The sequence below is a fragment of the Natator depressus genome, chromosome 9 (genome assembly GCF_965152275.1).
Source record: "Natator depressus isolate rNatDep1 chromosome 9, rNatDep2.hap1, whole genome shotgun sequence".
Taxonomy (NCBI): domain Eukaryota; kingdom Metazoa; phylum Chordata; order Testudines; family Cheloniidae; genus Natator; species Natator depressus.
Genome location: NC_134242.1, coordinates 56,830,812 through 56,902,900, shown reverse-complemented (window position 1 = coordinate 56,902,900; position 72,089 = coordinate 56,830,812).

Below are 72,089 nucleotides of genomic sequence, written 5' to 3'. Positions count from 1 at the left end.
GGAGGGAGTTTGGGTGTGGGAGGAGACTCAGGGCTGGGGCAGGGGGTTGGGGTATGGGAGGGGGTAACGGATGCAGGCTCTGGGCAGCACTCACCTCAGAAAGCTCCCGGAAGTGGCGACATCTGCTCCTGGGTGGAGGCTCCGCGCGCTGCCCCTGCCTGTAGGTGCGGTCCCCACAGCTCCTATTGGCTGTGGTTCCTGGCCAATGGGAGCTGCAGAGCCAGCGCTTGGGGTGGGGGCAGCGCGCAGAGCCTCCGTTGCCGCCTCTATGCCTAGGAGCTGGAGGGAGATGCTGGCAGCTTCCTGGGATCCACGCGGAGCCGGGCAGGCACCCTGCCTACTCCGCTGTGGGTGGCCAACAGGACTTTTAATGGCCCAGTCAGTGATGCTAACTGGAGCCATCAGGGTCCCTTTTCGACTGGGTGTTCTGGTAAAAATCTGGATGCTTGGGAACTCTACTCTGGTGTAGGGATTTCTCTCACAGGGCATGAACTCAAGCCTAGTGAAGTCCTTTCATTGACTTTGATGGGCTGTGGATCAAAGGGGATTGCATAGCTGGGGATGAATACAAAGAAACAGGGTTGTTCTGTTCCTGTTTGGAAGGGGCCCCCCTGTGATTTGGTGCTTGATATCATGAGTACCTCTCAGATGGGGGCTGGGGGCAAGGCATGGAGGCATCTGACCTGTATCCTGTAGGAGGGATGATGGGTATAAGCCCTAGATTTTTGGAGAGGAAAGGAGAGAAGTCCTCCAGGATCCCTGCATTTCCCCTGTTACAGGATCTCTCTCCATCATGGCTGATTGATACCTCTAATGCCTGTTTGAGCTGCTGCTAGGGTGCAGCTCAGCGGGTGAAGTGCTCAGGAAAGGGGCTGGAACAGTGGTCCTGGGGACGGATGGCCTCTGTTCAGTCACAAAACAGCTCCAGGACAAGCAGCAGCCAGGCAAGCTCCCTGCATTGCCCAGCCAACCTGAGTCACCAATGCACAGCGGGATGAAAGGGGAGTGAAGCCCAGGCACCAGAGCCAATTCAACCCTGGATCTCTCTACAGAGACTGCCACTGAGGGGCTAATTCATGTCAGGTGGCAGAGAGACATTTAGCATGAGGACACCTGCTTGAATGGCAAGTGGCCTGAGACCCACCAACTCATTTCATGTGCAGTTGCAGTAAATGTGCACTGGGGCAGGCACACAGCCTGGCCCTTAGACTCAGCAGCCCAGGGGAATGACAATGGATCCCTGGCATGCTCAGAGTGACTGCCACTTTGGCTCCTGATACATAGAGCTGCAGCTGCCCTGTTCTTTCTATAGCTGGCCAGGGAGGGTTTCAGAGGGAGGGAAGGAGCCAGTGCCCTGGGAAAAGTCAAACTTGAAAGCTAGCTGGGGTTTTCATTGTCAGGGCTTTGATGTGTTTCCTCTGGCTCGTTTCCTTTCGTTCAAGTGCAGGTTAAAAATATGCTTCCTGTGACTTCACTGCTGTCCTGTGTCAAAGAGCTTCAGTCCAGGCCTCATGCAAATCCAGGGCATTGCATTCCTTGGGACACCCAGGAGAAACATCCTTGGAATGAGGAGCAGATGACATGGAAAGGGGGAAAACTCAGGTGCAGATGAAGCTGGGAATACAGGATAATATTGGAGGTTTATTATTATATGTCTTGGCTTTAACTGAGGAGGCGCAAACGTGCTTGGCCTAATTTTATACCCACTGTAACGTTGTGGTTTGAGGAAATTCAGCTCAGCTGTCACTTGGCTGTGCAGACAGGAGGAGAGAAAAGAGATTCTGATGAAAGAAGGGGGCCATTTATGGCAGCTGGGTATGTGTGGGCCCTTTTACCCCATGCAGACTGCAGGCCAACCTATCATAGAAGATTAGGGTTGGAAGAGACCTGAGGAGGTCATCTAGTCCAACCCCCTGCTGAGAGCAGGACCATTCCCAACTAAATCATCCCAGCCAAGGCTTTGTCAAGCCGGGCCTTAAAAACTTCTAAGGATGGAGATTCCACCACCTCCCTAGGTAACCCATTCTAGTGCTTCAGTACCCTCCTCGTGAAACAGTTTTTCCTAATATCCAATCTAGACCACCCCCACTGCAACTTGAGACCATTACTTCTTGTTCTGTCATCTGTCACCACCGAGAACAGCCTAGCTCCATCCATCAGCAGGAAACATGCTCTGGATTTGAACTGAGTTTGTTCTGGGAGGGATACATGTATTTTAAAACCTAACTCAGTATTGACTGGCAAGCCCCAGAATATCACTCAAGTGTTTCACAGACCTGCCAACCTCTTTCTGTTACTAACACTAATGTGGTGTCTAGATTCTCATGTGCTAGGCCAGGACACCGGTGTTGTGGTAAACAGGAAGGGAAGTAAGTTACCCTTTTTGATGTCCCAGGCCTGGCACTATGGGGGGTGCAGAAATGCCCTTATTTTGATTTGGGTTTAGGCTAGGGGCAAAAAACAGAAGTGCCATTAAAATGCTTTTTTGGCACTCACTGCTACAGACAGAGTTACCACGCACAGCCAGGATTTGCTTATCACAGCAGAGCAGAAGTGAATCAATGCTTTATTCCTTAAATGCAAAGTGAATGGTTTGCCCATAACTACACTACTGACCTGAATGCATGCTGAGTGACCGATGGTCCCTGGCCTAAAGAGTTCACAATCTAAATTTGACAAGACAGAAGCAGAGAGGACTCACCCTAGGTGCCTTGCAGATCTAGGAGCAGAACGCAGCTTGCCTGCACCCTATGTTGCTGCCCATGCCACTACACCACACCATGCTGGCTCCCCACCTCTGCTTTGAGGCTCATCTATGTAATGTTCAACATGCTCTGCTTTGGGTCATTTCAGTGAGGTGCAGGGAGGACAGTGGGACTGTGCTGTTTGGGCCCATCTATAATACTTTCTGACATAATGTTAAGTGACTGCAGCGCTGGTGATTGGTGTCAGAGGCCTCATGAGACAGGGATACTATTCCCTGCTGACTGGCTTTTGGTAGGTCACTCTTTTTCTCTCAGTGCCTTGGTTTGTCCTGTAGGCTCTTTGGGGCAAGGATGTTCTTTCACCACGTTTGTACAGTGCCTCCTGCAATCAGCCTCTGATCTTCACTGGAGCACAGGATTTGAAGGGAGGTCCTAGGCCATCACATCCTATCCCTTGCTTTCACAGGCAGCTCCATCACAGAATCTTAGTCAAAAGCTTATCAAGATCCATCTTAAAACTACGTAGGGCATTTGACTCATTGCTCCTATTGGAAGGCTGTTTCAGAACCTTGCTCCTCCCATAGCTAGAAACCAGCCTAAATTTACACATGGCCAAGTTGTTCTTGTATCAACACTGTCCTTTAGCTTGAATAGCTCTTCTCCCTTCCTGGTATTTGCTCTCTATAAATACTTGTGGAGGTAAGCAAATCCCCTTTCAGCCTTGTTTGGCTAGGCTAGAAAAGCCAAACTCTTTTAGACAGGTAAGACAGGTTCTCCATTCCCTTGATCATTCTAGGAGCCCTTCTCTGTACCTGCTCCAATCTGAATTCATCCTTGGGGCCCTCCAGGTGCTACGGTCATAATAAAAGTGAGAAGCTCCTGGGCCTCTTTCCCATGCCCAGAACTATCTGGTCGCCAGTATTTCCTATACATCTCCATGGGGTCTTTACTACTCAAGAGCTCATTGCCTCCTGCTGTGCATCTCTCCCACTCCCCATGAATTCGTCCTCTTGTGCCTGGACCACACCCACTTACCCACATACCTGGGCTGACCAAACATCTGTGTGACTGAGACAATAATATGGTGCCCTGATATCAGGGTGAGGGTCACACTCACTTTGCCCAGGTGTAAGCAACTTCATAAGATGCTAGGCGGTGGAGAACCAAGCCTCTGTTTAATATGGCTGAGTTCCTGGACCAGTGCTAACCCCAGCAAACACTGGATGCACTTAATGTGCCTGTCTCCTTTACATCCCTCTTCCTCCTCCATCTCTTCTTCCCCCCTGTCTTCCCCTCTCCTTTTAGGAGCACAAGCCTCGCACACTTCCCCGAGTTCATTTCCTTCATCTCTCCCTCTACTAGCTGCTTGACCCCCAGAGCTTACAACTTCCCACTCTCCCTGCTGCTTGTTGCATCTGTTCCTAGCCTCCGTCCTGGGGTATCCATGTCCCTTCCCAATCTCCAGTGCATCTCTTCATCTGACCTTGATGACTAAAAACATTATGCAGACCCACGATGCACACTCATAACAAAATTCAGTTCTGAGGTGGGGTTCTGGTGGGGCCAATTACATCAGTGAGGTCATTTGCAAAATGTAAATGTAGATCCAGGTTTGGATTTCAAACTCCCACAAAATTCAAGGGTGTTTGGACATGGGGTTCTGATACAACCCAAACAAGAAGGCCATTTAGGAAGCAGTGCAAAGTACCTTTCTACATTATGGCTTTCATGTAGCACCTACGAGCCCCAGTCACGGACCAGGACCCTATTGTGCTAGGCACTGTACAAAGACAGAACAAAAAGACAGCCCTTGACCCAGGAGCTTAAGATCTAAGAGCTTGTCTACACAGCAAATTACTACGTGGCAAGCCAGAGTGTGAATCTACTGCGCACCAGCTTGCTGTGCAGTAACATCTGGTGTGGACACTGTTACAGGGCCTGGAAGTAGAGTTGCCAACTGTCTAATCACACAAACCCAAACAGCTTTTCCCCTCCCCTTTCACCGCCATTTCCCAAAGGCCCCGCGCCACCCCCTCTCTGAGGGCCCGCCCCCTCCCTCTGTTGCTCACTCTCCCCCACCCTCACTCACTTTCACCAGGGTGCAGCAGGGGGTTGGGGTGTGGGAGGGAGTGCAGGCTCTGGGCTGGGGCTGAGGGATTCAGAGTGTGGGAAGGGGCTCCAGGTTGAGCCTGGAGCAGAGGTTTGGGGTGCAGGAGGAGGTGCAGGGTGCAAGCTCTGGGAGGGAGTTTGGGTGCTGGAGGGGGTTCAGGGATGAGGCAGACAGGTTGGGGTGTGTGTGTGGGTGGGTGAGGGGTACAGGCTCTGGGCAGCACTTCGGGCGGCTCCGAGGTGGCTGTGCAGCGGGGCTAACTCAGGCTTCCTGCCTGCCCTGGCCCTGTGCTGCTCCCGGAAATGGCTGGCTCGTCCCTGCGGCCTCTAAGGGGGGCAGGGGGCTCCGCGCACTGTTCCTGCCTGCAGGCACTGCCCCCGCAGCTCGTATTGGCCGCAGTTCCCACAGCCTGCCTTGTCCCAGCTATGCCGCTGGACTTTAAGCGGCCTAAAATCTCCTGGTTTGGCTTCAGTAGCCTCTGGGAGATAGAACCTGATTCTGGGAGACTCCCGACGAAACCTGGAGGGTTTGGCAACCCTACCAGAAAGCACTGTTCCCTCTAAGCTGTGTGTGTATGTGTGCGCACACACAGATCCTAAACCCCGCGCACACGGCGAAACACCACATGCAAAAAAATTTGCACAGAAGCACAACAATTTGCACAAAAGACATTTTTTGCGTTCACGGCCTGTCAAAAATTATAGGGAACGTTGCCGGAAAGTCCTGCAGTGCAGTAGGGCTTACTACAGCACAGTCACTTGTCTTACACTTAGGGCTTGCCTACACAGCAAAGGACAACAGCAAGACAGTTCTAGTCAGCACGATAATCGACAGTCACAGCGCACCAGGGCCCAGGTTGATTTCAATGGGAGTTAAGCGCCTCACTGCTTTTAAACATCTTGGCCTATCTGCCTGATCATTGGGAAGTATATTGTAGGCATCACCGCAGAGGGGAGTTTTAAGGAGGACGATGAGTTGGCCTTGCAGATGTTTCCAGGGAGCTTCTCCAAAGTGCAAGGGACAGCATGTGAGAAAGCACAAAAGTACAACAAATGGGTGCTGAAGGCTGGCTTTGCTGGAAGAGCACAGGAGAAGGCAACAGCTGTTTATCTGATCTAATATGCACCCACATGGCACCAGGATGGGTCCGACATACATTTTAAAAGCAGCACTGACAATCAAGATTATATCCCCCTTGCGCAATACTAAGGTAGTAGGAGCTTTGCCTAATGCCACGGCATTCAACGGGAGCAGGACTGTACCTAAGCACACAGAACAAACTAATTCAGTTTCAAGTCAGTTCCAGAGGTATGCACAGAACCCACTCTTTTCTTCAGCCTCCCCCCTGCATTGATCCAACAAATGGGACAATTGCTCCCTCCTGTGATCCAGGCCTGGAATTACAGCAAACCTGCTAAGAAATAATAAATGATAGCAAATCAGAAAAAATGTTAAATACCTGCTCATACTTCCTAGAAATCTTTTAGAAACTCTGTTTTAGACACTGCCCTGCCTTTCAGAAAAAGTCCTTAAAATAGTACAATACCCATGCAACTGAGGTTTATAATCAACAATGAACCCACAATCACAGATGCACGGTTCAGATTGGATCAAGTACAAGATTCTCACTTCTCTAAAGTCAAGAGCAGAATTATACCTACAGCAGACTAACTGAGTAAAGGTGGAATCCCAGCTGTTGGACTAGATCTGAGGAGATTCCAAACCTGAGTTTCACATGCTTCACCCTTGGTAACACATGGAGCCAGTTGAAATTTTTCACAAAGTCAAAAAATAGTCTTCTTTTTTTTCAAATAAAACACTTCATGAAAACTGTCAACATTATTGGAATTTTCCATTTTCTGGGAAGAGTTCCATTCATTTTCTTAAAAGTTTTACTTAGATTTTCATAGGGTGGGTGTTCAGTGCTTTCGGCAAATCGGGCCCTTTTTGGTATCTCAAGTACGGGTCTCTGCCCCACCCCAGAACTGAGGCACCCATAAATCAAAAGTCGCTTTTGAGGATGTTGGCTTTTCTTACCATCATTCTAGCTGTTGCCTGCAACATGCTAGGCTCTGTCCACACATATCAGGAATGAAGGATAGTACATGGCTGTTGTGCCTCATTCTCCGGTTTTCATGCACATGCCTGGAGAAGATAAAGGATATGCACAGCTGTCTCATCAGCTCTCCACTTCACTTCATGTTCAACAATAAAAAAAATCTTTTTCTCCCCCCTTGCTTCTGCCTCTTAACATCTCTCTCCTTCTCTCTCTCCCTCTTGACAGTTATTTGACTTAGTATTTTTCTTGCATCCAAGAACTCTAAAAGAGTTGGTAGATGAACAATCAGGACCATTAATGTTGATTTTCAATAAATTTTGGAACTCTGGGGAGGCTCCAGAGAACTGGAAGAAAGCGAATGTGGTGCCAATATTTTAGAAAGAGTAAATGAGACAACACTGGTAGTTATAGGCCTGTCAGTCTTACATCAAACCCAGGCAAGATAGTGGAGCTGCTAATATGGGACTTGATTAATAAAGATGGAAAGGAGGTTGATAGTGTGACATTCTATATCTTGGGGGAGTGTCTTGGAACCCCCATATTCCTCATTTTCATATAATCGTGATCTTACATATAAAGCGTACCTTGTAAGGTATCAGGGGAAAGGTTATGATCTGCTGAAAGTTATTTCTCCTATCCATAGATGTATATCATTAATGCATATGAAGTTATGAGAATTGTGTGGTATGGTTGTCACTAAAACATGCTGTAAATTGGGGAATCAGCCAGATATTAGCTCCCCAGAGGCAACAGCAAGGAAAGTAACCAGTACCCGGGTGGTTTATCAATCAACCCATCAACAGCCATTGTCCAGCAAGGCAGCTACAATGCAATGATTCACCCGCATGAGGCCACACCAGGGGAATTGCTTAACCTGGCCTGGAGACTCAGCAATGCACCCAGGCATGCCTGTACTTGTGTTTTCCAAGCACATGGACTGAGGGTATAAAACAGACACAGAGGCCATTTGCTGGGCCCTTCTCCTGCCCGCATCTATGCCGCAAGCAACTAAGACACTGAGAAGAAGACAAGACTCCAACAGAGGAGATTGGCCCAGGTTTAAGGAACAAACTTGTGTATTAAGGAGTGCAATATCCAGTGGGATGACAAAAACTGCTTAATCTAGATGTTGCCCAGTCTAATAGGGTTGAGAGTTTAGACTGCATGGTTATATTTTATTTCTTTTGGTAACTAACTCTGACTTTTTGCTTATCACTTAATTTTACTTAAAATCTACTTTTTATAGTCAATGCATTTGTTTAATTGTTTATCTTTACCAGTGAGTTTGTATGAAGTGTGGGGTAAATCTGCTCCGGTTTTGCAAAGGCTGGTGTATATCCACTTTCCATTAATGAAAGTGGTGAACCAATTAATAAATTTGCACTGCCCATCTTACAAGACGGAATATTCCTGACGTACAGTGCTGGGAGCTTGGGGGATTTGGCTCTGGTGCCTTTCTCTGTGTGATTCATGAGTGGCTCTGGGAGCATTCATGGAATCTAGCTGCGTGGGGGCTCCACGTGCTGCTGTGCTGAGTGATCACAGCTCCTGGAGGGGTTTGCTGCTGTTAGTGAGCAAGGCATTGTGAGAGACAGCCCAGGCTGGAAAGAGTTTAAGGGGGCACAGTGGTTCCACAGTCCCAGGGGGTACCCTGAGGGGATCCTGTCACAGATATCATTAATGCCAATCAACAAGTGTTCAGGGAAAATAGATCTTGGCAAACTAACTTGATATCTTTTCTCGATGAGATTATCAGTTGATACAGGTTACAGTGTGGAAGTAATATATTACTTCTGTAAGTCATTTGACTTGGTACTACATGACATTTTGATAAAAAAACTAGAATTATATAAAATTAACATGGCACACATTAAATGAATTAAAAGCTGGCTAACCAAAAGGTCTTAAAATCTAATGGTAAATGGGTGTTTTTCTAGTGGGGTCCCACAAGGATCAGTTCTTGGCCCTATGCTATTTAACATTTTTATCAATGAGTTGAAGAAAACATAAAATCATCATTGATAAAGTTTGCAGATGACACAAAGACTGGGGGAGTGGTAAACAATGAAGAGGACAGGTCACTGATACAGAGTGATCTTGATCGCTTGGTAAACTGGGCACAAGCAAACAATATGTGTTTCCATATGGCCAAATGTAAAGACACACATCTAGGAGCAAAGAATGCAGGCCATATTTACAGGATGGGGGACTCTATCCTGGAAGCAGCGACTCTAATAAAGACTTGGGGCTCGTGGTGGATAATCAGCTGAACAGGAGCTCCCAATGTGACTCTGTGGCCAAAACGGCTAATGCCAGCCTGGGATGCACAAACAAGGGATTCAAGTATGAGTAGGGAAAAAATGGTTACTCTCTTCTCGGAACTGTTGTTCTTTGAGATGTGTTGTTCATGTCCATTCCAATCAGGGATGTGTGCACACATGTGCACGGTGGCTGGAAAATTTTTCCCTAGCAGCATCTATCGGGTTGGCCTGGGCACCCCCTGGTGTCATGCCTTCATGGCGCCTAATATACAGCCCTGCCGACCCAACACCCCCTCAGTTCCTTCTTGCCAGCTACTCCGACAGAGGAGAAGGAGGGTGGGTATTGGAATGGACATGAACAGCACATCTCGAAGAACAACAGTTATGAGAAGTGAGTAACCGTTTTTTCTTCTTTGAGTGCTTGTTCATGTCCATTCCAATCAGCTGACTCCCAAGCCAAATTTAGGAGGTGGGCTTGGAGCTATCCACTGGTTGGAGTACTGCTCTTCTGAAGGCAGCATCGTAACTGGCCTGTTGGCTGATTGCATAATGAGCAGCAAAAGTGTGTATGGAGGACCACGTCGACGCTCTGCAGATTTCCTGGCTGGGAACTTGAGCCAGGAACGCCGTCGATGAAGCCTGTGCCCTGGTAGAGTGCGCAGTGATCGGAGGTGTGGGAACACCTGCCAGGCTGTAGTACTCATGGCTACAGGACATGGTCCATGATGAAATGCGCTGGGATAAAACCGGCTGACCTTTCATCCTGTCTGCCACTGCCATGAAGAGCTGGACTGACTTTCTGAATGGTTTCCTTCTCTCGATATAGAAGGCCAGTGCTTGCAGACATCCAGAGAGTGGAGTCTCTGCTCCCTGTCGCTGGAATGAGGTTTAGGGTAGAAAACCATGAGGAAGATGTCCTGTTTGATATGAAACTGCAAGACAACCTTCGGGAGGAAAGCAGGGTGAGGCCTGAGCTGAACCTTGTCCTTAAAGAACCTGGGGTACAGCAGGTCTTAAGTCAGGGCCCTGAGCTCAGACAACCTCCTGACTGAGGTTATTGCCACCAGGAACGTGACCTTGTAGGAGAGGTAGAGCAGAGAGCATGTTGCTGAAGGCCTAGAGAGGACCAAGTTGAGGTCCCAGGCAGGGACTGATTGATGGACATGCGGGTACAACTTGTCGAGCCCCTTTAGGAATTGGCTGACCATGGGGTTAGTGAAAACCGAGCGGCCCTGTACGCCTGGGTGGAAGGCTGAGATGGCAGCCAAGTGCACTCTTATAGAAGGAACTAGAGATCTTCCTGCTTCAGATGTATAAGGTAGTCTAGAACGTGCGGAACTGAGGCTAGTGTCGGGGGCGAGTCACGGTGCGCTGACCAGATTGAAAATCTCTTTCACTTGGCAAGGTACGTGGCCCTTGTCAAGGATTTCCTACTGCCAAGGAGGACCTGTCTAACCTGATCTGAAGAGGAAAGTTCAGACGGATTCAACCGTGGAGCTTCCACGCTGTAAGATGGAGCAACTGTAGGTTTGGATGTTGGAGACATCCATGATCTGGGGACAGCGGCAAGGTAATCGGGGCTCCCACGAACATTTCTGGAAGGGATGGGTACCAGTGCTGATGGGGCCAGGCCAGTGCTATCAGTATGACCCGAGCACGATCTCTGTGGATCTTGAGCAGGACCTTGTGAACGAGTGGTATTGGCAGGAAGGTGTATAGGAGAGCCCCTCCCCAATGGAGGAGGAATGTATCTGCGGTGGAGCCCAGGCTGTGATTCTGGAAGGAGCAGAACTGCTGGCACTTCCTGTTGCATCACATGGTGAAGAGGTCCTTCCGGGGAAATCCCCACCTCTGGAAGACTGAATTTGTGATGTCCGGGTGAAGGGACCGCTCGTGGCTGTGGAACAACCTGCTGAGGTGGTCCGCCAGCTTGTTCTGAATCCCAGGGAGCTGTGATGCCTGCAGGTGGATTGAATGTTCTACACAGAAGTCCCATAGCATGAGGGCTTCCTGGCACAGAGGAGAGGAGCATGCACCCCCCTGTTTGTTGATATAGAACATTACAGTCGTATTGTCTGTCATAACTGATACACATTGTCTAGTTAGGTAAGGGCGGAATGTCTGACATTCCAGGTGCACTGCTCTGAGCTCTCTGACATTGATATGGAGACGCAGATCTGCTTGCGACCAGAGGCCTTGAGTCCTGCAGTCCCCCAAATGAGCTCCCCAGCCTAAGTCTGATGTGTCCATCACCAACAACAGGATGGCTGTGGGGCAGCAAAGGGGACCGCTGAGCACACCTGCTGGGCATCGATCCACCACTGGAGTGAATTGAGGATAGGGCGAGGCAGGGTCATGATCCTGTCCAAGCTGTCCTGGGCTGGGCGATAGACTGACGCTAGCCATGACTGGAGCAGCCAAAGCCTGAGTCTGTACGGGCTGCCATGTGCCCAAGAAGCTTCAGGCAGTTTCTCACAGTAGTGGTGGGAAATTGCATGACTCCCTGGATCATGTCGTTGAGGGCTTGAAACCTCGCCTGTGGGAGGAATGCCCTGGTTTCGGTCGAGTCCAGTATTGCCCCTATGAACTCTATCCTCTGGATGGGAGACAGAGTGGATTTTGCTTCATTTAGGAGCAGACCCAGGTTCTTGAAGGTGGCTCTGATAAACGCGACCTGAGTTTCCACTTGGCTCTTGGAGCGGCCTTTGATCAGCCAGTCGTTGAGGTACGGAAACACCTGTACTTGATGCCTCTGCAGAAAGGTGGCGATGATGGCCATTCACTTGGTGAATACTCGACATGCTGCTGACAGGCTGAACAGGAGGACAGTAAATTGGTAATGGGAACCATTGACCACAAACCTGAGGTACTTCCTGTGGTTCTGAGTGATTGCGATGTGAAAATATGCATCCTTCAAGTCGAGGGCAGCATACCAGGCTACTGGATCTAGGAAGGGATGATGGAGACTAAGAAGACCATGCGGAATCTGAGTTTCTTTACAAACTTGTTGAGCTCTCGCAGGTCCAGGATAGACCTGAGGCTGCCTTTGGCTTTCGGTATTAGGAAATATTGGGAATAGAAGCCCTCGCCCCTGTGCTCCAGAGGAACCTCCTCCACTGCCCCTAGTGATAGGAGTGACTGCACCTCCTGTATGAGAAGTTGCTCATGAGAAAGGTCCCTGAGGAGGGACAGGGAAGGGGGGTGGAAGGGCGGGAGGGCACAAAATTGGATGGAGTATCCCCTACTGTGTAAGCACCCAGCGGTCTGAGGTGATATGGGACCATGCACCCGGGAGTCCGAAGAGACGAGCTCCATAAATTTTGCCATTGTCGCACAGGTGTTGTATGAGTACCTGCTTACAATGGCCTGTTGGTTGGCGATACGGAGCTGCAAACCCCCTGTAGAGTAGATCTTTCTCCCCACAACGTCTAGGCACTTAGCATTCCTGTTTTTTGGGGAGGGTCCTAGGAAGCCCTGTCTCTCACTCTGGTTAGCTGCATTGACCACCAGCGAGTCAGGAGGTGAGTGGAAGTACAAATGCTCGAACCCTCTGGAGGGCACGAAATAATGCCTCTCATTGCACTTGGCAGGGGGTGACAAGGAAGCTGGCATCTGCCACAGGGTCTTAGTGGTGTCCACAATGGTCTTTATAAGTGGAAGGGCAATACGTGATGCCCACCATGGGATCAGCCTCCTCTACCACTTCTTTGGCCTTACTGCCCAGACCCTGGACAGCCCTATGCAGCAACTGTTGCTGCACCCCATTGTGCTAAAGCTGTTCCCGCCAATGCTTCTTCCAGTGACGAAGAGGAGGAAGCATTTTCTGGAAGTGGAAGCTCCCTGCCATCCGCCCCCGAGGGGTCATGAGACTCTCGGGGCAGCTTTGGTGGGAGTGGTGCCACTGACGGTGCTGGGGCTGTGGACGTCGGAGCACGCATCTGCGCCATCGTCAGTATGACGGGAGGGAGCTGTATCGGCATGCTCACAGGAGCTAAGGGAAGCAGAGGGGCCAGTACCGACATCGGCACCGTGGCCGCCGGTGTCTGCATCAAGGTCGACGTCGACAACGGTGCCAGCGTGGGAGACGGGTGTGAAGACACTGCCAAGGGTGGTGCCAAGGTCAGAGCCAAGCATGGTGCCAGAGTCGACAATGGAGGCGGAGGCATAGGGACTGCAGGTACCAAAGACAGGTACGCAGCGGATGGCGGAATGAAGGTGGCAGAGGCCACAGAAGACGTTGCAGAGCAGTGACCCTGGGTTCCTCCCTGTCCTTGGTGAAAGGTCCAGGGGGTCCAGAAGGGCCACTAAGGCGGGTTCTGCCACTGCAGAGGCCACGCCTGGGGCTCTCTCCTGTCTCTTCTGGACCTCAATCTGTGACTTCTGCTCCTCCCAGAGAGCGATAGGAGTCTGAAACTGAAGACCACGGAGGAGCTGATCCTCTGTGCCTTGACCGTCAAGAGCTCGGGGAGCAGGTAGGCTCTCTGTCCAAGCGAGTTGGCACTAAGGGGCATGGTGAGGGGGAGCGCCTCAACATCATAGCCGGCTTCCCCTTCGACTGCACCGGAGGATGGGATGGGTCTGCCGGCGTTGAAGGTTCCTCCCTCCTGGCGGTCAAGAATGGCGCCGTAAGATGCAGGAGGTCCCGAGCAGCCTGGTAAGCTTCCAGCATCAACAGGAGCTGCAGCTGCTGTGCAGGCACTGGCAACTAAGGCGGGGCTGGATTCGACTGCCTCACTTGAGCAGGAGTTGACATGGCCCCAGCAGGGGATCCAGAGGAGTGGCCCGCCTGGGGTCTCACATCTCTTGGCTTAGCCGGAGGGGAGCGATTGTCCAGCTTCTTCTTTTGAGGCACCGGCGAGTGGGAACAGTGCCTACTATCAGACGGGCCCCATGAGGAGCCTATCGGTGCCGAGCATCTCAGGAGGAGTCCTTTCTCGGCACCGAGCTCGACGACGGTGCCGGGGCGCTCCACATTGAGGATGACGCATTAGGAGTTGGGTCCCCTGAGCCCGGGTCGGAGTGGGGGAGTGGAGCTGCCTCCATGAGGATCTCCTTGAGCCACTGTTCCCTTTCTTTAAGAGTTCTCAGACAGAACTCGTGGCAGATCTTACAGGGATCTTTCTGATGGGTTTCCCCCAGGCACCGTAAACACGATGAGTGCAGATCGCTCTTCAGCATGTGCTTTGCGCAGGCCATAGTTTTTAAAATCCGGGGACTGTGGCATACCTCAGTTCTGGGGAGCTGGGGTGGGGGAACCCCCAACAATCTCTATACTAAGAACACTAAGAACACTAACTAACTATATACAACCAGAGAAATAACGAACTTGCTGAGCAAGAGCTAAGGGAAGTTCCAGCCATCGTCACTGGCAGTAAGAAGGAAGTGAGGGTGTGGTGGGTCGAGGGCTCTATATTAGGCACCATGAAGGCATGACTCCAGGGGGCACCCAGACCAACCCGACGGATGCTGCTAGGGGAAAAAATCTTTCGGCAAACGTGCACATGCACGCGCACACACCTGATTGGAATGGACATGAACAAGCACTTGAAGAAGAAGTTATATTCATCCATATTTGGTATTAGTGCAATAGCTACTGGAATCACATGTCCAGTTCTGGTGTCCACAGCACAAGAAGGATGTTGAAAAATTGGAGAGAGTTCAGAGAAGAGCCATGAAAATGATTAATGGATTAGAAATCCTGCCTTATAGTGAAGGAGCTCAATCTGTTTTGCTTAACAAAGTGAAGGTTAAGGGGTGACTTGATCACAGTCTATAAGTACCTATATGGGGGAGAGAAATTTGATAATCGTGGGCCCTTCAATCTAGCTGATAAAGGAGATCCAATGGCTGGAAGTTGAAACTGGATGGATTTCAATTAGAAATAAGGTGCAGGTTTTTAAACAATAAGGATAATTAGCCATTGAGCAATTTACTAATGGCTACAGTGGATTTTCCATCACTGGAAACTTACAAACCAAGACTGCATGTTTCTCTAAAAGATCTGCTCTAGTGCAAACAGGAATCAATTCTGGGACATCCTGTGTCACACAGCAGGTCAGACTAGGTAATCACAATGGTTCCTTTTGGCCGTAGAAGCTAAGAATCTTGGTTCTGGGACCCTGTCTGTAAGCTAGCTGAAGTACAGTATGGAATACTGTTGTTCTGTATCACAGTCAGAGACTGACTTGCTGTCCCACACTGAGCTCTTGGGTTTGCAGCCCATCTCCATCCTCATGTGTATTAAGACATGGATGTTATCTTCTTTTCCTATTGTGTGTAGCCAGGACTTGAGTGCATTGAACTCATCAACTCAGTGAGAGGAAATGTGAAGTTTGACCAGCAGGGGGCAGCACAGCCTGCAACAACCCCAGGAAGCCCCTACTCTCCCTTGTTGGGAAGGGGGTGAGAGCAACTGTCTGCTGTGAAGGGGCCAGAAAGTCTCTGGATAAGCAGCAGGCATTCAGTTCTGCCCACTGGTGCCTGGACATTCCACCCAGGACTGAGACCTCTCGCTAAAGCAGCCCCTAGACTAGATGTAGAAACTCCAAGTTTTTCAGTGCATGAGTGGAGATGATGAATGGGTGGCGCAGGAGGCAGATTTTGATAAACGCCCTGAAACCTAGACTTCAGCAGAAACTCTTGTGTCAAAACTCTTGTGTCTGCAAGCTAAGGCCAGAAGTCATGTTCAGACATTCTTCTTGCTCAGCTTCTGGTCAGGCTCATCGGGCTGGAAATACCACGAGAACAGCTGGGAACATGAGGTTTCTAGGCAAGTGCAGAGGGCCAGTGGCAGCTTTATATCTCTTCAGAAATCGAGATCTGTGCCGTGTAGCTATATCCTAGTGGCAGGTACAGCCTCTGAGGGATGTGTATGGAGGTTAGGAATTATACACACCCTGCAGCACAGCCCATTCAGAAGAGGTTATAGGCTTGGCAAACACACTGCCCAGTGAAGAGGGCAGAGAAAATCTCCATTAGATCAAAGTAGCCCCAACAGGCTAAAATTTTCCCCCAGGCCCTTTGCATATACTGGTTGTCAATTTTTCATTAGCACACATCTTTCCCTCCTGTGTGATGAGAGCGGAAGAGTGGGAGCTAGGAATCGGTGAATTCTAGTCCTGTCTCCAACCCCACCTCCTGTGCTCTTGGCCACGTTACTTAATCTTGCTTCCTCAGTTTCCTTCACCTATAAAATGGTGATAATCACTAGTACAGAGAAGCCACACATGTAGAATTTCTTGGGATACAGGGATCTCCTAAGGGATTTTTGGGGTCAGATCCCAATTCATTCTGGGGCTGGGCCTTGGGAGTCACATCAGCTCTGCGCGGATACCAGTACAGACACAATCAATGGAGCTCGTAGTTTAAGTATGTCACTACTGAGCCCTAGGTCAGAGCCTCGATTTAAGGAGCACACAGGATGTGCTCCCTTCTCAGCAGCCATATGCCAGACAGCCCTGCTTCTCTCGTATAGTATATGCGGCTTCTTTGGTGTGTGGTCCAGTACCAGCAGTTTACTTTAATGGCCCAGGGCTAAATCCTGCAGCGCCTCCTCAGGCAAACTCTCACTGAAGTCGAAGGGAGTTTGTCAGAGGACTCACTGAGTAATAGCTGCAGGAGGTGCTCTCTAGGGCTCTTTGCTGTGCCTCTTGTATTGGTATCAGGTGGGAAGATGTAAGAATAGGGCCAAGTGGAAATGCACAGTAAGTCACTCCCATCTCTGACATCCCAGAGAGCTTGGATAAAAGCCCCATTGAATTTCATGGGATTTGGGGACGTCTGCCCTGATATCATCACATTTCTTGCAGGTTTCCATGGTGCCAGGCTGCTGTAGCTGAGATATTGCTTGGCTCCAGGAATGCGGCGGGGAAACGTGCTTTGGAGATGGAATGTGCCAGACAGACACTAAGCAGAACAATTGAGAAGGTCTGAGGTTGTCTCCTCCCTTCCACAAGAGATGCAGTGAAATGGAGCTGCCATGATGTCATTCCCCCAGCTCTTTGGGATCCAGGGGAAGCCCTACAACTGGAGTGCCATCAGAAAGTGGCCCCAAGGGGATCTGTGGGGAGGGGAGAGGCAGGAAGGGGTGAGCAGAGGGACAGCGAGCCTCTGTGTCATCATCCCCTGCTAAGCCTAAGGAGTTCCCTTTGGAAATCCAAGCAGCAGAGGCAGCGTGAAGACTTGTGGAGTCCCCTCTGGGGCTGCGTCCGCAGGACAGCTGAAGTGCTCCAGGCTCTCCACTGGCTCCCAGTCAGCTTCTAATGTCAGGGTAAGGCCTGGGTCCTCATTTGAAAAGCAATTAATGATCAAGCTCCAACTACCTCAAAAACCAAATTTCAATCTATTGACCCCTGCAACAGTTGCGCTCTTCTCGGATAACGCAAATTGTACAGCCCAGGATAAAGCATGTGAGAGCTGGGGACAAAGTATTCTCACTCGAAGGGGTTCTGGCTCTGGCCCAAATTCCCAGAGGAGATCAGGCCAGGCCTGAGTCTGAGTCTCCAGGTAACACTGAAAACCTTCCTCTTAGAATCATAGAATCATAGAATATCAGGGCTGGAAGGGACCTCAGGAGGTCATCTAGTCCAACCCCCTGCTCAAAGCAGGACCGATCCCCAACTAAATCATCCCAGCCAGGGCTTTGTCAAGCCTGACCTTAAAAACTTCTCAGGAAGGAGATTCCACCACCTCCCTAGGTAACGCATTCCAGTGTTTCACCACCCTCGTAGTGAAAAAGTTTTTCCTAATATCCAACCTAAATCTCCCCCACTGCAACTTGAGACCATTACTCCTTGTCCTGTCATCCGCTACCACTGAGAATAGTCTAGATCCATCCTCTTTGGAACCACCTTTCAGGTAGTTGAAAGCAGCTATCAAATCCCCCCTCATTCTTCTCTTCTGTAGACTAAACAATCCCAGTTCCCTCAGCCTCTCCTCATAAGTCATGTGTTCTAGTCCCCTAATCATTTTTGTTGCCCTCCGCTGGACGTTTTCCAATTTTTCCACATCCTTCTTGTAGTGTGGGGCCCAAAACTGGACACAGTACTCCAGTACTCTTCTCAAAAGCCTTTTTGTCATAAAGAGCAACACACACAATCCTGGCACCTTCTTCCTCCCGCAAACCCCCAACCAAACCTCACCCCAAAAGGAGGATATTAATCAGATTAAAAACAAAAAAACCAACCCCCAACCTTATCCCAAGGAGAATTTTTGCCCCAAAAGGGGACAACTGCCAGTAATTCCATTAGATCCATTAGGGACTGGACTCTTGCTGTTGATGGTACGTGGAAGGCGCACAGATACTATGGTGATGGATGGCAGTAGAAACCCTAAGGTAAATAGACTTATCAAGAAGGAGGCCTCACAACTGTACAGTGGAGCCAGTCAGCTGCCTTTGCTGTTCCTTTTCCTGTGGATCTGGTTTGAAAGGCTTTGTTCCCTGCTTGAAAACATCCCTCCCACCACAAGAGATGATTTCCTGATATGCCTGGGAAAGAGGGGGTTGCCGTCCCTTCTGCTGTCTTCCCAGGAGTTTCTCTGTGGCAGTCAAGGATGTGGCCCAAGGCGTTTACAGTTATACGGATACTTAGATACTGTGGGGATGGATGCAATGGAAACCCCCAGTGAGAGAGTGAGAGATTTCCCTGGGCCAAATCTGGGGTCCTTAAGTGTGGTCAGTGGGAATTCTGCCTGAGTAAAGATCCCACAATCCAGTCCACTTCATAGTCTTTAAAATCGGCTTGATAAAGACTTAGCTGGGATGATTTAGCTGGTGTTGGTCCTTTGAGCAGGGGATTGGACTAGATGACCTTCTGAAGTCTCTTCTAAACCTAATATTCTATGATTCTATGAAATCCATTTTTATACAATCAACTGCACTTGAAAGCTACACATTGATTTCTGCATGACATCTATCATGTATGTATGCAGTGCTGTGCAGTCGTGCTGCTCCCAGGATGTTAGGGAGACAAGGGGTGTTGGACCGACTTCTGTTGGCGAGAGAAACAAGCTTTCAAGCTACACAGAGCTCCTCTCCAGGTCACTTCAGAACTCTGTGTAAGGTCGAAAGCTTGTCTCTCTCGTCAACAGACATTGGCCCAATAAAAGATATTGCCTCACCCACCTTGTCTCTCCTCTATCATGTATGTATAGTACGTGGAGCACGTGTTGCTCTCTGTGGGGGATGAATAAGGCAGCGTGTGCTTCTCTGAAGGGGATTTGGATTTGAATGGCTATTTGATCCTGGAAATTCCCCCGCTAGAGCGGTGCTGTCACTTTAAAACCTTGACAGGCTACCTCCTTCGGGTGAGAAATGATGGCATGTGAGGCAATTATTGGGCACTGCCTGCATCTGTCTGTCTCTGGCCTGGGCCCTGGGATGATCTTGACCGACAATGAGCCTCCTTGGTTTTGCTTTAGAGCATGTCGTTAATGGGAAAGGAAAAAAAAAAGGAGACTCAAGGCAGCGCTCTGGGAAAATGGACAGCAATCTGTTGTGCTATAGATCACGCAGTCCCCCTCCAAACATTAAAAAGAAAAAAATTAAAACCATTTACGAGAAAAGTCAGTTGCTGATAATTTATAGCTGTCAGCTCTGTGAAGCTACTGTACAGAGAGGGTCAGGATTGCAGCACATCACACTCTGCACATCACAGTTAATTTTAAATCAGGCTGATGAAGTTTTGCTCAAACTGAAAATTTCCTCCCTGCTCTGTTGCAGAAAACCTTCTCTCACAGACCCATCTAGCCCCAAATTCCCCTCTTGCCTTCACTGCCCCCACAGAACCAAATGAAGGGCTGCATCTTGAGTAGAGCATGGTTAGATTTTGGGTCAAACTTTTTTCTTTTTGGCAAAAAATACAGACTGAGCGAACCCACCCCATTTTGTGCATTTGAGTTGGTTTTGTCAAATTGTTTTCATCAAGCAAAAGAAAAAAAAAGTTCTGAAAAAAATCAAAATGGTTCATATGAACATCTTCTAACCAAAATGTTTTGACTTTTTGGTTTGAAGTGATTTTTGTTTTAAATTCCCTTTAATTTTTTTTTTTAAAAAAAGGGTTAGTTTGGCCTGAAATGAGTCTTGATTTTTGGATTCACTGACATTTTTGAAAGATTTTGTTTAACCCAAAAATGGTTCCTCTCCAATTTAAATTGTCAGCAAACTTCAAAATCCATGATTCATCCCATTCTAGTCCTAAGTAGTGTTTCTAAAAGTTACTTTAGTCTGTTTCGTACAACCTTGGGGCAAAAATCTTTTTTTCCCTTGAAAGCAGAGAGAGGCTTGAGTCAAAAGCCTAGATCCAAAGATCTCAGGAAGTGGGGATGCCTGGTTCAGAACTCCACAGCTGGCACCTTTTCTATATTAGGACAAATCATACAATACTGGATACAAGAATTCCTGAACCTGGTGAAATTAAGACCTGGACCTAAATATGCAACTCAGGCCCATTTGTGTTTGAGATAAGTGAGGTCTCAGACAGAAAGGCAGGTATTTAGAGAGAACTGCTCTAACTTAATTTAAGCTTAGATCTTGTTCTTGCCACAGAGTTAGCCACTCATACTTTCTCTCTCCAGCTTTTTGAGACTTTCCTTTAGTTTCCTGAGAGATTTCCATTTTCTCTTAAATCTGAAGCTTATTAAATTACATTTAAAAGTTTTTTATTTTTTCAAGGCTCCATAGCAAGCAGGAGTTAGAACGTGGACAGGGCTCACTAAGAAATCAAAGAGGCTATAATGCTATGTTTAGTCTTGTGGTTAAAGCCCTGGCATGGGACAGGCAGACCCACTGTGTGACTATGGGCAAATCATTTAGACCCCAATTCAGCAATCTATCCCTGGTCGGGAAAGAACTGCTTTCACTCTAGCTCTGTGCTTACGTCCCATTGACTTCATTGCGTATGTGCCTCAGGTACTTTACTAAATAAAGATGGTCTTAAGGAAATATCTAAAAGCTTTGCTGCACTGGGGCCTCTCTCTGTAGGCGTCACTTCTCCAGCCCAGGTAGAATGGGGATAATCATTCCCTATCTCACAAGGGCATTGTGAGCATAACTACATGAATGGCTGGCAGGGGCTCATGCAGGTCTGTGGAAGAGGCCACATCAATATGTAGGTATTGTGATGAGGAAAGGCCAGATGGCTATAGTAAAGTAATCCTGTTGGTATCCAGGAATTGGGCGGGCAGAGCCCGCCAACTACTAAAGGACCTCCCCCAGCCTAAGGGGAGGATCCACAGGTTTGGGATTCCAAATAAGTGCGGGGGACAACTAATGAGATAACAGGAACGAGAGTGAGGTCACAGGGCTAAATGAAGGGAACCTGATGGGGACACCGAGCAGAGAACCCTGGACAGTGCCCACTTGAGTCAACAGTGTGCCCTTGTTGCCAAGAAGGCCAATGGCATTTTGGGATGTATAAGTAGGGGCATAGCCAGCAGATCGAGGGATGTGATCGTTCCCCTCTATTCGACACTGGTGAGGCCTCATCTGGAGTACTGTGTCCAGTTTTGGGCCCCACACTACAAGAAGGATGTGGATAAATTGGAGAGAGTCCAGCGAAGGGCAACAAAAATGATTAGGGGTCTAGAGCACATGACTTATGAGGAGAGGCTGAGGGAGCTGGGATTGTTTAGTCTGCAGAAGAGAAGAATGAGGGGGGATTTGATAGCTGCTTTCAACTACCTGAAAGGGGGTTCCAAAGAGGATGGCTCTAGACTGTTCTCAATGGTAGCAGATGACAGAACGAGGAGTAATGGTCTCAAGTTGCAATGGGGGAGGTTTAGATTGGATATTAGGAAAAACTTTTTCACTAAGAGGGTGGTGAAACACTGGAATGCGTTACCTAGGGAGGTGGTAGAATCTCCTTCCTTAGAGGTTTTTAAGGTCAGGCTTGACAAAGCCCTGGCTGGGATGATTTAACTGGGAATTGGTCCTGCTTCGAGCAGGGGGTTGGACTAGATGACCTTCTGGGGTCCCTTCCAACCCTGATATTCTATGATTCTATGATTCTATGAAGGCATCAAGGGAGCCAGCGGACGCCGCCCAGAGGAACTCTACCCGGATGCGTAAACGGACCGAGGAATGGAAATAGGCCCTACAGATGCAGGAAACCCCGTCGGCCAACCTCCTCTCCAGGTTTTATAGATGGCCATTTTGGCCAGGGCTAGGAGGAGGTTGACAAGGACGTCCCGCGACTTTTTGGGGCCAGAGATAGGGAGTGCGTAGATGAACAGGTGAGGGGAAAAGTGCAACCAAAACCATAATAATATATCTAGGAGGAGCTGGAATAGAGGCTGCAACCTGGTGCACTCCAGATAAACGTGCGCCAGGATCTCCCTCACACCGCAAAAGGGGCAGATGTCCGGGAGGGGAGTGAACCGCGCCAAGTACATGCCCATGCTCACAGCTCCATGATGTCCCCAGTGGGCCTTGGGACCAGGGTGGAATATAGGCTGTCCCACTGGGGCTCCTCACCCTCCAGAGGTGGCAAGAGGTCCCACCACTTCATGTCGGGATGGGATGCGAGGGTAACGACATGAAGAGTGTGGAGCATGAGCGTGTACAGATGTTTTCTTGGTGCGGTCTGGAACTGAACTGGCTGCAAGTCATGCAGCTGGCTCGCGGTAAGGGGTGGGATGGCCTGGCAGGTCCATGGGGCAGGGGCACAATGAAAAGGTCTGGAGGGCCTGGGGTGGAGGGTGGGCGGCACGTGCCCTCTTGCAGGACCCGGTTGAGGAAGACCCGAGCAGTGGGCGGTAAAGCGGCCCTTACCTCCTGAAGTACGCGCCGGGGAGTACGAGGTCTGGAGAATCCCATGCGCTGAGCGAGCATCAGAGGATCCAGCCAGTCTCCCCGGTTGTAGTACAGGAGGTCTCCTACTCTTGTGACTTCTGCCAGGACCAAACTCTGGTGCACCGAGGGGGACTCCTCCACCTGCACACAGAGCTGGGGGTTGTGTAGCAGGGGCTCCGTGAGGAGATCCACCCCCTCGGCGGCCGCCATGGACCTGGTGGCCAAAACCAGTTTCCAGGTCCGGAGCAGGTCCTGGTAGAAGACTGGCAGCCCAGAGAGGTTTCACGGAAGACCCCTCGGAAGGAGATAAAGGAGCTGCCAGTTGTACCAGAGCCCCCAGAAGCGGCGCAGGAAGGTGTGTGCCAGTATGCTCCATGCCGGACTACCTGCACCATAAAGGAGCCTCTGCAGGGCCTGAAGGTGGAAGACATGGACCTGAGTGCACAGGCACTTCAGGCCCTGTCCTCCTTCCTCCGCGGCAGGTGGAGGACCCCTGCAGAGACCCAGTGCAGTCCTGGCCAGAAGAACTCCAGAACCAATGTCTGGAGGTTGGCTAGGAAGCCCGGGGCTGGGACCAGGGTGTTGAGCCAGTGCCAGAGCATGGACAGGACTAGTTGATTGAGCACCAGTGCCCTTCCTCGGAGGGAGAGGCACTGGAGTAGTCCTGTCCATCTCCGGAGCTGCTCTGCCACCCTGTCCTCTAAACTTTGCCAGTTCTCCGGCAGAGACGGATGCGTGACAGACTTGGCCCAGATGGTGATGAGGTCCGGGCCGAGGAGGTCCCAGAACATGTGGTAGAACTCAATGGTCAGCCTGTCCATGCCCAGGGATTTATTGGTGGGCATGCTATGGAGGGCTTCCAAGAGCTCGGCCAGAGTGAGAGGCAGCTCTAGCTAGTCCTGGTCACCCATGCTAACTGTCGGGAGTCCATCCCAGAGCACTTTGCAAGCATCGGGATCAACCGGATCCGGGGAGAAAAGGCCCGCATAGAAGGCCCTGGCCCTCCCGCGCATCTCCTCCAGATGCGTGAGGGGGGTGCCATCCTCTGCCAGAAGGCAGGTGACATGCTTCTTGGCCCCCCTCCTTTTCTCCAGGGCGTAGAAGAAGCGGGAGCCACGATCCATCTCCTGAAGGAGGCGGATGCAGGATTGAACAAAGGCACCCTGGGTCTGATGATCCTCGAGGGCCCGGAGCTCCTCCTGCTTCTCCCGGTATGCTCCACAGAGGGATGGATCCTTGGGGCTGGTGGCCAGACACCTCTCCAGCTCTAAGACCTCCCGTTCCAACTGCTCTATTGCTGCACTCCTCTGTTGGCTGGCGCCCTGGGTGTAGTCGCAGCAGAAGAGCCTGGTGTGCACCTTCCCCACATCCCACCACCACCGCACCGAGGGAAAGGCATGCCTCTGCCCTCGCCAGGCCAGCCAGAACTCCTGGAAGGACTCCACAGAGCCCACATCCTCCAACAAGCTGTTATTAAAGTTCCAATAGGCCAGCCCCAACTTCTCCCTGCAGAGAGAGGCCGTCACGGTCACTAGATGGTGATCTGAGAACAGGGCCGGCCAGATGCTGGAGGAGTGGGCCCATGAAAGGTGACAGCATGATAAGTAAATGCGGTCCAACCGGGAGTGGCGTGACCAATGGGCCTCCACCCGGGCAAAGGTGAACATCGAGACGTCGTCCGGGTGGTGGTCATGCCAGATGTCCACCAGGGAGTGACAGTCGGCAATCTCCTGGAAGACGTCTGTGGCAGCTGGACACTGCTTGATCCCCAAGAGGTCCCGCTCCTCGAGGGTAGTGTTAAAGTCCCCACTCAGGACCAGGCACTCGCGAGGATCCAAGGAGCCGAGGAAGGCAGATGCCTGCTGATAAGAGCGCAACCACTCCGGGCCCGATGTCAGGGCGTAAATGTTGATAAGGTTGACCTCCATACGGACCCGGAGGTGCAGCAGGCGGCCCGGCACTGCCTCAGCGACCCCATGCACCTCGGGCCATAGGTCGTGGGAGAACAGGGTAGTCACTCCAGCCCTACGAACTGTGAGGTGGCTAAAATAGACCCTGTCCCCCCACTCCAGCCACAAACTTGCTTCGGCAGCTGGATCGGTATGGGTCTCCTGCAGGAAAATCACAGAGTACCCCCCTCCCGAAGGAAGGAGAGCACCTGACACCTGCAGAGACCCATCCTACAGCACTGGCTGTTTAATGTTGCAAAGATGATGGGTGTCATGGGGAGGGCTGGGGGGGGGATCCTCACCGTCAGGGACGCTCACGGACGCCGTTGAGCCATGCAGCAAACTGTGACCTAACCCGTAGGTGAGCAAGGAGTCATAGAAGCCATGGACCTACAAGTGGCCTGCCTCCCTGTCCCTTTACCCTCCCACAAGAGGGCCCTCACGGCCTCGAGGATTTTGTTGCTGGCACCCAGTGCCGAGAGGCTGAACAACAGCTTGAGTTGGTTCGCTACCCGGTGTGCTACACCCAATAATCACAACGGGGTGGAGAAGCAGAAAAGTTTATTTGAAGCTTCAAAAAGGTACAGGGAGATTTGAATCTCAAATCCTGTACACAGAGCAGGAAGTTACACAGGCTTTTATACATCCTTTTTCCCAGCATACTTATCCAATAGCAAGCTGCCCTAAGTATCCATATAGCCAGCCAATCCAATTCCCAGCTAGTTCCCTTGTTCTCTGTGTCATTTCTTAAACCATACATAAAGCTGCTTTATTCAGCATTGTTCTTCCATATCTCCCCTGTGTGGCCCTGCTTAGTTTCAGGCAGTCTGATTCTGCAGCATATTGTTGCAGATTCTCAGCATAACTGCTGTGTGTGCCTCCAGGCGGGGGGGCCAAGGACACTTGGGCCTAGTACGCAGAGCTGCTGCGAGTGCCTCCAGGCGGGAGGGGGGGGCCAAGGACACCTGGGCCTAGTGCGAGGGGGCTTCATCGACACTCGTGGTCTTCCATCCCCTCGAGTTACCTAGTGGCCATGCCCCAGTGTTCCCAACAACTGCCCCCTTTGAGAACACTCAACAACCTTGGCTCTGAGTTTTCTCACTTGGGCTACTTATTTCTTTACAATAGGACTTTGCATAAGCACTTTGTGATAGCCCTGAAGAGAATGACTTATTAACTTCTGCAAAAGGGCCCTAACACATGATACTGCACAGCATAATACCAGTAATACAAGCAATCCAGGAAAGAGAAGTTTCAATAGCAGGCTAAATAAACCACCAAGCCAAGACGACAAACCCCAGCCTGAAAAGAAGGTTTGCAACCAATCGCTCTCGGGGGCAGTATAGGCAACCTGTGCCCCGGCTCGGGCATGGGCCTCAGCCTGTACCACCTTTTCATAGATCTCATAACTGCTATCATTTACATATACACAACATCGGGGCCCGACGAGGGCACAAACCCCTCCTTGGGATGCCAAGAGATAGTCCAAAGTCAGCCTGTTTTGGAGGGAAAACGTCCTGAGCTGCTGTACCTCTTTATTTAATGTTTTTACTGCCGACCCTAAATCACTAACCGAGTCCTCTAACTCTAAGGCCACTTTCTCAAGTACCATTTGCAGCCTTACAGTATAGCGGCCTATGCATGCCATGGCTGGCCCGGAAAACAGTGGCGCTATTCCCAGTACAGAGCACCCTACAAGCTTTTCGGTTGTGAGGGAATTCTTCATATTGCCCTCCAATGCCGTAGTCAGTCGCTGCAGGGTCTTTTCTCGTGACTCAACAGAGGTGTCTTGGGCATTTCTAATCTTTCCTTTGGGCAGTGTGGCAGTTATTGACAGATGAGGAACTCCATGAGCTATATAACAGCTACCTGTCCAGTTGGCTGGCAGCACCTTGTAAGCCTTTCGGCCACATACAAAATAGTGACCCTGTAGGGCCCAGTAAGGACTGTTTCTTAAGGGGATTCCTGGGATATTTAAGGCTGCTTTTCCAAACAGTTCATATGCCCCTAAGGGGGCATCCCATCCTCCTGATTGGGTACAAGTGGGGGCGTTTCTAATTGTGCCGTTCAAATTACACTCGCCATAGGGACCACTACAAACCCACCATTGGCTTGCTACATTGGAGATATTAACTGGACGGCAAGTTATATTTCCAAACCCCTTTTTTGTGGTAAGATTATTTGTAAGAGTTTCCCTAAAAGGGGAGGAACCATTACACCCACACTGTTGGCCTCCCCTGTTGGTCTTTATCCAATACCCATCAGCCCACTGTGTAATAACACAGGAGCTTTTTCCCACAGGACGCCCATAGTGATCAGATTGGTTTCGGGTAAAACATAACACTCTCTCAGTGAGTACTGCAACTGAATACTCCTGGTCCTGATAGGCGGCTTGCTGTAAAGAGGTCTTATTCCAGAACGGCGAGTCCGTTCTTTCCTGCTCTTTGGTGGCGGCTAATTCTGCTAGGGTCAAGGGCAGCATGTCAAGGGGCATTCCCGTTTTGGGGGACAGTGGAGTTGGAGCACATACCCAGCAATCAGTCTGGTTTGTTAAAGTAGCAACATGGTGCGCAAGCGAAACAAAGGAGTTATGCTCCCGATATGCACAATTTGGAAATACCAATACAGAGAATAACAATGTTACCCAATTAATTATCACCAGAGTCTTCCCAACCCAGAGCCTCCAGTACCTGGGTGGGCCCATTTTAGCATTAAGGTGCCCGCTATTTGTGTCTTTTAAACAGTAGCTTTAGCCCGAGATCGTCACTAGATGAGGAGTCAGCAGGTTGGACAGTCCACTGTTCTGCTGATGAGGGGGCGGGTACTGCCTTCAGACGAGAGTGATGGATCCAGTTCTTGTGTCCCTCAATCTTTGCCGCTGTATGGGAGATCAGCAGGACGGTATAGGGTCCTTTCCACTTTTCCTGGAGAGGCTCGTCTTTCCAGGTATGAACAAGCACAGAGTCACCAGGCTGTAAGGAGTGGACGGGAGTGTCCAAGGGGAGAGGCTGGGAATCCTTCGTATACCTGTGAAGAGACAAGAGAACAGCAGACAGGGAACACATATACTGTGACAAAAAACCATTACCCAACTCCCATTCCCCTGATAGAAGCGGGGTGCCATTCAGAGGCCATGCCCTTCCAAACATAATTTCAAAGGGACTGAGCCCTAATCTACCCTTTGGGAGAACGCAGATACGGAGTAGGACGAGGGGCAAAGCATCAGGCCATCGCAGTGAGGCTTCTTGGCACACTTTTGAGAGATGCTGTTTAAGGGTCTGATTGATACGCTCCACTACACCACTGGCTTGCGGTCTCCAGGGCGTATGGAGTTTCCAGGGGATCTGTAAGGCATGTGAGATGCTTTGAATGATTTTTGACGTGAAGTGTGTCCCGTTGTCAGATTCCATCCACAGGGGGAGTCCAAAGCGAGGAATGATCTCCTTAACAAACTTGAGGGCCACTGTTCTGGCAGTGCAGTTACGGCATGGGAAGGCTTCTGGCCATCCACTGAACCGATCCACTATAACAAGGAGATATTTGAACCCTTGGGTCCGGGGAAACTCAGTAAAGTCTATTTGCCACACTTGTCCAGGGCCCGGAGTGGGTTCTAGGGCAGCTGGTGGCACAGGATGTCCCGGTCGGGGGTTATTCTTTTGGCAGACTAAGCAGTCCGCTTGTACCTGGGCAGCCAGGGGTCGGAGTCCGGACGTGATAAAGTATTTTCCCATTAGTTGGATAAGTGCTTCCCTGCCAGCATGAGTGGTTTGATGTAGTTTCTGCAGCACTGGCCGGATTAGGCCCTTCGGTAAGAGGACCTTCTCTTCGGGGGAATGGAGCCATCCCTCCTTTTCCCGGAGACTGAGTTTGTCAGTTAGCTGTCGCTCTTCCCCAAAATACTGAGGGGTTGGAAGCTCCCCTACTGATGGGATAAGGGCATGCATATGGGCGTTCTCAGTCTGAGAGGATGGCAGGGTGGCAGCATGCTTAGCCTCTCTATCTGCCCGGGCATTACCTCTGGCCACATCTTGATCCTCCCTTTGATGGGCTTTACAGTGTACCACCGCCACTTCCGAGGGAAGTTGTACGGCTTCTAGGAGCCAGAGGATTTGGGGCCCGTACTTGACTGGGGAGCCTTGGGCTGTCAGCATTCCCCTTTGCTTCCATAGGCCAGCAGGAGCATGCAGCACACCAAAAGCATACTTTGAATCAGTAAAAATGTTGACCCGCTTTCCTTTTGACAGTTCAAGTGCACGGGTCAGGGCTTTTAGTTCGGCAAGCTGGGCAGAGGTCCCAGCAGGCAAACCTTCAGCTTCCACAGTGTCATGGAGGGTCACAACAGCATAACCCGCCCTCCTTTGTCCATCTATTACAGTACTGCTACCGTCAGTGTACCACTCATAATCTGCATTTGGGAGGGGTACATCCTTTAAATCCGGACGGCTGGAGTACTGGACATCTATGATCTCTAAACAGTCATGTTTCTGTTCCTCCATTTCTGGCAAGAGAGTGGCTGGGGCAAGGCTGTAAGGTGACTTCAGAGTTCTCTAACAGCTTAGCCTGGTACCGAGCAATCTGAGCCTGGGTGAGCCAAAGCCCTCCCTTTGCATCCAATAAGGCTCGGACCATATGGGGAGTATAGATTTGCATAACCCCTCCCAATGTTAGCTTCTCGGCTTCCTCAAGCACAAGGGCAGTAGCTGCGACCGCCCATAAACATGCCGGCCAACCCTTTCCAACCTGATCCAGTTGCTTAGAAAAATAAGCCATGGGACGTCTCCATGCTCCTAACAGCTGTGTAAGCACTCCTAGGGCCACCCCCCTTCGTTCATGTACATACAACTGAAACGGCTTAGAGAGATCCGGCAGGCCCAGAGCCGGGGTTTCCATCAATTTTCTTTTCAGGATTTTAAATGCCCTGTCAGCCTCTGGGGTCCAATAGAAGGGGTCATGATCTGCTCCTTTTACACAGTCGTACAGGGGTTTAGCCCACAGTCCAAACTCTGGGATCCATATCCTGCAAAAGCCTGCCATACCCAGAAATGCCCTGAGCCGCTTACGAGTGCTTGGGGTAGGAACTTGACAGATAGCTTCCTTTCTTTCGCTTGAAAGCTGACGCTCCCCTTGCCGTATGTGAAACCCGAGGTACCGTACCTCTGGGAGGGTGATTTGAGCCTTACTCCATTCTACCCGATATCCCCGGAGTCCAATAAAATTCAGGAGGCTCACGGTGGCTTTAAGGCAGGGGGTTTGGCCCACAGTGGCAATTAACAAATCATCTACATACTGCAGAAGAAGGGCCTCCTCATTACCCCACTCCTCTAGGTCCCTGGCCAGAGCCTGGCCAAAGAGGGTGGGGGAATTTTTAAATCCCTGGGCCAACACTGTCCAGCAAAGTTGCTTTTTAACCCTTTTTCGGTCCTCCCACTCGAAGGAGAAGATCTCCTGTGACGGGGTGGCAACTGGGATGGTAAAGAAAGCATCTTTCAGATCAAGAACTGAAAAATGGGTATACTGTCCCCCTATAGAAGCCAATAAGGTATATGGGTTAGGGACAAGAGGGTGCAGAGTCTTAACCCGTTCATTGACTGCCCTTAGGTCCTGTACCAGCCGATATGTGCCATCAGGCTTCTGTACGGGTAGAATGGGAGTGTTCCAGGCTGACTGACATTCCTGGAGAATACCATACATTAGGAATCGATCTATAGTTTCCTGTAAACCTTCTCTGGCTTCCCTCTTGATTGGATACTGTTTTACTTGCACTGGGCCTTTCCCTGGTATGAGCTGAATAGTAATGGGGATCTGGTGGGTGGCCTTTCCTGGAATCCCTGATGCCCACACGAGGGGGTACACCTGGTCTTCCAACGGGCTCCATTCTGGGGCTTGCATGGCTGAGGGCTCAACTGCAAGGGTCATGATCCATGCATTCTCAGGGGGTAAAGTAAGGGTTATTTCATCCTCAGTAAAATGCAGGGTGGCACTGAGGCGACAAAGCAGATCCCGTCCCAGCAGAGGCATTGGACACTCAGGGAGGTATACCAGCTTGTGGGATATTGTCCTGTTTCCCAAAGCGCATTCCGCTGGGGCATACACTGGGCACTTGGTGTCCCTGCCTGTGGCTCCCACCACAGTAAGGGAATCTGCTACTGGCAACTGAAGAGGTTGATTTATGGCAGTTCGGGCCGCTCCAGAGTCCACTAAAAAATCTATTTCTGAGCTTCCCACCCGCATCTTTAATCGGGTTCCGGGGGTAGGATGATCCATCTCCCCTGACACCCCTATTCCTGTTCTTCTATCGCCATCATAGAGGTACCCCCCCTTTCCTTCTTGTTTGGGCACTCATTCTTCCAGTGTCCCTCTTGCCAACACAGGGCACACTGATTGCGCCCCAGTCGTCTCTCCTGCGGGCCTGGACGTCTGCGTCCACGGCCCCTTCCTTCTCGTTCACTTCCCTTCGTGCCTGCCTGCACCGCTGCTACCATCAATCTCACTTGCTTCTTCTCCTTTTCCACTTCTCTTAAACTATACACTCGATCTGCTGCTTCTAAAATCTGTGCCATGGTCATACCCATCAAATCCTCCTTTTTCTGTAGCTTTCTCTTAATGTCAGGGGCTGCCCTGCTTGTAAATACTCCTTTAATAATTGCCTCAGTTTGTGGATCATTAGGATCTGCATTGATATACTGTCGGATTGTGTCTCGAATGCGCTGTAAAAAGGCTCCAGGGCTTTCCTTTGGATCCTGCATTACTTCATATGGCTTTGCCCAATTATTATGTCGGACAGCCGAGTGACGGAGTCCATGCAAAAGCAACTCCTTATAGGAGGTAAGGCAGGTCATATCCCCAGGATCATTTGGATCCCACCTGGGGTCTGCTCGGGGGACTTGTGCATCCGGGTCAGAGACATTAATACGATCCCGGTCGTACCGTCTCTGCGCCTCCTCCCTTGCCTTGGACACAACCTGTTGTCTTTCAACCTCAGACAATAGGGTTCGCAGGAGGATGTTACAATCATCCCAGTCCGGCTTGTGACTACTGAGGCACCCCTCAAAGACTGATATAAATCTGCTTGGGTTGGTGGAAAACTCTCCTGCCTGTGCTTTGAAAGCAGCCAAATCCACAGGATTAAAGGGCACATGAGTATAAACCTGCATAGTCGTGGCCGGACGCCTGTCCGATCCAGACCGGGCGACTTTAGTTTCGGTGATTAAGGGGTATAGGCCAACCATTGGGGACTTACAAGGTGTGGGTGTAGGGGCCGAAGGGGACACCGGCTCTGCCATTACAGTGGGGGTGGAGGTCTGGGGACTAACATTAGCTGCTACCGAACCAGTCGGAGTCAGATTACAGTGCTGTAAAATATCTGGTCGAGTACATAAAGTCAGAAACAAATGCACATACATATGTTCATTCCATTTCCTTGTTCTCTGACAGAACAGGAGTAACTGAAGGATCGTGTTGTAATTAATTGACCCTCCTGGTGGCCACCACTCCTGGTCCTCTAGTTGATATTGAGGCCAGTCAACTGTACAGAATTGTTTTAATTGGCTCTTAGTCATTGGATCCGCACCAAATACCTTCCAGTTTGCTAGAATGCACTCTAGGGGCGTACACTATGCCCTAACCCCTGACCTCTGTCCCTGTCCCATACCTACAGGGTAACTCTGGGCATCCCCAGGTTCCAACAGAGCATACAATCCGGATTTCAAAAGGTTCCTACCTTATCCAAGGGACTAGTTCTTCACCGTCATCCACAACTGCAAGGGACCAGTTCTTCACCGTCGTCCACCACAACTGCTTCTCCACTATATGAGTGCGTTGCACCGTTGTGCCCTCCGGGGTCGATCAAATCGCGTCTCCTCCGAGGCCCCCGATGAACTCACCGGTGCGTGCTGGGCGTCGGTTCTCACCGCAATCCTCGACCTCCAGGAGGGGTCCAGGCAAGGCTAAATTGCATCCTCCGCCCACCCAGGGACGCCAAAAGCTGTTGCCGGCACCCAGTGCTGAGAGGCTGAACAACAGCTTGAGTTGGTTCGCTACCTGGTGTGCTACACCCAATAATCACAACGGGGTGGAGAAGCAGAAAAGTTTATTTGAAGCTTCAAAAAGGTACAGGGAGATTTGAATCTCAAATCCTGTACACAGAGCAGGAAGTTACACAGGCTTTTATACATCCTTTTTCCCAGCATACTTATCCAATAGCAAGCTGCCCTAAGTATCCATATAGCCAGCCAATCCAATTCCCAGCTAGTTCCCTTGTTCTCTGTATCATTTGGGGGTTGGACTAGATGACCTTCTGGGGTCCCTTCCAACCCTGATATTCTATGATATTCTATGATTTCTTAAACCATACATAAAGCTGCTTTATTCAGCATTGTTCTTCCATATCTCCCCTGTGTGGCCTTGCTTAGTTTCAGGCAGTCTGACTCTGCAGCATATTGTTGCAGATTCTCAGCATAACTGCTGTGTGTGCCTCCAGGCGGGGGGGCCAAGGACACTTGGGCCTAGTACGCAGAGCTGCTGCGAGTGCGTCCAGGCGGGAGGGGGGGCCAAGGACACCTGGGCCTAGTGCAAGGGGGCTTCATCGACACTCGTAGTTTTCCATCCCCTCGAGTTACCTAGTGGCCATGCCCCAGTGTCCCCAACAATTTGATGAAAATCCCCCCATCACTGGAGAGACAGCTGCACCCCTTGTTGTGGGACCCATGGACATCTTCGAGAAACTCCCTCAGCTCTTCTCGCAGCATGTGAGGGGGTGGAATTACAGACCCCTGGCCGTCCTCTTGTGGGTCCCCTGTTGGAGCCCCGGGGCCTACAGAGACAGGCAGGCAGGGGGTGGACCCCTGGCATGGTGCCTGATGTGCCGGCACTGCAGGGCCCGCCTCGGCTTAATAGGGGGCAGCAGAGGGAAGATAGCAGCCCCTAGGGGGTCGGGACAGGGGAACATGAAGGCCGCTCCCTGGGGGTCATCCTCAGGGAAGGGGAAGGAGACAGCTCCAGGGGTGGCAGCAGCAGCACAGGAGGTGGAGGGGAGGGGGCTGGGGTCGGCATCGGGGCAGGGGTCAGGGGCAGGGTCGGGGAGAGGGGCGGAGGTGGGATCGTGGGCCCCAGCAGCCAAGCCACTCGGGGGTGGCACCTCACGGCCGAGCTCAGGGGTCTGTGGAGTGGGAAGGGGGCCCTTGATGATACAGGGCTCGCATTCCAAGGCAGGTGTTGTGGCCACGGCATCGGTAGGTGGGGAAGTAGCAGTGGGGCCCCCACCTGGGAAGGAGGTCAGCTGCCCCGCATCAACGAGGGATGCACCCAGTGACTCAGGTCCCAGGCGCGTGGCACTGGCCATCACCTCAATAGGCTCGGCGGCAGTTAGCGGGGTGCCATCTGCATCCAGGCTGGTGGAAGATCCAGGGGTTCCTCGGTGGCACGAGCAGAGCAGTGGTTAGGAGGATGGAGCAAGGGGAGAGGGGGGCCGGGGTGAGATCGCCCAGATTGAGGCCCGCTGGCAGAGGGTCGTCCCCACCGTGAGTGACTGGGGTCAGACCCAGGGCCTTGATCTCCTCAAAGATGGAGGGAAAGTCACCACCCCAGGACCTCTTCGCCGGCACCCGAAGCAACGCTCGCCTCGGGGCTAGCGGGGGCCTTCGGTGGCAAGGGGTCGGGAGGGGCTCCATCGGGGGTCACCCCAGGGAGGGACTCCGGGGGAAGGGCAGTGCTACCCTCCATTGCTGCCACGTCGTCCCCAGCCAGCTCTGGCGGATGGGATTCACCCGGGGGCAAGGCAGAAGGGCCGGTATCAGTGGCCCCCTTCCTGGTCTTTCAGTGGGCCTCTGCATCCTTCGCTTCAGATGGGAGGAGTGGACCTTGAGCCTTCCACTTGCCCCGTTTCCCCGTAACTAGAACCCAGCCCTCCATGGTATCATCTGCGGGCTGGCTTACAGGGGTCAGCTCGGGGGGCAGGGGCAGTGGCACAGGTACTTGGGGAGGTAATGGTGGGGTGGTATGAGGGAGGGAAGATTCCCCCTGGGGCGGGCCCTCTCCCATGCCTGGTGATAATCCCGCTGCACCCTCCTCCATGGGCCCTGCCAGACTGCATGCAGCGGAGGCGGGGCTCTCTTTATCTGGGCGTGCTGGGGGCGGTGCCCCTAGGGCCTGAGCGGGAGTAGTGGTGGGCTGGGAAGGAGGAGGGGAGGCTCTAGGCAATGGGCAGCCAGGAACACCAGTGATGATGGGGCCGGCACCCCGCCAGGGCTCGGCTTTCTTGGACGCTCCTCTGTGCTGGGCCAAGGGGCAGTTCCTCTGGACATGTCCCATCGCCTGGCTGAGGTAGCACCAGGCCTTCCCCGTAGAATAATGCAGGCCTCCTCCGGTAGCGGGCCCCCTGGTAGAGGACCAGGAAAGACCCCTCGAGTGCCTCTCCATCACGTGCTGCCAGCAGCAGTTGAAGCTGCACCTGTCCACGGAACAAGAGGACGTGAGGGAGGGCTCACAACGGAGAGGGGTTTACCCAGGGCAGAGAGGGAGGGTAGCAGGGCAGCACTGGGAATGAAGGGAGGGATGGAGGTAAGGACCAGTCGGATGCCCAGGTCTTCTATCGGCTCCAGGGGGACGAACACGCCCCCCACTGCCAGGCCCTTTTCTACTGCCTCCTGAGCGGCAGCCTCCGATGCCAGGAAGAAGACTACCTTCCCATACATTTTGGATGCCGCCACGATGGCTGTGGGCCCCACCACCCTTGCCAACGCCCGCATGTAGGTCTCCACATGGGGCGAGGAGGGCACCAGGAGGCAACGGATGCTGTGCTTCCTGGTCAAGGTGGGGAAGGGGCCCTGGCCACCAGAGATGGAAGCGGAGGTGGTGGCTGGGGGAGGTGACATAGCGGCGGGCAGGGGGATCGCCGCCACCTGGGCGTATGCCCTGGGGGCCGGGAGAGGGGAACCCGCAGAGCTGGTGGAGGGAGCAGTGGGGAGGGACGCCGCGGCCAGTGGCAGGGCTGCGGCAGAGGGGGCAGTCCCTGCCATGGAGGACCTAGCCTTTTTGGCGAGGCCCTTACCCTTCTTTTTTCCCTGGCCTTTCCTGCCGGCTGAGGGGTGGGGACAGAATCAGATGGGGCAAGGGACGTGACAGCAGCGGAGTCTACCCTGGTGCCTGCCGCTGCCGGTTCCCCAGCGGGGGCAGTAGCAGGTGGTTTGGCAGCAGCGGTCGAGGAGGGAGTCACAGGGGATGATGGGGGGGCAGGTGGAGGAGGGGCAGTGGCAGTGGGGGCTGCTTGAGGGTTCCCACCCACCTTGTTCCCCACCATAACGAGCATGGATGGAGGACAAATACCAGAGGGGGGCTAGGGAAGGGGGAAACAGGGCAACCACTCCTCCCTGCTAGGCTGCAGGCAGGGGAGGAGGGCACTGGGAGCGCTATCAAGGACTTGGGGGGGTTCAGTCATCGACACAGGATGGGATTCTGGCTCGCCTTCTATGATGAGATTACTGGTTCTGTGGATGAAGGGAAAGCAGTGAATGTATTGTTTCTTGACTTTAGCAAAGCTTTTGACACGGTCTCCCACAGTATTCTTGTCAGCAAGTTAAAGAAGTATGGGCTGGATGAATGAACTATAAGGTGGGTAGAAAGTTGGCTAGATTGTCGGTCTCAACGGGTAGTGATCAATGGCTCCATGTCTAGTTGGCAGCCGGTATCAAGTGGAGTGCCCCAAGGGTCGGTCCTGGGGCCGGTTTTGTTCAATATCTTCATAAATGATCTGGAGGATGGTGTGGATTGCACTCTCAGCAAATTTGCGGATGATACTAAACTAGGAGGAGTGGTAGATACGCTGGAGGGCAGGGATAGGATACAGAGGGACCTAGACAAATTGGAGGATTGGGCCAAAAGAAATCTGATGAGGTTCAACAAGGATAAGTGCAGGGTCCTGCACTTAGGACGGAAGAACCCAATGCACCGCTACAGACTAGGGACCAAATGGCTAGGCAGCAGTTCTGCGGAAAAGGACCTAGGGGTGACAGTGGACGAGAAGTTGGATATGAGTCAACAGTGTGCCCTTGTTGCCAAGAAGGCCAATGGCATTTTGGGATGTATAAGTAGGGGCATAGCCAGCAGATCGAGGGACGTGATCGTTCCCCTCTATTCGACATTGGTGAGGCCTCATCTGGAGTACTGTGTCCAGTTTTGGGCCCCGCACTACAAGAAGGATGTGGATAAATTGGAGAGAGTCCAGCGAAGGGCAACAAAAATGATTAGGGGTCTGGAACACATGACTTATGAGGAGAGCCTGAGGGAACTGGGGATGTTTAGTCTTCAGAAGAGAAGAATGAGGGGGGATTTGATAGCTGCTTTCAACTACCTGAGAGGTGGTTCCAGAGAGGATGGTTCTAGACTATTCTCAGTGGTAGAAGAGGACAGGACAAGGAGTAATGGTTTCAAGTTGCAGTGGGGGAGGTTTAGGTTGGATATTAGGAAAAACTTTTTCACTAGGAGGGTGGTGAAACACTGGAATGCGTTACCTAGGGAGGTGGTAGAATCTCCTTCCTTACAAGTTTTTAAGGTCAGGCTTGACAAAGCCCTGGCTGGGATGATTTAATTGGGGATTGGTCCTGCTTTGAGGAGGGGGTTGGACTAGATGACCTCCTGAGGTCCCTTCCATCCCTGATATTCTATGATTCTATGATTCCTCTAGCTGCACTAGGGGAGTGGAGGTTATAATAGCATTAGGGGAGTGCAGTGACACAGGGGTTCAAACAAAACAGGGGAGGGGCACAAGTGCATGGAAGGGGGGAATGGGCACATAAAGCAAGGGGTTAATCAGGGAAGGGGAACCATGGGGGGGGCAGGGAACAACCAAGCTGGAGGTACGGCCTGGGACGGTGTAGGTCTGGTCTGGGTGGACCACGTCCACCAGCATGGACCCCAGCCGCAGCGAGATGGCCTTCGCTACAACTTTGTAGTCCATGCTGAGGAGCGAGATGGGACGCCAATTCTGTAAGTCGCGGAGGTCCCCCTTCTTCGGCAATAAGGCGAGCATGGTTTGCCTGCATGAGAGAGGGAGGACCCCGCTCTCCAAAGACTTGGCCCAGACGGTGACTAGGTCTGGGCCGAGGACATCCCAGAACACGCGGTAGAACTCCACGGTCAGCCTTTCCATGCCTGGAGATTTATTGGTGGGCATGCGGTGGAGGGCTTCTGAGAACTCGGCCAGAGTGAGAGGCAGCTGTAGCTGGTCCCGGTCACCTGCACTTATCATCAGGAGCCTGTCCCAGAGTACTCTGAAAGCGTTAGGATCGGTCGGATCTGGGGAGAAAAGGCCTGCGTAGGAGATCCTTGCCCTCCTGCACATCTCAGCTGGATCCATGAAGGGGGTGCCATCCTCTGCCAGAAGGCAGGTGACATGCTTCTTGGCCCCCCTCCTTTTCTCCAGGGCGTAGAAGAAGTGGGACCCGTGATCCATCTCCCGAAGGAGGCGGATGTGGGATCAAACAAAGGCACCCCAGGCCCGATGGTCTTCGAAGGCCTGGAGCTCCTCCCACTTCTCTCGGTACACTCCGCAGAGGGATGGATCCTTGGGGCTGGCGGCCAGACGCCTCTCCAGCTCTAAGACCTCCCGTTACAACTGCTCTATGGCCGCATCCCTCTGTCGGCTGGCGCCCTGGGTGTAGTCGCGGCAGGAGAGCCGGGCACACACCTTCCCCACATCCCACCACCACCGAGCCGAGGGAAAGGCGTGCCTCTGCCCTCACCATGCCAGCCATAACTCCCGCAAGGACACCACAAAGCCCACATCCTCCAACAAGCTGTTGTTGAAATGCCAATAGGCTGGCCCCGGCCTCTCCGTGCCGAGAGGGGCTGTCACGGTGGCTGGGGATCAGGTTGGTCCTGGCAGAAGTTACAAGAGTCGGAGACCTCCTGGACTATGACCAGGGAGACTGGCTGGATCCCCTGACACTCGCTCAGCGCATGGGGCTCTCCGAAAATGGGGCCGGACGGATGCTGGAGGAGTGGGCCCATGAAAGGTGGAAGCGTGACAAGTAGATGCGGTCCAAACGGGAGTGGCGAGACCGATGGTCTCCACCCGGACAGAGGTGAACCTCGAAACATAGTCTGGGTGGTGGTCGCGCCAGACATCCACCATGGAGTGATGGTCGACAATCTCCTGGAGGACGTCCGCTGCGGCCGGGCACTGCTTGGCCCCCAAGAGGCCGTACTCCTTGAGGGTGGTTTTAAAATCCCCCCCCAGGACCAGGCACTCGTGAGGATCCAAGGAGCCGAGGCAGGTGGATGCCTGCTGATAGAAACGCAGCCGCTCCGGGCCCGATGTTTTGGCATAGATGTTAATGAGGTTTACCACGAGCCCCTCCATGCAGACCCAGAGGTGCGGAAAGCGGACTGACATAGCCTCGGCCTCCACCAGCACCTCGGCCGTAGGTCGGGGGGAGAACAGGGTCGCCACTCCAGCTGTATGAACTGTGAGATGGCTAAAGTAGACCCTGTCCCACCATTCCAGCTGCCAGCTATCTTTGGCGGCCGGATCTGTGTGGGTCTCCTGCAGGAAAACCACAGAGTACCCCCCCTCCCGAAGGAAGGATAGCACCTGGCAGCTGCAGAAACCCATCCTACAGTCTTGGGTGTTCAATGTTGCAAAGATGATGGATGCCATGAGGAGGGCTGGGGGGGATCCTTGCCAGCAGGGACACTCACGGTCCCCATCGGGCCGCGCAGCAAACCGTGACCTACCCCGTAGGTGAGCAAGGAGTCACGGAAGCTGAGGACCCGCTGGTAGGCTGCGGCGGCCTGCTTCCTGGTCCTTTTACCCTCCCCCATAAGGACCCTTGTGGCCCAGAGGATTTGGTGAAAATGCCCCCATTGCTAAAGAGCGAGCTGCATCTTGTTGCGGGAGCCACAGACGTCTTCAAGAAACTCCTGCAGCTCTTCTCTCAGCGTATGGGGGGCTGGGGTCTCTGGCCCCTGGCCTTCCTCTGGAGGGGCTCCCAGCACAGCCCTGTGGCCCACTGAGATGGGCAGGCAAGGGACAGACCCCCGATGTGGTGTCCGATAGGTTAGCACCACATGGCCCGCCTTAGACCCCGGCTCAATGTGTGCTGGCGGAGGGAAGATAGCAGCCCCTAGTGGTTTAGGACAGGGGAACATAAAGGCTGCTCCCTGGGGGTCATCCTCTGGGAAAGGGAAGGAGACAGCCCCAGGGGCGGTAATAGCATCGCGGGAGGTGGAGGGAATAGGGACGGGGTCAGCATCAGGGGCAGGGCAGGGGTCAGGAACAGGTTTGGGGAGAGGGGCAGAGGCGGGATCCTGGGCCCCAGTAGCCGGGCTGCCAGGAGGTGGCCCCTCTTGGTCGGGCTCAAGGGTCTGGGGGGTCGGAAGGTGGCCTGCTGTGATGCCGGGCATAGGCTCAATAGTGGGTGTGACAGCCATGGCATCAGGAGGTGGATGATCTTCGGTGAGGCCCCTGTCCAGGAAGGAGGTCGGTTGCCCCGCACCAACAAGGGGTGCCCCTGGTGATTCGGGTCCTGGCTGTGAGGCACTGGCCGTCACCTCAGTAGGCTCGGCAGCCATCAGCAGGGTGCCACCTGCGGCCGGGCAGATGGAAGAATCCAGGGGACCCTCAGAGGCGGGAGTGGAAGCAGCAGTTAGGGGGAGGGAACATGGAGAAAGGGGGGCTGGGGTGAGGTCGCCCAGAGTGAGGCCTGCTAGCAGAGGGCCGTCCTCCCCCTGGGTGACCGGGGTCAGACTCAGGGCCTTGATCTCCTCGTAGATGGAAGGGAGATCGCCTTCCACCACCCTGGGATTCTCCCCTCCAGCGCCCGAAGCGACACTCGCCTCGGGGCTCGTAGGGGCTTCAGATGTTAAGGAGGCAGGAGGGGCTCCGTCAGGGGCCTCCGTGGGAAGGGACTCCAGTGGAGGGGCAGCGCTGGATGGAATACACCCATGGGCAAGGCGGAAGGCTCGGCATTGGTGCCCCCCTTCCTGGTCTTCCGGGGGAGCCTCCGCATTGGATGGAAGGATCAGAGCCCGAGTCTTCCGCTTGCCCCACTTCCCCTGTACTTGGGCCCAGCCACCCATGGCATCATCTGTGGGCTGGCTAGCAGGGGTCAGGTCCGGGGGCAGCGGTGATGGCTCAGGGACTTGGGAAGGTAACGGTGGGGTGGCACGAGGAAGGGAAGAATCCCCTTGGGGCGGGCCCTCTCCTATGCCCGGCGATCTCCCCACCTCCACAGGCCCCGCCAGATTGCATGCAGTGGAGGCAGGGCTCTCCTGCTCATCAGGGCGCGCCGGGGGATGGTACCCCTTGGGCCCCAGTGGGAGCAGTGGTGGACTGAGAAGGAGGAGGGGTGGTTCCAGGCCCCGGGCAGCCAGGGGCGCTGGTGATGACGGGACTGGTGCCCTGCCGGGGCTCGGGGGTCCCGGATGCTCCTTCTTGCCTGGCGAAGGGGCAGTCCCTCCAGATGTGCCCCATCACCCGGCAGAGGTAGCAAGCCTGTCAAGCCTGACCTTAAAAACTTCTAGGGAAGGAGATTCCACCACCTCCCTAGGTAACGCATTCCAGTGTTTCACCACCCTCATAGTGAAAAAGTTTTTCCTAATATCCAACCTAAATCTCCACCACTGTAACTTGAAACCATTACTCCTTGTTCTGTCATCTGCTACCACTGAGAACAGTCTAGAGTCATCCTCTTCGGAACCCCTTTTCAGGTAGTTGAAAGCAGCTATCAAATCCCCCCTCATTCTTCTCTTCTGAAGACTAAACATCCCCAGTTCCCTCAGGCTCTCCTCATAAGTCATGTGTTCCAGTCACCTAATCATTTTTGTTGCCCTCCGCTGGACTCTTTCCAATTTTTCCACATCCTTCTTGTAGTGTGGGGCCCAAAACTGGACACAGTACTCCAGATGAGGCCTCACCAATGTCGAATAGAGGGGAATGATCACGTCCCTCGATCTGCTGGCAATGCCCCTACGTATACATCCCAAAATGCCATTGGCCTTCTTGGCAACAAGGGCACACTGTTGACTCATATCCAACTTCTCGTCCACTGTAACCCCTAGTCCTTTTCTGCAGAACTGCTGCCGAGCCATTCGGTCCCTAGTCTGTAGCGGTGCATTGGATTCTTCTGTCCTAAGTCCAGGACTCTGCACTTGTCCTTGTTGAACCTCATCAGATTTCTTTTGGCCCAATCCTCCAATTTGTCTAGGTCCCTCTGTATCCTATCCCTACCCTCCAGCGTATCTACCACTCCTCCCAGTTTAGTGTCATCTGCAAACTTGCTGAGGGTGCAATCCACACCATCCTCCAGATCATTTATGAAGATATTGAACAAAACCCTTTGAACAATGTCCCTTCAATAATGTAAGTTAAGTCAGTGACCAATCTTTCAGCCACACTAGTTTCCTGTGATGTTACTGACTGTAGAGCATCATTTATATGTTATGTTACCATTGCTCACAAAGGGGACAATCCTTGTTTACCAGTTTTATTAACATTGGACAACTCTAGGGCATTTTCCGCACAAACACTTTCATTTATATGTTTCTTCCAATGAAAAGTTACAGAATATGAATATTGTTAAAGAGAAAAGAGGCATTGGAATGTTCCTCTAAAGTAGTGAGTGGATGGGCTGAATGTTCTTAGGCTGTGTCTAAATTCATAACAACAGTAGAAGCTATAATGTAGACACGAGGTAGGTGTATTTAACACTGTCTCACTAACCTTACTGGCTGGGGACAACAGTGGAAGCTGCAGGGTAGACAAGGTGCTGGTGGCGTTTTAACCAGTGTCAACTAGATGTGCACTGAGCAGGCTTAGATGACATGGGACTAGATTTGCACTAGAGCTCAACTCCCATGTAGGCACCTAAATATGGGCCAGATCATCAAACATGCTCAGCACCCAAGAGCCTATACTGTGGCACTCAGGGGCAGACTTCCAAAGATGCTCAGCATCCAAACTCTGCTCATCAGTCACTGCTTCTCATCAGTCCCATCCTTTTGTCCTGCTCAATCTCCACCAGTCCCCCTGGTCACCTTTTGGCCTACTGTGGAAACTGACCACCTGTGAGCTCTCTTCTCAAGAGCTGGGATGCTCACAGGAGCTGGCTGAAGGTGCTGGGATAGAAGGAGGGAAAAGATTTTCCATCTGGATGGATTTTCTGCTTTTATTTCTTTGGTGGGAAAAAAGCAGGAGCAGCCTGGAATCCAAGTCCTGATGTCATGCCCTAATGAGGATGGATAGCCAGCGACAGAGGCATGTATATTTAATGAGCTCTGTTACAGGATTTTTAGAAGTGCTCTCCCCATGGACAGGGTAGAACGACTATGACTTCTTTGTTTATATATTTTTTCTTTCCTGTTGCTACTAATCACTTATTTGCTGCCCCTTAATGACACCTTTGGGGAATGCCAAAGATTATTTATTTATTTCCATCAGCCTGATGTGGGACTCTTCCCAAGGGGGGCAGTGATACTCTCAGGTCAGAAGCAGTGGTGTGAGGTGGGGGCAGTGTTCACACTTGGGAGGTTTCTTAGGTTTATTTCAGGGTGTGGGAATAAATGGAGCTCAAACAAGGCTGAAGCATATTCTCTCAGAGCAGAGGGAATTGGGTCTGTCTTGAGACCCAGCTGGAGACTTCCTTAGACTTTAGTGAGCTCTGGATCAGGCCCTGAAAGTTCCAGTCCATTAACTTTTTATACAGGCAAAAACTGTTTTCAGTGGCAATTTGGGGTGGAAGGAAAGGGGCTCCTGGGAGTTTGGGGTGAATAGGGAGGTAAAGATGCAGGACATTTGGGGTGAGGAGGCATGGAAGTGGAGGCAGGTTCAGTGCTGCTGTAATGGGTAGGTTTTGTATGCATGAATGAATGTCTGATGTTGCTAGCTCCAAAGTGAGGATAAGGAATCTACTACTACTACTGCCTCCTAGAGGAGCTCTCCTTTAGCTCAAGTGGTAGAGGCCGGTATATTTGGAGCTAGGAGGATGGAGGCTTCAGTTTCAACTCTCCATATACAAATCCTGCTGTAATTGTGTCTGCAGCACACACGGTTGTTATGCTGTGGAAGGGGTAGGAGCAGAGTAGGAACAGTCCACCTGCCTGATTTGGAAGAGGGAGCAGGTTGGTTAGATATTGAGAAGGCTTCAAGCAGGGAAATTCAGATGTGGATCCAGATTTCCAGCACCTCCAGTCCAGGGATGCTAGCATCTGGAATCTAGACCAGTCAGGCCCTAAAGTGCTTTTGTTTCCTCTATGGCTGTCTGAGAGGGCTGGAGGAGGAAGGATAGGGAGGGTTATTGAGGGAGGACATGGGGTTCTGCAGCTATCAGGAAATGCTGAGGTGCTGGTGCTGGTTAAAGGAAATGATTGTCCATGGAAGCGCTCCTGGGGTGGAGGGGAGGGAAACAGCTGGAGGTAAGGAGGACGCAAGGAGCTGATAGCATTCTGAAAGGTGTGAGAAACACCAGGCAATGTAGACAATTACAGATGCGTGTGGGAAACCAGCCAATACCCTGAGATTCTGGACAAATATTTCAAAGTTTACATTAGGGACTGGCTTTTCATTGGTAACTGGGCATTATAAATAATAAAATTTACCTAAACTGTCCACATGTCCTGGCTGCCTCCTCTCCCTAGCAGCATCCATACACGCTTGGTCTCAACTCTCCTCTTAAAGGGGCTCCATCAGCTGACAACCTCACGAGCTTAACCTCTTAGAGGAAGAAGGATTTTCCTTTCCCATCTCAGATGTCCTGTGGTTGGGAGTTCCAGGGGATTCCAGCTCCTCTTCCATCCCCCTCTGGAACTCTGAGGGCAGCATCTTGTCCACCCCATATCTGCTGGCAGGCCAATAAAAAAGCAGCCCTTGAAACAGCCTCCAGGAAGTCCCACCCATTAGCAATCTTTCCAGTTGCATGCTAATGTGTGCTTCTTCCAAAAGCCTTTTCTTCTTCCTCTGGCTTTTCCTGTGTAAGCTAGAAGAAGCCAGGGTGTAGTGAATCCACTGGGAGGAGCATGTGACTGATACTGTTAATGCAATGCCAGATTTCCCTGCTTTGCTCTGGTGGCCTGTTGTTCATGTGACTGACTTACAGCAAATAAAAACAACGTTAAGTGCAGGACCATGTGTGTGTTTGCTTATATCCTGTTAGATCACATCTCTCTGTCTCTCTCTCCAACTCTCCAAGGGAACTCTCCACCACTAGTGCAATCCCCCTGTCATAAATATAAAGGGAAGGGTAAACCCCTTTAAAATCCCTCCTGGCCAGAGGAAAAATCCTCTCACCTGTAAAGGGTTAAGAAGCTAAAGGTAACCTTGCTGGCACCTGACCAAAATGATCAATGAGGAGACAAGATACTTTCAAAAGCTGGGAGGAGGGAGAAAAACAAAGGGTCTGTGTCTGTCTGTGTGATGCTTTTGCCGGAGACAGAACAGGAATGGAGTCTTAGAATTTAGTAAGTAATCTAGCTAGGTATGTGTTAGATTATGATTTCTTTAAATGGCTGAGAAAATAGCTGTGCTGAATAGAATGAATATTCCTGTCTGTGTGTCTTTTTTGTAACTTAAGGTTTTGCTTAGAGGGATTCTCTATGTTTTGAATCTAATTACCCTGTAAGGTATCTACCATCCTGATTTTACATAGATGATTCTTTTCTACTTCTATTAAAAGCCTTCTTGTAAGGAAACTGAATGGTTTTTCATTGTTTTAAGATCCAAGGGTTTGGGTCTGTGGTCACCTATGCAAATTGGTGAGGATTTTTACCAAACCTTCCCCAGGAAGTGGGGTGCAAGGGTTGGGAGGATTTTGGGGTGAAAGACGTTTCCAAACTATGTTTTTTCAGGAACCCAGATAAAGTTTGGTGGTGGCAGTGGAAGTCAAAAGGTAAAATAGTTTGTACCTTGGGGAAATTTTAACCTAAACTGGTAAAAGTAAGCTTAGGAGGTTTTCATGCAGGTCCCCACATCTGTACTCTAGAGTTCAGAGTGGGGAAGGAACCTTGACACCCCCATTAAGGACTGGGGCTGTGCATGGTGGTGGGAACCCACCTGGGTCAGGAAATGTGGTGTCTGAGCAGGGCATGGTGGGTGTCTCTGCATCACACCTGTCCATTCATAGGAATCTGTACTCTTATTTTACATAACCTCACCCCTCCCTGCGTATGGGCCTCATGTTAGCACAGCTGGGAATCCCATTAGCACAGCTCTTGATTTGCCAGAAGGTCTCATTGTTGGGTATAATAACACTTGCCTCATGCTTCAGCGTGATGTCCTGAAGAGATTCCTTCTAAATTCCTGACAAGAACTTTGGAGCAAGTAGAGTCCTCAAAGACTCCATGCCAGGTTTTACATCAGTCCCAGAGCATGATGGGAAAGGACGCTCTGGGACAGTTTAACTAGTACTGTCTTTATCTCTGTCTAGGCAGCTGGTGTGCTGTCATCGCTGCTTATTGCATTAATCCCAGCTGTCTCACAGTTACTTTGAACTCCTCTGTCTGTCTGCCATCGCCTGTTTTCTCTTAGCTCGAAGGTGCTCATCCTTTTGTTATGTATTTATACAGCACCTAGCACCATGGAGCCCTGATTCCTGACTGGGGTTCCTAAGAACAACTACTACTGCTCAGTTAGTATAATAATTCAAAGTCCCAGCAGTGGCCTGGAGTACAGTGCTCGCTGAGTACTCAATGTCCTTTGTCCTTGCTGGCAGCATGACAGGCACAGGGAGTACTCATGGAATTTGAACCCAGCAGTTCTTCTGCATGAAGCATGCTAACATTGCTGTCAGCAGGAAGTTCTGCAGGCTCCTAAGGCACAGCAACATGACAACATGCAGTCCTGGTTTTATTTGTTTTACTGCCTCATTTCACATCTAAGCAAATGTCCCCTTTATTCAGCCTTGAACATTAACAGCGGGGCTTGCTGAAATGTTTTTTGTCAGAACTATTTTTCTAGAGGAAATTGGGTTTTTGACTAAATGAAAAGTTTTCGTGAAAAGAGTCTGCCTTCCTCAGAAAATGTTCACTTTTTTTGTCAAACAGAAGAATGTCCAAAACCTCAATATTTTGATTCTGAAATACCAGTGCTGTGGTTCATGGGAGGTGTAGTTCAGATGCCTCATGCTCCCATGCTGGAAGCCCCAACTAGACTTCATCCCCCATGATGCACCATGGCCATGCCATTGCCATCTTGCCCCTCCTCACTGCACCAAGCAGGCTCCAGGCATTTCAGAATCAACATATTTTGCTTTTGGGCTGAACTATTTCAGATTTTGATTTTTTGTCGAAAACTCAACATTTTTCAGGGAAATTTTTGACAAAACTGAAATTTTTTCCTCTTTATTGAAAATGTCCATGGGAGGAGGGAAATTTCCAACCAGCTCTAGTTATCAAGTTCACCTTTTGCTTAGGAGGGTAAATTACATTGGTGCTTCTTTATGCATGCACTTACCACACATTCTTATACAATATGGACATTGAAAGGACACTGAAGTTACAATATGCAAGGAAAGTAACTTTTCGCTGGAACCATTAGCTACAGTGCACAATGCACTGTTTTGTAACTGGGTGTGAATGGCATGGTAAATATTGCAGACAGATTTCTGGGGTTATTTATTCAAAGGTGCTTCCACCATTTTAGCATCTTTTGTGTTTACTTTTCATGAACTTTCATATGATTTTTCAAATCCTCGGAGGCAGCATACTTTTAGAAATCTGGCATAGTGAGGTGCCCACAGTGAGTTCAGGACAGAGTCAGGCGTAGACTCCAGATTAGCCAGCTCCCAGTTCTGCTTCAGGTCCTGAAGAAGAGCTTTGTGTGAGCTTGTCTCTTTCACCAACAGAAGTTAGTCCAATAAAAGATATTACCTCATGCACCTTGTCTTTCTAATATCCCAAGACCAATATGACTACAACAACATTGCAAATAATCTTAATTGCAAAACCATAGAAGATTAGAGCTGGAAGAGACTGCAGGAGGTCATCTAGTCCAACCCCCTGCTCAAAGCAGGACCAACCCAAGCCGGGCCTTAAAATCCTCTAAGGATGTTTTTTAAGGTTTTTAACCATCTATCTTACCTAATTTTGCCATTGATTTAGTGGGGCCAGGATTTCCCCCTTGGACTTTTTCTTGTTTGTCTACATCTAATTCCAAATTCAACAGCATGTCTGAGCAGCAGAAAAGTTTTCTTCCAACATCCATTACTTTGCACTTGATTATGTTGATGGGATCCTCTAGAGAGCCCATCAGTGCTGCTTTTTAATTGCCTTGAGAGATTGCTGTTGAGTGGTGCAATGCCACCCTTCCCCTCCAGGAACTAAGCGTGTTGCATCTACAGCACTCTTAGCCCCTGACAGCTTGAGGAGCCAGAAGTCAGGATGGGGAATTGAACTGGTTTTCCTGCATATGGTAAGGTAGAATACATCACTACTAGATGGGTTTGACATTTGCTTTGTGTCCGATAACCCCCTATATCTCCACCAAGTGAAGTGAGTTATTTAATGATCATGTCATTAATAAGTGCATAAGCAATAAGTCAAGCTACTGGGTCATTGACATCACTACACAGAACTTCACAGAGCACACAACTTCATAGTACCCTCAAAGCAGGTATTTATTGCTTCTGTCTACTAGTGTTTCAAGCTCTGTAGAAGAAATGTGCCGTATTTTTCAACTCTGTGTGTGTGTGTGTTTCCCCTACAGGAGCACCAAAGTGGAAGGTGTTATTTTCTGATAGCCCCCAAACATCCAAGGAGCAGTAGAGATATGTCATCTCCACAGAGGAACAATAGTCCCATGATCACCACCTCCAGAAGGTGCTGCTGCTGTCATAGCTATTACAGAAGCAGCAGTCAGTACTGCCAGGAGTGCTGCCTCTTTCTGGAACGCTGCATGAACACAAGGAATATAGTATCACCCATAACCAAAACTGGGTGGCTGATAGCCATCATGGGAAGTCTGCAGAATCCTGCCTTCTCCATACATAAATGTAATAATCTAGAGAGGTTCCCAGTGCATATCAATCAGAACCCCCAAACACCCCAACTTGGAGGAATGCAGATGAAGTTTGCAGATGACACTAAACTGGGAGGAGAGGTAGATACGCTGGAGGGTAGGGATACGGTACAGAGGGACCTAGACAAATTAGAGAATTGGGCCAAAAGAAATCTGATGAGGTTCAACAAGGACAAGTGCAGAGTCCTGCACTTAGGATGGAAGAATCCCATGCACCGTGACAGACTAGGGACCGAATGGCTCGGCAGCAGTTCTGCAGAAAAGGACCTAGGGGTTACAGTGGACGAGAAGCTGGATATGAGTCAACAGTGCGCCCTTGTTGCCAAGAAGGCCAATGGCATTTTGGGATGTATACGTAGGGGCATTGCCAGCAGATCGAGGGACGTGATCATTCCCCTCTATTCAACATTGATGAGGCCTCATCTGGAGTACTGTGTCCAGTTTTGGGCCCCACACTACAAGAAGGATGTGGAAAAATTGGAAAGAGTCCAGCGGAGGGCAACAAAAATGATTAGGGGACTGGAACTCATGACTTATGAGGAGAGGCTGAGGAAACTGGGATTGTTTAGTCTGTGGAAGAGAAGAATGAGGGAGGATTTGATAGCTGCTTTCAACTACCTGAAAGGGGGTTCCAAAGAGGATGGATCTAGACTGTTTTCAGTGGTAGCTGATGACAGAACAAGGAGTAATGGTCTCAAGTTGCAGTGGGGGAGGTTTAGGTTGGATATTAGGAAAAACTTTTTCACTATGAGGGTGGTAAAGCACTGCAATGCGTTACCTAGGGAGGTGGTGGACTCTCCTTCCTTTCAGGTTTTTAAGGTCAGGCTTGACAAAGCCCTGGCTGGGATGATTTAGTTGGGGATTGGTCCTGCTTTGAGCAGGGGGTTGGACTAGAATCATAGAATCATAGAATCATAGAATATCAGGGTTGGAAGGGACCCCAGAAGGTCATCTAGTCCAACCCCCTGCTCGAAGCAGGACCAATTCCCAGTTAAATCATCCCAGCCAGGGCTTTGTCAAGCCTGACCTTAAAAACCTCTAAGGAAGGAGATTCTACCACCTCCCTAGGTAACGCATTCCAGTGTTTCACCACCCTCTTAGTGAAAAAGTTTTTCCTAATATCCAATCTAAACCTCCCCCATTGCAACTTGAGACCATTACTCCTCGTTCTGTCATCTGCTACCATTGAGAACAGTCTAGAGCCATCCTCTTTGGAACCCCCTTTCAGGTAGTTGAAAGCAGCTATCAAATCCCCCCTCATTCTTCTCTTCTGCAGACTAAACAATCCCAGCTCCCTCAGCCTCTCCTCATAAGTCATGTGCTCTAGACCCCTAATCATTTTTGTTGCCCTTCGCTGGACTCTCTCCAATTTATCCACATCCTTCTTGTAGTGTGGGGCCCAAAACTGGACACAGTACTCCAGATGAGGCCTCACCAGTGTCGAATAGAGGGGAACGATCACATCCCTCGATCTGCTGGCTATGCCCCTACTTATACATCCCAAAATGCCATTGGCCTTCTTGGCAACAAGGGCACACTGTTGACTCATATCCAGCTTCTCGTCCACTGTCACCCCTAGGTCCTTTTCCGCAGAACTGCTGCCTAGCCATTCGGTCCCTAGTCTGTAGCGGTGCATTGGATTCTTCCATCCTAAGTGCAGGACCCTGCACTTATCCTTATTGAACCTCATCAGATTTCTTTTGGCCCAATCCTCCAATTTGTCTAGGTCCTTCTGTATCCTATCCCTCCCCTCCAGCGTATCTACCACTCCTCCCAGTTTAGTATCATCTGCAAATTTGCTGAGAGTGCAATCCACACCATCCTCCAGATCATTTATGAAGATATTGAACAAAACCGGCCCCAGGACCGACCCCTGGGGCACTCCACTTGACACCGGCTGCCAACTAGACATGGAGCCATTTATCACTACCCGTTGAGCCCGACAATCTAGTCAGCTTTCTACCCACCTTATAGTGCATTCATCCAGCCCATACTTCTTTAACTTGCTGACAAGAATACTGTGGGAGACCGTGTCAAAAGCTTTGCTAAAGTCAAGAAACAATACATCCACTGCTTTCCCTTCATCCACAGAACCAGTAATCTCATCATAAAAGGCGACTAGATGACCTCCTGAGGTCCCTTCCAACCCTGATATTCTATGAATGCTCATGAAGGATCCATTTTGGGTTTAACAAAAGACTCGGTGTATGCTGGGATGGGATACCTGGACTGTTTAGTCACTTCTGTAGTGACCTTCAATTGAGCTGATGTAGTCAATAAAGCAGAGAGCTCTTTACGCACATCCAGTACAGAGTTCTAAGACGCAATTCACAGCTGCAGTGTAAGTGGATGAAACATTAATGAAAGCAATGGGGTTGCACTTGCTTATTCCAGCCGCGAACTTGGCCCTTAGCATAGGCACTGCCAGTGACCTGGGCAGCATACTAACCATGTGAATTGGGTTTCAATGGCAGTAGTGTCAGTGGGCAGACTGGCAGAGACATTTCCTGCTATTAGGAAGGTAGCTGATGGAGGGGGCAGGACTGCCTTCATCAAGAGAGTTAAATGTGCTGTGCAGTGACACACGTGCGTTTGGTTTGGGAGCCTGAGCCAGGCTGCTTTAGCCTGAGTCTGTACAATAGATGGAAACTTCCAGACCTGAACCCAGCTGTAGAGAGAGATGTGTGTGTGTATCCCACTGTGCCACCACTCCCAATTCAGTTCATGTTAATCCTGCACAGGACAAATGAAGGCAGACCCCAAATCATGGAGCGGTTTGTTTTGTTTTTCTTTCTTGTATTCTGAAGAACAGTTTCCTTCGATCACACAAAGTTCTGAGTCTGATAAAAAATGAATGCACCCTCACCCTAGCCCTGACTCTTGTGGCTGGCTGCTGCGTAAGCAGGGAGAGTAAGTTTTGCAACAGTGTTAATGGCACGGAGAAAAGCTATTAGAGGAGGAAGAATTGAGGTTACAATATTGTGCTGAAAAGTTTATTGCTGCCTGTAGAGACATCAGGTCTGTGCTTCCAGGATTACTCAGTGCTTAATGTCGAGCCGCTTGCACATTAGTTTTTCCGGGAAGCTCATTTGGGGTTCTTCCAAAATGGAAAAAAAGGGCTTCCCTAATAAAAGAACACTCCAAGACCTCCCCAAACCAAACAAACCAGCCTGGGAAAAAGGCCGAGTGTAGTTCAGCCATCAGACCTCCAAGCACAGAGAAATATTTGGGGTTCAGGTGAGTAGCCTGCATAGGCAGCCACGAGAGCTCTCCAAAGGACTAGCCGAGCAGCCCAGCACAGCTGGGTATGAAGAGATCAGGGTTACCCCTTTCTGATCAACACAATGGCCATCTGTGCCAAACAGCCACTCCGCCACCAAGGATATGAGGGCATTGTTGTAAGGCAGAAGTAGCGAAGGTGCCTGGTTATCTGAAAGGACAGAGTTCATCACTAGTGAATCCAGGGGGCTATGTTCATTTTGCACCACTTACTATGAGCTAACCTATAATATGCCTGTCCCCTAAGGGAGGCAGGTAGCACTGTCTTTAATGGGATAAGTGGACACAGGCAATGTCACAAAAGATACTAAGGTAATTAGGTATTTTTACTGTTTAGCACATACACTAGCCGAGGGTCTGGCTCCAGGGTTTTTTAATTGCCAGGGGGAAAACAAGTGGGTCTCAATTGCAGGGAAAAAGGGTGGCAAACATACTTGCAAGACCTTGATCTTGATCTTGAAGCACTACACAAAGATGGATCAGCATAATTTCCTCCATTTTACAGATGGGGAAACTGAGGCACAGATAAATAATGTGATTTGCTTAATGTCGTGCAGTGAGCAGGCTGGTAAGACAGGCCTCCTAATGCCAGGTCATGTGTCCTATCTACTGGACCACACTTCTCCCATCGGCTACTATGCTCATGGGTGTGCTATATGTGCCTGAAATAGATCAATAATTGATGAAAGAGTTGCAACGATTTGGAGAAGTGTGGGTATTTCAGAACATAGGATAGTCAGTCAGTAAATTATGGGCATTATAACTTTATATAAGGCACCAACCTGTAGCTTAGCCTAGGGTGAGCTTCATTGTAGACCTGCACATGCAGCATGTTGAAGAGAACTATTCTATTCTATTCAGGTTCTTATACCATGCTCATTGCCACAGTATTTCACCATCTTCCAGTGGTGCATTAAGCAATGTGGCTAATATCTTTCATGATTCATGATCTCTTGCTTCCTCTTCAAAGAGGAAATATTATGTATGCAGTGGAGTGGTTTGTTTTGGAAGGGGTTTGGTTTGGTTTTTGAAATGTCCATGGTGATCTGTGTTTGTGCTAGTGAAGGCAGGTGGGAGAAGTGAACCTGGTCCTTAGAACAGAAGACGGTTTGGTTTGTGATAGTCGTTAGTTCCTGGGCAAGCTCATTCCATAGGCTGGGATTGGCCCCCAAGAAAGCTCCATCTCCTGCACAGAGGAGCTTTACCCTGGTGGTAGAAAGTTGCATTGTGCCAGAGGATAGAGTTATCACCACAGTCCTCAACTTGGTGCTTTAGTTGATCTTTTAGATACCATGGATCCAGGCCATTAATCACCCTGAAGATAAAGACCTGGTTCTGAATTCTATAAGCTGTGAGAAGACAGTGCAGAGAGCAGAGGACCGAGCTGATGTGCTCACTGGAGCCCATGTTGCTGAGGAGATCTGCTGCAATGTTCTGTACTAGCTGGAGTTCCTTAAAGACCGATGGCTTCATGCCCAGATATATGGCATTGCTGTAGTCCAGCCACAAGGTGACAAAGCTGTGTATAATTGAAGACAGGTCATTGTCCTGCAGGATAGGACAGACTCTCCTAGCCAAGTGGAGATGGTAGAAAGCATCACCCACGGGTGCTGCAATGTGTGAGCTCAGCATCAGCAAGGAATCCAGGAGCACACCAAAATGATGGCCTTAATGGACCAGTGTGCCCCATCAGCCAAAGGGGCAGTTTTATCCCACAGTGCAGATGGTTTTGTTGTTAAATTGCTGTGGTGTTCCTGCTTTATATAAGGCACTTACATTTATTTTAATTTTCCGGCCATGTTACAAGCTGCATGGGATACTCCTGGGGGAATTCTGCACCACTGTGAACATGCAGAATTCATATCTGGTGCAGAATTTTTTTTTTCTGCAGAAAAGACATTGTGCCCACGAGGTGCTGCAGTTCTGCCTTTCATCTACCAGAGGCTGGTGTGGCACCAGAACAGCCAGCAGCATGAATGCAGGAGGCTGTTCTTGTGCCACAGCAGCCTCTGGTGGGCAAAAGGTGGAATTGCAGCACTTCTGGGACAGAATGTATTTTCTGTGGGGGGAAAAAAAAATCTGTGCATGTGCAGTGGTGCAGAATTCCCCCAGGAGTAGAAGTTCATCCCAGCATCCTGCCTAGGGAGCCAGGTTAGGACAAACCGAGTGGGACACACAGGGCTTCGGGGGTGTGTGTGTGTGTGTGTGTCACAGACTGGGGTACAGAATGGCTAGTGGTGGGGACAGACTGGGGCACGGGCTCAGGAGCTAGTAGGGTGACAGGGTTGAGCCAGGGGCTGAATGGGAGTGAGGATGCAAGGCCTCATGGGGATGGGGGAGGGGAGCTGCAGAAACCCATGGGGATGGGGAATGCGGGAACAGGGGCAGATGTGCCTGACAGAATGGGAGAGGCTTAGGGTCAGCCAGGGTCTACATGTGGGAGGCTCCCCAACTCCCTAACAGCCCTGGCCCTCCCCCCACCCACAAAAACCTCCCTGTTCCATATTTCTCCCACCCACACTCAATAACCCTTCAGGTTCACTCCAGGCTCCTGCCCTCTCAGCTCCCCCAGACTCCTGACACTCCCACGCCTTTGCACTGCTTCTGACAGGTGCAGGAAATACAGTTCTGTATTGTAATTTAAATGAATTACTCAACGTTCTGTATTAATATGCCTAGTAAGGAATCTACTTGTCAAAAAACAACAACAACAGAATCTTGTTTTGGTCTGTATTGTTACAAACACACTTGGCACAATTGGAGTTGCAGCTAGCAAGGGATGTGAAGGGTAACAAGAAGGGTTTCCACAGGTGTGTTAGCAACAAGAAGAAAGTCAGGGAAATTGTGGGACCCTTACTGAATGGGGGAGGCAACATAGTGACAGATGATGTGGAAAAAGCTGAACTACTCAATGCTTTTTTTGCCTCTGTCTTCACAGACAAGGTGAGCTCCCAGGGACTGCTGCACTGGGCAACACAGTATGGGGAGGAGATGATCAGCCCTAAGTGGTGAAAGAACAGGTTAAGGACTATTTAGAAAAGCTGGACAAGTTCACAAGTCCATGGGTCCAGATCTAATGCATCCAACGGTGCTGAGGAAGTCGGCTGATGTGATTGCAGGGCCATTGGCCATTATCTCTGAAAATTCGTGGCGATCGGGGGAGGTCCTTAACGACTGGAAAAAGGCAAAGATAGTGCCCATATTTAAAAAAGGGAAGAAAGAGAACCCGGGGAACTACAGACCTGCCACCTCACTTCATTCCCTGGAAAAATCATGGAGCAGGTCCTCAAGGAATCCATTTTTGAAGCACTTAGAGGAGAGGAAGATGATCAGGAACAGTCAACATAGATTCACCCAAGGCTGGCCTTACCATGAGGTGAACTGAGGCGGCCGCCTCAGGTGCCAGATTGGGGTGGGGGGGGTGCCACTAGGACCCAGAGAGTAGAAAATTGTGTCTGCTGCTGGTGCATATGTATTTTCTCTGCTCTAGATGCACAGAGATGGTGGAGTGCTGTGCTGGAGGAAGGAGGGCACAAGAGACATGACAGGCAGGCAGGAGAAAAGGTGAGAGGGAATAACAGAAAGCAGCAGGAGCTGCAGGGAGAGAGGGAGGAGGAGCCTCTTATGTACCTCTCTAGCACCCCCAGGAGCCTGGACTGATTAACATCAGCTTCTCAGGGAGCTTCCTGTTTCCTGCTGCTTCCCTGAACCCACTTGAGGAGAACAGGCAGTCAACAGAAGTAGTAGGAGCCTGGTGGGCCCTTAAGATGCTGATATCTTCCCTCTCAGGCCCAGCTACCAGCTTGCTTATTTGCCCTCTTCAATTTAGAGCCACTATAGCTGGCACAGAACAGCAGTCATGAGTGAAAGAAGAAAACACCCATCTGGGGCAGCATTCAGAAAAAGAAAGAAAGCAAAGGAAGCTTTTCTATCTAAGCAGGAAGGAGCTCTTCTGAGATACAGAGCCCTGGTCTACACTATGGAGTTAGGTCAAATTTATCTGCTTTAGGTCCATTTTACGTTGATCTAAAGGGCTCTTAAAATTGACTTCTATACTCCTCCCCAGCGAGGGGAGTAGCACTAAAATCAACCTTGTTGGGTCGAATTTGGGGTAGTGCAGATGCAATTCGACGGTATTGGCCTCTGGGAGCTATCCCAGAGTGCTCCAATGTGACCACTCTGGACAGCACTTTCCACTCTGATGCACTAACCAGGTACACAGGAAAAGCCCTGGGAAATTTTGAATTTCATTTCCTGTTTGGTCAGCATGGCGAGCTCAGCAGCACAGATGACCATGCAGTCCCACACAGAATCGCAAATGAGCTCCAGCATGGAGCAAACGGGAGACACTGGATCTGATTGCTGTATGTGGAGAAGAATCTGTGCAGGCCAAACTCCGATCAAAAAGAAGAAATGCTAATATGTATGCCAAAATCGCACAGGGCATGATGGACAGAGGCTACAACAGGGACACACAGCAGTGCCACGTGAAAGTCAAGGAGCTCAGGCAAGCCAACCAAAAGACAAAGGAGGCAAACGGTCACTCTGGGTCAAAGACCCATACATGCCACTTCTATGATCAGCTGCATGGCATTCTAGGGGGAGAACCTATCACTACCCCACCACTGTCTGTGGACACCTGCAAGGGGGGAGTCTCACGCAACACGGAGGAGGATTTTGTGGATGAGAAAGAGGACGAGGAGGAGGAGGAAAATGCACAACAGGGAAGCAGTAAATCCGTTCTCCCCGGCAGCCAGGACCTTTTCATCACCCTGGAGCCAATGCCCTCCCAAGGCGGGATCCCCGACCCTAAAGCTGGAGAAGGCAGCTCTGGTGAGTGCACATTTGTAACTACAGTACAGGGTTTAAAAACAATAGTGTTTAATGTTTGATTTGCCCTGAAGAATTGGGATACATTCTCAGCCAGTACAGCTACTAGAAAAGTCTGTTAACGTGTCTGGGGATGGAGCGGGAATCCTCCAGAGACATCTCCAGGAAGCTCTCCTGGAGATACTCTGAAAGCCTTTGCAGAAGGTTTCTGGGGAGGGCTGCCTTATTTCGTCTTCCATGGTAGGACATTTTTCCACGCCAAGCCAGTAGCAAGTAGTCTGGAATCATTGCAGCACAAAGAATGGCAGTGAATGGTCCTGGGTTTTGGTCACATTCAAGCAACATTTGGTCTTTATCTTTCTGTGTTAGCCTCAGGAGAGTGATATCATTCATGGTCACCTGGCTGAAATAGGGGAATTTTTGTAAGGGAACAGTAGAAGGACCCCGCTCATGCTGGGCTGTTTGCACCTGGCTAAAAGGAATCATCCCATGCGGCGGGGGGATCATCCCAGAAAATAGCCATGTGGTGCGGTCGGGGGAGGTGTGTGCTGCACATCCACCCGAAAACCGCAGCCCCTCCTTTTAAATGTGAAATCCAATCAGCATTGCTTGCTATGGGAAAGGATGGCGCTGCAGTTTGAAACCATTCCCACATGTTATGAAGGCGTAAGAAGCCAACCCTGCGTACCAAAAGGCTTAGCATGGCTGCCTGGAAACCGAATTCTGTTGCCAAACCATTTGCAATGTGTCACCATACAGGCAGATGCTCAATATAAAAGGCAAAATGTGATCTTGTACCTAAAGCACATGTGCTGTCTGCTGTGAATTGCTTGATTCACTGTGAAAGAGAATCCCTCTTGTTCTCAGAAATATATCATCTTAAATTTTACTCTCCCTTTTTATCTCCCCCGCAAAGTGCAAATGTTTTTATGCTCCCCCTATCATCTCCGTCCCTGAGGTTATTGCAGATTAGAAGGCAAAAAAACCGCATTCGCGATGACATGTTTTCCTAGCTCATGAAATCCTCCCGCACTGATAGGTCACAGCTTAATGCTTTCCTGGCCTCTGCCATTAAATGCCTCCGTGCATTAAGTGAGCAGGAAAAGCAGAGGCAAGAGGCGATGCTGAGGCTAATGGGGGAGCAAACAGATACGATGAAGCATCTGTTGGAGCTGCAGGAAAGCCAACAAGACCACAGACCCCCCGCTGCATCCATTGTATAATCACCTGCCGTCCTCCCCAAGTTCCATATCCTCCTCACCCAGACAATCAAGAACGTGGTGGCAGAGGTGGGGAGGCTCCGGGCACCCAGCCACTCCACTCCAGAGGATGGCCCAAGCAACAGAAGGCTGTCATTCAAAGAGTTTTGATTTGTAGTATGGCTACAATAAGGAATGTGGCCTTGGCCTTCCATCCTCCCACAACCCTCCCCACCTGGGTTACCTTGTCAGTTATCTCACTTTTAAAAAAAAATTAATAAAGAAAGAATGCTTGGTTTCAAAACAATAGTGACTTTCTTTCTTTTGCCAGCTGCGATCGAAGGGAGGAGGGTGGTTGGCTTATAGGGAATTAAAATCAACAAAGGGGATGGGTTTGCATAAAGGAGAAATACACACAACTGTCACACCGTAGCCTGGCCAGTCACAAAACTGGTTTTCAGAGCCTCTCTGATGTGAAACGCACCTAGCTGTGCTCTTCTAATCGCTCTGGTATCTGGCTGTTCAAATTCGGCCACCAAGCGATTTGCCTCAACCTCCCACCATCACCCCCTTACTCTCACAGATATTATGGAGCACACAGCAAGCAGCAATAACAATGGGAATGTTGGTTGCGCTGAGGTCTGACCTACTCAGCAAACAGTGCCAGCGAGCTTTTAAATGTCCAAAGGCACATTCTACCACCATTCTGCACTTGCTCAGCCTATAGTTGAACTGCTCCTTACTACTGTCCAGGCTGCCTGTGTACAGCTTCATGAGCCATGGGAGCAAGGGGTAGGCTGGGTCCCCAAGGATAACTATTGGCATTTCAACATCCCCGATGGTAATTTTCTGATCTGGGAAGTAAGTCCCTTCTTGCAACTGCTCAAACAGCCTGGAGTTCTAAAGGTGCAAGCGTCATGCATCTTTCCTGGCCATCCCATGTTGATGTCAGTGAAATGTCCCTTGTGATCCGCCAGTGCTTGCAGCACCATTGAGAAGTACCCCTTGCGGTTTACGTACTGGTTGGCAAGTTGGTCTGGTGCCAAGGTAGGGATATGTGTTCTGTCTATCGCCCCACCACAGTTAGGGAAAACCATTGCAGCAAAGCCATCCAGTATGACCTGCACATTTCCCAGAGTCACTAGCCTTGATAGCAGAACGTCAGTGATTGCACTGGCTACTTGGAGTACAGCAGTCCCCACAGTAAATTTGCCCACTCCAAATTGATTCCCGACTGACCGGTAGCAGTCAGGCGTTTCAAGCTTCCACAGGGCTATCTCCACTTGCTTCTCAACTGTGAGGGCTGCTCTCATCTTGGTATTTCTGCACTTCAGGGCAGGGGAAAGCAACTCACAAATTTCAAGGAAAGTGGCCTTATGCATGCGAAAGTTTTGCAGCCATTGGGAATCATCCCATACCCGCAACACTGTGCGGTCCCACTAGTCTGTGCTTGTTTGCCAGGCCCAGAATCGGCGTTCCACTGTATCAACCAGCCCCACTGCCGCCATGATGTCCCAATTGCCACAGCCTGTGCTTTCAGGAACGTCTATGTCCATGTCCTCCTCACAATCGTCCTCGTGCTGGTGTCTCTTAGCCTGGTTCTTCACATACTCCAGGATAATGCGTGAGGTGTTTACAATGCTCACAACAGCAGCAGTGAGCTGAGTGGGCTCCATGCTTGCCATGGTATGGCGTCTGCACGGGTAACCCAGGAAAAAAGGTGCAAAATGATTATCTGCCGTTGCTTTCACGAAGGGAGGGAGGGAAGGAGGGAGGGAGGAAAGGAGGAAGGGGCGACTGACGACATGTACCCAAAACCACCCTCGACAATGTTTTTGCCTCATTAGGCATTGGGAGCTTAACCCAGAATTCCAATGGGCAGCGGAGACTGCTGGAACTGTTGGATAGCTAGCCATGATATTGAGGACACACTCCACTGACTTAATGCGTTAGTGGGGACATACACAATCGACTGTATAAAATCAATTTCTAAAAATCGACTTCTATAAAATCGACCTAATTTCTTAGTGTAGACATACCCCGAGACACAAATGTTCACGGTGAGCCTTCCGGCCCCAGAGAGGATGTGAGTGGTGAGGAGATGCCTGATCTTCCAGCTAGTCAGAGTGCAAGTGACCTGGCAGCTACTGCAGCATCCATATCTCCATCTCAAATGGATGGAACCATGCACATTCCTGAAGAAAAGTGTAGATCAGGGAAGAATGTGGTGGAGGCGCAAGAAACAGCTGCTGCTGAGTTTAGTTTCTTAAGTCTAGATGATCCAGGACTGTGGACCCACTTGAGCAGTAGCCTGAGGGACTTCCTTGTACTGCATGGGCCACAGCAAGTGAAAAACTTCATGTTCCCCAAAGACAATGAAAATAGAAGTTTCCATCCAACACATTACTGGCGTGAAATCCCCAATGGTGACAAAGTGGTGAGGCCATGGCTTATGTACTCAAAAACCCAGAATGCTGCATACTGTTTTTGTTGCAAACTCTTCCAGTCTAATGTTCCAGCCACATTGGGTTCTACAGAAACAAAGGACTGGAAAAATCTGGCTAGAAATCTGGCATGCCATGACAAGGCAGCAAATCACCAGAGAGCATTCCATAGGTGGAAAGAGCTTGAGATGAGACTAAGGTTAAAGGCCACCATAGATGATCAGAATCAAGAGAAGATTGCATCAGAGTCTCTTTACTGGCAAAATGTTCTGAAAAGGCTCATTGCCACTGTAAGAGTGCTTGCTACCCCAAACCTAGCACTGCGTGGCACTTCAGATTAGCTGTATGTGCCAAACAATGGAAACTTCCTTAACATTGTGGAGCTGATGGCTGAGTTTGATGCTGTACTCCAGGAGCATCTAAGAAGAGTCACCACCCAAGAAATGTACACACACCACTACCTTGGAAAAACAATTCAAAATGAGATCATACAGTTACTGGCAACAAGAGTCAAACAGAAGATTGTGGCAGATCTGAAGTCAGCAAGATATTACTCTGTTATTCTGGACTGCACACCTGACATCAGCCATATGGAACAAATGACTTTAATGGTGCGTTTTGTAACAACAACAGAACCTAATGAAAATGTCCCTGCAATGGTGACTATCAGAGAGCATTGTCTAGAATTTATTGACATTGATGATACTACAGGAGCTGGTATGACAAATATGCTTCTTAAAAAGCTGGAAGATACGGGAATTGCGAGAGCTGACATGAGAGGTCAGGGCTACGATAATGGTGCCAACATGAGAGGAAAGAACAGAGGAGTGCAGACATGGATCCGAGAGTTAAACCCTCGAGCTTTTTTTGTCCCATGCAGTTCTCATTCACTGAACTTGGTGGTTGGTGATACAGCACCAGCTTCTAGTGAGGCTGCTGAATTTTTTAATCTAATTCAAAGCATCTATGTATTTTTCTCTGCATCAACTCATCAATGGCAAATTTTGAAGCAACATCTGGGAACATCCTCTCTGACACTGAAACCACTGAGTGCCACACGATGGGAAAGTCGAGTGGAGGTGATAAAGCCTATCAAATACCAAATTGGGAAGATAGATGATGCCATAGTTGCCATTATGGAGGATAATGCTATGGCAGGAACTGTTCATGGGAGAACAGTGGGAGAGGGAAATGGAATCACCAAAAACATACATAACTTCACATTTCTGTGTGGCTTAGTGTTGTGGCATGACACACTGTTTGAAATAAATGTTGTAAGCAAGAGATGTCAAGAGTAACAAGAAGGGTTTCTTCAGGTATGTTGGCAAAAAGAAGAAAAAGAAGGAAAGTGTGAGCCCCTTACTGAATGAGGGAGGCAACCTAGTGACAGAGGATGTGGAAAAAGCTAATGTACTCAATGCTTTCTTTGCCTCTGTTTTCACTAACAAGGTCAGCTCCCAGACTGCTGCGCTGGGCATCACAGAATGGGGAAGAGATGGCCAGCCCTCTGTGGAGATAGAGGTGGTTAGGGACTATTTAGAAAAGCTGGACGTGCACAAGTCCATGGGGCCGGACGAGTTGCATCCGAGAGTGCTGAAGGAATTGGCGGCTGTGATTGCAGAGCCCTTGGCCATTATCTTTGAAAACTCGTGGCGAACGGGGGAAGTCCCGGATGACTGGAAAAAGGCTAATGTAGTGCCAATCTTTAAAAAAGGGAAGAAGGAGGATCCTGGGAACTACAGGCCAGTCAGCCTCACCTCAGTCCCTGGAAAAATCATGGAGCAGGTCCTCAAAGAATCAATCCTGAAGCAGTTACATGAGAGGAAAGTGATCAGGAACAGTCAGCATGGATTCACCAAGGGAAGGTCATGCCTGACTAATCTAATCGCCTTTTATGATGAGATTACTGGTTCTGTGGATGAAGGGAAAGCAGTGGATGTATTGTTTCTTGACTTTAGCAAACCTTTTGACACGGTCTCCCACAGTATTCTTGTCAGCAAGTTAAGGAAGTATGGGCTGGATGAATGCACTATAAGGTGGGTAGAAAGCTGGCTAGATTGTCGGTCTCAACGGGTAGTGATCAATGGCTCCATGTCTAGTTGGCAGCCGGTGTCAAGTGGAGTGCCCCAGGGGTCGGTCCTGGGGCCGGTTTTGTTTAATATCTTCATAAATGATCTGGAGGATGGTGTGGATTGCACTCTCAGCAAATTTGCGGATGATACTAAACTGGGAGGAGTGGTAGATACGCTGGAGGGGAGGGATAGGATACAGAAGGACCTAGACAAATTGGAGGATTGGGCCAAAAGAAATCTGATGAGGTTCAATAAGGATAAGTGCAGGGTCCTGCACTTAGGATGGAAGAATCCAATGCACCGCTACAGACTAGGGACCGAATGGCTAGGCAGCAGTTCTGCGGAAAAGGACCTAGGGGTTATAGTGGACGAGAAGCTGGATATGAGTCAGCAGTGTGCCCTTGTTGCCAAGAAGGCCAATGGCATTTTGGGATGTATAAGTAGGGGCATAGCGAGCAGATCGAGGGACGTGATCGTTCCCCTCTATTCGACACTGGTGAGGCCTCATCTGGAGTACTGTGTCCAGTTTTGGGCCCCACACTACAAGAAGGATGTGGATAAATTGGAGAGAGTCCAGCGAAGGGCAACAAAAATGATTAGGGGTCTAGAGCACATGACTTATGAGGAGAGGCTGAGGGAGCTGGGATTGTTTAGTCTGCAGAAGAGAAGAATGAGGGGGGATTTGATAGCTGCTTTCAACTACCTGAAAGGGGGTTCCAAAGAGGATGGCTCTAGACTGTTCTCAATGGTAGCAGATGACAGAACGAGGAGTAATGGTCTCAAGTTGCAATGGGGGAGGTTTAGATTGGATATTAGGAAAAACTTTTTCACTAAGAGGGTGGTGAAACACTGGAATGCGTTACCTAGGGAGGTGGTAGAATCTCCTTCCTTAGAGGTTTTTAAGGTCAGGCTTGACAAAGCCCTGGCTGGGATGATTTAACTGGGAATTGGTCCTGCTTCGAGCAGGGGGTTGGACTAGATGACCTTCTGGGGTCCCTTCCAACCCTGATATTCTATGATTCTATGATTCTAAGAGATTCCAAGGTGTTGACCTTGATATATCTGGGGCAATGGAACAACTGGACAAAGCAAAGTCATTCCTACAATCTTACCGGTCAGATGAGGGAGTTCAAAACGTTCTGAAGAGTGCACAGAACTTGGCAGAGGAACTTCACACTAAAGCTATTTTCCCACCCATTCAAGAAAACAAGAGTCACCGAAGAAGAAGACATTTAGATTACGAGGCACGGGGTAATCCCATAAGAGACCCCAAACAACAATTCAAAGTTGAATTCTTTAACCAGGTGCTAGATTGTGCAATACAGTCAGTTGAACAATGCTTCATTCAGCTCAAGGAACACAGCTGTATATTTGGGATGTTGTATGATATTCCAAAACTCCTCACTTTTCCTGAAGAAGACCTACACCAGCAATGCAAGGCACTAGCGACAGTGTTGACACATGATGCCATGCGTGATATTGATGCGAGTGATTTAGGTGATGAACTGAAAGCCCTTTCAAGATACATTTCAGCAGGATCAACTCCAAAGGCTGTTCTGGAATATATGTGCACAAATAAGATGACCACCCTCTTTCCAAATGTTTTTGTTGTTCTGCACATGTTTCTAAGACTTCCTGTAACAGTTGCCAGTGTCCAAGCTGAAGTTAATAAAAACTCATCTATGCTCCACAATGTCACAGGAGAGGCTGGTCGGCCTTGTAACCATCTCAATAGAGCATGAGCTGGCCCAGACTGTGGAGCTTCAGGAAGCAGTTCAAATCTTTGCAACCAAGAAGACACGGAAAGCACCATTATGATTATTCAAACAGATAAAAATGCCAGTGTTTACTATGCAGTCAAGAAAAGTTACTGTTGCTGTTCAGGTGTTTGAAAGTTAAGTGTTACTTAAAATTTTTGAACAAGGCATTTTAAGTTTAGTTCTCCTTTATTGGGGTAGGTAGCAGAGCAGTACCATGAGAGGAGTAGAAAAGGAAGAAGGCAGAATTGAGACCTTTCAAAGTTTTGGCCCAAGCGAGGGGACATGGGGGTGTCATTTGAGCTCCCTGCCTCAGGTGCCAAAATGTTGTGGGCCAGCCCTGGCCGCTAGTTCTGCCTGCATTGCTCCCTAGGGGTCTAGGGCCTGACTCAGAGCCCTGAGAAGTCAATTAAAAGTGTTCATTGACTTCAATAAGCTTTGGCTTAGGTCCTCTGAGAGTTCGGGGGGGGGGTGTCTCCCTGTGTGCTTGCCCAGTGCTGTGCAGCTAGGCTGGAGCAGCTGGAACTGAGCCACACAGATAGCGGGATCTCACCAGCCTGCATTTGCTAAACTGCACGCTCTGTCCCAGACATGTCACTGCCCAACCATTGAAGTCAATGGAGCTTCTTCTGCACCCAGATCCAACACAGCAGGGGGTCAGTAATGGGGGGGCTCATCAGATTGAATGTTTGGGCTGGGCCCACTGCTCTCTTCTCCTCCTGCTGTTCAGGGAATCAATTGTCTGCTGGGATGGGGTTGGCAGAGTGGGGCTTTAAGTTCACATCCCATTGATCTCCCCCTCTCAGAGTATTTACTCCAGTATAACTGAGGCCAAAATCAGGTCCCTGATCTCTGCATTTGATCATAAATCTTGCCCCCTGTTTGAAAGGGGCAGACCTTTTACAGGCCTTTGTTTATGGTCAAAACAACATTATGCTTTGGAATTGCAGTTGGAATTTAGTTAGGTTGCAGGGTGCACTGGCCTCTTTGCAAAGGGACTGCCTAATTGCTTGCAGTTTAGTAAGAACAGTTTACAGCTGTTTAGAGCCTTTCTATCCGAAGGACCCCGAAGTGCTTTACATGCTTAACAAACCAACACACCAACCAGAGGCTTTCCTGTGCCTTTTAAGAAGCTGAGCTTGGACAGAGAGCCCTGGTGCTCAATGCCTGAACTAAGGGCCCTGGAGGCGCCAGGTCTCATTCTGTTCTTGCCTAGGTGTAAATAAGAAGTAACAGTTGAATTCAGTGTGATGTGGCTGTAAGAGAATCAGGCCCCTTATGCACAAGGCTTTCAAAGGCCCCCAGAAGAGTGTGGGGAGAGGCTCCCAGACTGCAGCTTTAAAAAATTGCAGCCAGCTGTTTTATTTGGCAATGGGAGAAACAGTATTATAGTGCCCAAAGACCTCAGTCAGGCTCAGGGACACGTGCTTTGTGACGCTACAGGTACGTACACTGGACCAGCCCCTGCTCGGAGGATCTGACAGCCCAATTAAAGAGAATGTGCCACAAATGGGAAGAGCCCGGTGGGTTTTCCTAAAGTATCCAAGACTTCCAATGGGACTGGTGCCCTTAAAGTCATGGAAGCACTTTGCAGTGCTACGAATAGGCAGTTGTGAGCAGGGAGAATGGGTTTGTCTCTCCGAGGGATTGCTGCCCCAAAGCCTCTGCACTAGTAGAACCCCCAACTATAGATGTGCTGCACCAGTGTCAACAATACAACTGACTCTGCCTTCATGCCAGGACACGTGGCTGTGGGCATTTGCACTGGTGGAGCTACATCCCTCCTGCAGGCAAGCCCACAGCTTTATGCTTTCAAGGCATTTTAAAAACACACCTCTTGGCAGTTTGTCCACAGTGTGCATGGAGGGGCACAGCCCTGATCCCATCTTCTCCCTGCCCAGACTCACCACCCTGGGGCCGCTAGTTCTGCCTGCATTGCTCCATGGGGTCTAGGGCCTGACTCAAAGCCTTGAGAAGTCAATTAAAAGTGTTCATTGAAAGAACTTCAATAAGCTTTGACTCAGGTCCTCTGAGAGTTCTGGGGGGTCTCCCTGTGTGCTTGCCCAGTGCTGTGCAGCTGGGCTGGAGCAGCTGAACTGAGCCACACAGATAGCGGGAACTCACCAGCCTGCACTTGCTAAACTGCACACTCTGTCCCAGACATGTCACTGCCCAGCCATTGAAGTCAATGGAGCTTCTTCTGCACCAAGATCCACCACAGCAGGCATAGGGGAAACTGGGGCTGGCCCAGAAAACAGTGGATTGCTCACTCCACCTATTAGCTGGGTGAAGACATGTGGTGCCCTAGGCATGCCTGACTCAGGGTCCACTGTGGCTCCACCTCATGACCCACCACCCCGCTCACTTGTGGAGGGAGGGACTTGATCCTCCAGAGAAGCAGGGTGGGATCCCTTTTACTCCCTGAGAAGCTGCAGAAAAGGTCCACCTCCCCTTGGAGTGGCCGCAAGGTCTCCTATTATCCCCCCCCCAGAGAGGCAGAAAGGGGCCTCATTACTTACCCTTGGATGCTGGGGTCAGTAATGGGGGGGCCCATCAGATTGAATGTTTGGGCTGGGCCCACTGCTCTCTTCTCCTCCTGCTGTTCAGGGAATCAATTGTCTGCAGGGATGGGGTTGGCAGAGTGGGGCTTTGAGTTCACATCCCATTGATCTCCCCCTCTCAGCGCATCTCCCCCTCTCAGAGTTTTTGTTTCAGGCTGTCTGCAGACTCAGGCAGGGGTTGGGTCATGATTTCAAGCTTTTCCTTCCAAACATGTGGACTAGAAACTTATTTTAAAAAGAGTGAAAGCTGAGATTTTGATAGCCACTGCCACATGACTGCAGTAATTGGGGACCTCAGGCAGAGATATATATTCCCAGATTTTTAAAGGCTTTTAGGTGGTGCTGCACTCAACTTTGCAGCACCTAAATCTCATTTTCAAAAGGAATTTAATTTCTAAATCACTTTTTCAAAGAAACTTTGGCTCCTAAATCAGTTAGGCATTGCAACACTGAGCACAGAAATGCCTTTGAAATCTGGGCCAGAGTGCCTTAATCCAGTTTCAGTGAATGTTTTATATATCACATGCTGGGTGATAACAAGAGAAGACTCCAGGTTTCTACAACTGTCTCTTTATTAGGAGAGCTGTTTTTATAGGTGCTGCAACAGCAGCTAACATTCCAACCATGTGCACACAGGCTGACTGCCTGGTGCCTCCTCCAAACTCTTCCCTCCTGCAACCTGGCCTCTTCTCTCCAAGTTCCATACAGATTTCAGCCGCTCTCAGCAAAGATGAAAGAGCAGGGACCTGTAGCAAGCTTTAGGGTTTCCTTATTTTTACCAAATCTACTACAGTATGTTTAATAGTTCATTATGAAATATTATAATAAATAATTAACACTGAACTACAGTTGATATTATAAAGAATGTGGTGGAATAAATTATTCTTGCTTTTTTATTGTGTTGGTTCACTCACAACATTCAATAATTTGCAATGGGACACCCAGTCATTAGTGTAACTGTCACAATGAATCAGCACAGCAAGATAACACTCCACTATGCCTCCAATTATGACACAGTGGGGAGAATTCAGTGTTCGCTGGCTCTGCTCTGTGAGTTGCAGTCAATCTGCTTAGTCTAGTAGTCTAATGCTGTTTAGAGAGAGGTATGAACCAAATACCTGATCTAAACACCTCTGAACTTTGCAGAGCTCAAACACTGACCCCAGAGCTGGACCTCCACAGCTGGTGCTTCTCTATAGTGGATCAAACCAAAACCCCAGTTCTAGACACCTCCGGACTTTGGGGCGTTTCAAATCTGGATCTAGATCTTTTCTTTTGCTCAGGCGGCTCTCTACCCTAATAAGACACTGCACTGGTATTACATGGGGCTGTTGTATCCAACATAAGAGTATACTTTTGACCTCAAGGTTTGCTAGTGGCTGTTTCCTACACAGGCTGTGCTTCTTGCTTTAGATTTAAATGAGCTTTGTGGTTCTGCAGAATTAATTTATTAAAAGAAGCAGTTTAAAGGGAGATGGGAAGGGGATTGACTAGGTTTGTAAGCTTTAGCTGAAACCCCAGGAATCTCTCACACTACAACTGAATTCATTGCCAGTATGCCACAGGTGCATGGCACTAATGCCAGTGAAGATAAAATGCTCATGGGGGTGTGTAGGAATCATTCTCTGGCCCTACTTTATTCATCCCAGGGTGCAACTGTGCCTTTGTTACTTTTTTTTTCTTTTTTTTTTTTGCTGCTGTCTTTACAAAAGCAGGTGAATATAAAAGGCCAAATGCTCAGCTGGTGTCGATTACTCAGTGGAGCTACCCAGATTTACCCCAAGTTAAGATTCTGAGCCATGTTGCCTTTAAAGAATTTACCCTGTTAAGAAGCAAACAAAGGCCAGAGACAGATAGCAATAAGCTGTGGATGCACGTGGAGAAGAGTATAATGATACTAACCTGTTGTTATTCAACACCTTTCATCCAGAAAATTTCCCAAGGGGTTTCCTATAAGCCCCAGGTCAAATTCTTCTCTGTTACTGTGAAACCAATGCAGTTATTCCAAATTTATGCTGGTGTACATGAGAGCAGCATGTGTAGGAAACACTTTACCCACAAATGCAGACACCTCTGGGGTGGAAGGTAGTAGCTATTTAACAGTGCACAGCAACAATGTTAGAAGTGAAGAAAACTGCTATAGCTAGTCAGAATGTAGGGCAAATTTAGATAGACCAACTGTTCTCACTCCAATTGGAAATTGTCCAGGATGACTCTGGGACACCTGTTCTTCCAAAAGGTGTACTGGGATATTTAATGACTAAGAGATCCAGGCCTTAGAATTATATTTAATCTGAAAGTTGGCACCTCCAGTGGCACAGTGCACCCTAATGCCAGGCTGGGATATTGGTCCAGTATGGGTTCTGAGGTCCACTTTCTGCAGCCCCTGGGTTTTCATTTCTAGGATTTAACTCAGAGCAGAACAAATCCCCCATTGCCCAATCTCCTTGCCATATACTGCAGGCATTTTTAATGTGAAGCACTAAAGTTGATACATTTTAGATCTGGGAAAAACAACAAGGAGTCTGTGTGGCACCTTAGAGACTAACAAATTTATTTGGGCATAAGCTTTTGTGGGCTAGAACCCACTTCATCAGATGCATGAAATGGAAAATACAGGAGCAGGTATAAATACATGAAAAGATGGGAGTTGCGTTACCAAGTGTGAGGTCAGTCTAATGAGACAATTCAATTAACGGTAGGATACCAAGGGAGGAAAAATAACTTTTGTAGTGGCAATGAGAGTGGCTCATTTCAAACAGTTGACAAGAAGGTGTGAATAACAGTAGGGGAAAATTTGTATGGGGGAAATTAGGTTTTGTAATGACTCAACCACTCCCAGTCTTTATTCAGGCCTAATGTGATGGGAAAAGTCATATACCCTGTTTTGATTACAGCTTAACAAGCTCCCTTTACACCTGTGGCAGAGTCAGGACTAGAACCCAGGTTCCTGTCCACTGCCTTCTTCACTAACTCATAACACCTCTGAATGTGTAGATGGATTGTACAGAATTTCATAAGTTAGGGCTAACTAGTTGTTTTTCATATGTGATGCTATTGCTACTCTATGCACTACCCATTCCAGCAAATGGAATGATATTATAGTACTGACAGTACCACTTTACTCTAGGGGAAAGTAAGTAGAGTGGTACCAACCTCATGGCCATAAGGTGCTGTGGCCACTGTAGAATGAAAGAGTAAGCCAATGAGTAAGCTCAATGAGATCCATCAGACTCATTAGTAATAAGACCCAGCTCCTATATAGAACTTTTCATCAGTAGATCTCAGAGCACTTTACAAAGGAGGTCAGGATCATTATCCCCATTTTACAGATGAGGAAACTGAGAAACAGAGAGAGGAAGTGACCTGTACAAGGTCACCCAGAAAGTGGGGGAGCCAGCCTCCCAGGCCAAGTAAACAAACCTGTGCTAATGGGCCTCAAGCTAGTGCACTAGAAATAGCAGTGTGGATGTTGCAGGCCCAGGCTGGAGCTTCACTCAGCACCCCAGGTTTGAGAGCCCAGCCCATGCCAGAATGTCCACATTGCTGCTTTAGTGCGCTAACGTAAGCCTGACTAGCACGAAGTTGTCTGCCTGGGCTGGAAGGCTGTAGACCTACCCTCTGAGTGCATCCTTGGAGCTTTCCCCAGGTATCAGTTCTGTTCATTTTTGCCTTTGGAAGACGTAGCTATGGGCGATGGGGAACAGAAATCGCCACGTGAACCACTGTTTAAATTAATCTCTCTTTCACCACACTCCAGAAAGCAAAGCCCCCATATGGTGCTAGGATTGAACCAGAACATTGGCTCCAGCTCCCCTGGAGCTTTGAAGGGACTAGACACAGAATGGCGGATCCAGAGGACCGTCAAACTTCAGGGAAATTCAGATTCTGATCTGGATCCAAATTAAGAAGTTCAAACCCACCTCTGTAAAATAGTTCTGAGCCTCAAGGGGAGCCACCTCCGGCATCCGCAGTGGGGTTGCAGGGAGTGGGGAAGCTGATAGGCAAGATGTCCTGGAGAAAAGGCAAGCAGTGGTGGATGGATAGATGGGAGTGAGAGGTGGGAGATTGTGGAAGTGATGCCATTTTGGCAGGGGGTGGAGAAGAATATTTTACCCAGGGAACGTCACACTTATTTCCAGCTGAGGGGTAACTTTTTTGAGCATGCACAAATTTGGGCAGTGCCTTGCTGGTGTCTGGTGCTCAGACTGGTAAGGTTGCTCAGTACCAGTCCATCGGTTTTTAATGCCTGGGGAGCAATGTGACTGTACATTTATAAACCCTGCTTTGTAGGGCTGGGAGAGCAGAACCTGCAGATCCCACCCGGTCAAAGCCTGGCATACAAACACATTGCCTGGGGGGAAGGGGCTGCCAAATTTCCCCACACCACAAAATTCACTTCTGCTCTCCCAAGAGACCAGCTCAGTTCATCCTTGGAGCCACTTGGGCGATAGATTCATTTGAGTGCATTATGTGAGCCTGGTCTAATGCTTGGAGAATGAGACTGGGAGCCATGAACTCCTGAGAGTGAATCCTGGCTTCAGCAATCCTAGCTCCTGAGCAAGTTACTTCCCTTCTCTGTGCCTCAGTTTCCTCATTTGGAAATTGTCCAAAGATGGGATGTGTTTGCACAGCCTTCTGAGGTGCAGACCCAGTCTATAAGGACAAGGGCACGGGGAATCATATCTGTAGCCAGACTCTGGGGATGCAAAGGTCATTGGTCATGGGAATAGCAAGCCTGTGGGATTGGCTAGGGAGTCATTACCATAGAGTGTCTCTAGCTGTGGGGATAGGGGATGGAATTCATGACTGTAGCCAGCTGATTGGCAAGGGGGATGGGCTCATGAGAAGTCTAGGAGAGTGGTGGTGAGGGTAGCCTGTTTATGGCAAAGGGCCAGACAGGGAATTTGAAGTAAGGGATCTGGATCTCTTCTCCTCCCTATGAACTGGAAATTTGCAGGAGGAGCTTCCCTTTCATGTGACTTTAGTGCTGGGGAAAGTTGCTGGATTGATGCCCCTGGAGACTGAAATTCTCCCCAGGATAAATGAAGGATGGGCCATGGCAGGGCAAGG